Consider the following 72,089-nt stretch of genomic DNA (forward strand, 5'->3'; position numbering starts at 1 on the left):
AGAGAACTACTCAATGAAATCTATGGAGGGGTGTACGGAGCTCACGCTTCCTTCTGAACTCTGGTTGGAAAGGCATTGAGACAAGGTTTCTATTGACCTACTCCTCTCCATGATGCGAGGGAGTTGGTAAAAAAAAGTATACCAGCTATCAATTTCTCAGTAGACGCGCACATCAACCCGCTCAAGCCCTATAGATGATCCCCTTTTCGTGGTCATTCGCAACTTGAGGGCTGGATATTCTATGTCCCTTCCTAGTAGCGCTCGAGGGCTTCAAGTTCTTATTCGTCTCCATTGACGCATTCACCAAGTGAATTAAAGCTGAGCTAGTCGGTAAAATCACTTCGGCAGCTGCCAAGAAGTTCATCATGAAGAGCATCATGATAAGGTTCGACATTCCGAGTAGGATCATCACCAACAATGGCACATAGTTCTCTAACACGGTGTTCATCGATTACAACAAAGGAGTAGGCACTACAATTTACTTTACAACCATGGCTCATCCACAAAATAATGGACAAGTCAAGCAGACGAACGGTCTGGTACTTCAAGGAATCAAAACCTGCATCTTCAACCGTTTATCCACCTACGCTAAAGCCTATGCTTCCAAGTTGCCTAATGTGCTTTGGGAACTCCAAACGACATCCAATAGGGCGATAGGTGAAACACATTTCTTCCTAGTCTATGGGGCTGAAGCAATACTACCCTGTGAGCTAAAGATCAAATCCCTCTGAGTCGAGCTTTACGTCGACAAGGATGAAATCCCAAGAAGACAATATGACCTCAACGTTCTCAAAAAAAGGATGAAGTGTTGATAACAGCAACAAACTATCTCCAAAGTGGGAAGGTACTTATATGCTGGTCGAATCTAATAGACTAGGATCATATAGGTTAGCTATGGAGGATGGTCAAGTTCTTAAAATTTCTTGGAATATTAGCCAACTTCGTAAGTTCTATGTGTTGGAACTTAGAATATATTTTATAATATTAGTTGTCATATTACTAATATATGTCATTTACCTATTTCGATTCAATGCCTTCAAGAGATGAGATAAGATGCTATTCGGGAATGTACGCCCACACTCGCACTCAGCATTCTAGACTGCACATTCTAGACTTCATGTATACTAGGACTACAAAACTTGTCGCACGCATCATATTTCCAACAAGAAGGGAACAAATATCTTATAGGGACCACGAACAACCTTATCGAGTCCCCGAGTGCCTAAAATCTAAGACGCTTTTCGCTCCAAGTTTGACTCAAGGTAACTGCGATGAAAATCCAGATAAGAGATCTCAAAACTCTCAAAACTACTCAGAAGAAACAAAAGGTCGAACACTGGTTTGAACTTTCCTTGTATTCATGAGGGGATTCACAGTCATACAAATACATTGCAGTAGAATATGAATCTTTCATTTAACAAGATTTTGAGCTATTTGCTCTACAGATAAGTTAAGGCAAAGAGGAAGGAGAGACTTCCCTAATCTCTCCAACCGTCGATGCCAGCGGACAGGGTGAGGTCATCGACACTCTGGCTCCCTGCTGAACTTGCCAATGTCACTGCCTGATCATCGACATCTATGACAAGGACAAGTTTGGGAGAGGCATTGCCTCTACCACGAACTAGTCAAGTCATCGCTAAGCCATCAACATCTCCAACGATGATGAATTTGGTAGAAGCACTGGCTCTTTCCCAAACTCATCGGTGTCATTTCCCATTGTAATCATCGATGTCATTGCTCCGGCTACTCCCTCTAGCTTTCTTCATCGGAATAACACAAAGATAGAGAGGTGGAAGCGGCGGCAGTGCTGTCATCTTTAACAGAGACACTACCAGGCACCTCCTCTTCCTCCACCTCAGTCGTCGCCTCCTCTTCCACTATTTCCACCTCCAAGAGGTTCCAATTCACCTCGTCTTGTACTTGGGATGCCCCTGAGGATGCTAGGGGCTTGTCATCTTTAATAGGGATGCTGTGAGTAGCTGCATTCTCTTCAGCCTCCTCATCGAAGGAGATGTCAATAACCTCCACCACCGAACCAGATTCGGTGGGAGACGACAACAGAGTGAGGGGTGAGTGCACGAGGGAAGAAGGGGAATAGTCAGGAGAAGAAGGTGTGTATGCAGGCAAAAGAGGAGGTTCCATGATCGGACTTGGGTTTGATGCAGCCAAGCTTTAGCACCAAGGGTCTTTTATAGGCCAACAGGTCAAGAAATGACGCCGCTTCATCTCCCGGACATAAATTTTGCGTGCGGCCTCATTATGAACTACGGACGCCCAAATGATGCTCGGTCGTTGAGGCTATGTCCTTTCTGCTAGTTTGTGTAGACAAAGAGGCAATTAATTGGTGCAGCCATTTATCCATTGGGTTTTCCAGAGCATGTGAAGCAGCTGAAAAGACAGAACGGTAGCTCTGTCATGCTCGTGATTGAGAATATCTTCATCACCACACAAAATTTTCACTGCAATGGTTCAACTTTCTTTCCTAGTCAGCCATGAGTCTTATTTCACTTCCGAGCCTAGCCAGCCACGAGATGATATTTTTGGGTCGATTAGAAAACCTACTTGGATGAAACACCTTCTCGAGAACTCGCCTAAGAACTTGAAGGCGTTCAAAACCCCGAGTAGATAATCTGAGAACTCAGAAAACCCAGTTAGATGCATCATCATAATCAGGAAACCCGATTCTTACTCGATGATGCGGTCGAACAAAATGCTTATCTTTGTTGGCCATGTACTTGATCTGTCAAAGCTTTATTTCACATACTGATGAGGGGATTGACGATGACTACTAGATAACTACTATATCCAGGAAACCCAGGGTTTTCCGTAATTCTCAGAGTATATCTCCATCTCCGGGAAAGGGTTCCCTGGATGAAAGAAACTACCCATAAGTACTCAGGATATCCTGTAAACAGGGAAGTTTATCTCCAAGAATGGGTAGGAAGACTCCATGAGACGTACATTGCCCCCTATATATACAGAGCCTGGGGTCCTGTAGAGGATAAGCCATTAACAAGTTATTACAAGCCAGAAGACACATGAAGCTGAACAAAGAAGTTACCGACTAGGTCTAGATCTATGTAGGCTAGCCAAACACATCCTTGTAAATAGCTCAAATCAATACAAAACATACATGACATATAGTTATTATCCTCATAGAGGCTCGAACCTATATAAAACCCCCTTGTGTTCTCTTATGATTCATCTACTCAAGACTTCCCCTCTTCATTCTACAAATTCATAAGATCGACGGTTCACCAATCGTTAACACATTTTTCATATGGGTTTTTTTTCCTTATCCTTAGTAGGAACTCTATTTAGAACATGACACAAAAATCAACAAGGTCTTCCCTCACCATGCCCTAGATAATCCAACAGTGTCCAATATGGCATTAACCATGTCAGACAATATGTTGTTCTTCCTTTCGGCTACCTTGTTTGATTGGGGCGAATAGGGAGGCGTTCTCTCATGAATAATTTTATGTTCTTTACAAAAATAAGTCAAAATCACTAGAGAAATACTCTCCACTAAGATCTGATCTAAGTCTTTTGATTTTTCTTTCCAATTGTTCAATTTCTGCCTTATAGATTTTTAAGTAGTATAGAGTCTCATCTTTTATTTTTAGCAGATACACATAACAGAATATAGACAAGTCATCAATTAAAGTTATGAAATATCTTTTTCCACCCTTCGTCAACACACCATTCATTTTCCAAAGATATGAATATATGAGTTCTAGTTGTGCTAAATTTCTCTCCTCAGCTGCCTTTTGAGGCTTATGAGGTTGATTGCTTTGCACACAACTTTGGTGCTTAGAACCTTTAACAATAGAAAACTTTGGAATTAAATTCATCCTGGAAAGATGAGAAATAATACCAAAATTTATGTGACATAACCGTGTGTGTCAAACACTAGTTGCATCTCCATTAATATTGCCACAAATATGATTCACGGATTTATTGTAGAAATCGGAAAGGGAAAAGCAAAACAAGGCTCCGCACTCATAGCCTTTACCAATAACAAGTCCATGTTTTGACACAACTACTTTATTAGACTCCAATACCACCTTAAACCCATCTCTACAGAGAAGGAAACCATTAACTAGATTCTTATTTATTGAAGGGGCATGCTGCACGTTCCTCAATTATACAATATTTTCTGGATTCAGATATAACATGCCAACACCATGAACAGAAACATGAGACTCATTCTCTATTAGGACGAAAGAATCCCGAGCGATCTGATAAGAAGAGAATATTGAAATGTCAACATACACGTGTACATTAACTCAAGTATCAATCCACCAACTGGTAGATTGATTCACTAAAAGAACAGTAGGTAAATTACCATACCTAGTAGCTCCATGTCCAGTGTTGTCAATAGTCATATTGACATACTTAGTGTTCTTTCCTTGATTAATATTTTTCCCTCTGCGATGCTAACAATCTTTAGCTCAATGTCTAATCTCACCGCATACAAAACAAGGTTTATCATCTTTGCTCATCTTAAAGTTGGTGGTTTGTTTGATCTTGTTGTTTTTCTCTTTGAACTAGCCGTTAGAGGACTGTTGTATAACATTTGCGCTAGACTGTTCATCATCTCATTTGGTATGCATATCCTTAACCTGAGCTTTCTACTCAACATCAAGAGACGCGATCAAACTCTCAACATAGATTTCTTATCTCTTGTGTTTTAGAGCAGTGACAAAATTCCTCCGAGGGGGAGGCAATTTGGTAATGATGCCACCAACAGCAAACTTGTCAGATAATTCACACTTTAGCGATTCAAATTCCTTTACAATGCATTGAATCTCATGGGCCTACTCGACTACTGGCCAATTATTAGCCATAGTCATGATACTACACCATGACATACAGTTCAATGTCTGCATCTGAGGCACCAAATTTTGCATTTAGTGTGTCCTACAACTCCTTTGCATCCTTTAAATGTATGTACACATTAGAGAGACGATCGGAAAGAACGTTAAGAACACATCTTAAAAAGTGTGTGTTGGCTTCCTCGAACTTCTTCTCCTCATTAGAGGAAAGAGTTCCAATAGGCCTGTCAGACGCAATCCAGTAACAGTTCATAGCTATAAGCTACATAATGGCTTTGACCTATCATGTTTTAAAGTGGACACTGGTAAACTTGTCTGGCATTAGTGCATTGACAAAACTAGCCATCGTTAAATTAAAGTACGTACAATAAGGTTTTTCAATTGTTGGAAAAATGTGCATTTTCATATTTAATTTAATTCTCAAATATAACATGAACATGAACAAATTGACTATCATCATCATACTACAAGAGTCTATCCTAGACATATATCTCTCTAATATATTCCATGACAAAAGTAGTAGGAAAACAGGCATGCTAAACATGACGGATCACAATGAACATACTCGACGACAGCATGAGATGCAGAGGCCCCCATGATGGTGATGCATCAGACGATGACGAAGAGGGCGTAGAGGAAGCATATTGTGAGCAGTCGCGATGACCACTTCCCTAAAACTTTATTCACCCTCTTCCGGTGCAAGATCCCAAGAGCGACAGGTTCTAAAGACCTGCTCTCTCATTCGTTGTTGCACAGCGACGCGGCGGGATGAAGTAGACTACGTGCAACGACGTAGCAGAGAGAGAGAGAGAGAGAGAGAGAGAGAGAGAGAGAGAGAGAGTCAAAACACCAATTTGTATATGCTTTGTGGCAGCGGTTGACAGATATATATAGAGATAATTGTGCGATTGAGACATGCCACGATCGGACTCGGTTACGTGCAACAATCGGATCTTTAATCGACACAATATATATATATATATATGTGTGTGTGTGTGCGCGTGCGCGCGCGTATGTATATGTTTACCCGCATAGTAAAAAAAATAAAACTGCTAAAGGAGGTCGCACCTACGCAAGCCACACGACCTAATTTTGACGAATCATTCATGCAGGTGTCGTGCGCCCATGCCCTTCGCCCCTGCTCCTGCCACGACAATAGCGAGGCGAACGCGCGCGTGTGTTCTCTTAGTCCTCTCATTCACACATGTTAAGTGGATGGAGGAGATAATTTCTTATAAGTTAGTCCCCCACCACCTCCATTAGTAAGGTGAGACTAAAAGATATACCCATATATTCTTAGTTAGACCTTTAAGATTTATTTAGAATTACTCAAATATAATAGACCAATCCTATATATTCTAACACAAAGCAACATCGAGTCTCAAACCATGACCTACAGCTCAAAACCATCGTACAATCCAAACCAAAGAATTACTTATTTGCCCTATTTCCATGGCCCATATAGGGATGAAAATACCAACATATATTATCTAGCATCCTAGATTGAAAGGATCTCTAAGGGCGTGTTTGGTTGCATACCCAAAAACCTGATATTGGTCGTGGTCAAAGTCAGAACTATGCCAAAATTTGGTAAAAAAATAATGTTTGATTTGTTGCGAAGCCAATATTAAAACAGTGCCAAAATTGAGTCTAGAAATAGACCTTTGGATTGAAGCCATGTTAAAAAAAAACTATGAGTATGACATGTAGGATCTACATGTAACTAATTTTTTTAACGTCAAAATATATTCAATATGGATCTTGATTTGTCGATCTAATTGCAAGAAGTACAATAGTTCAAATGGATTTATAATCGAATGTACTGTTTAGCAAATATTGTCATTACAAACTTGATAATCCAAAAATAATGTACTGATCAGTAGTTGACATGTCAGCACAGCTGCCCGTCCGGCCAAGCCAATTCGCGGACGAGCGAATCATTTGCCAGCTTCTTCGTTGTTTACTGTATGCGGGCTGGCCAAAAAAATTTTGGACTAGCCAAAATTTAGCCTCTAACCAAAAAACAGCCAAAATTGGTAGGCAATACCAAAAATTGGCTTGGCACAATTTAGTCTGCATCCAAACACGTCCCAAGACTCCAAACTCCAACATGCTCTCGCTAACAGAAGACGAACAACAAGGGTAACCCTTTCAAAGCCGTCCACAGTCAACCACCACTGTCAAACGGTAACGAACAACCGTTTAGCGCGACCAACCAATGACCTGATCGGCCAACCTCTGAGCCTCAATCGAGCATATTCACTTCAAGCATGCTCCAGAATGATCACAGTATCATTCTGGAGTTCCGTCGCCGGACGGTGTCGAGGTGAAGCTCTTGGCTCCAGAATGATCAGTTCCATTAATCAGGTGACCTTTTATTCAAAAAAATTCAGGTGGCCTGGTATGATATTATTCCCTGGCTCCTTAAAACAGATCATAGTATCATGCTGCAATCCATAGACGCATATTCTAAGTGAAAACCTCCAAATGACAGAGTAGCTAACTTGCAAATAAATAAAATAAAATGGTAGACTAGGCCCCAGCTCCTAAAGCGAAATTGGGCAATGATTGATCCAGAATAAAACAAGGCTAGAATCAAGACCTTGTGGATCACCTCTGATTGTGACAACCATGCAATGGGGTTAAGCTAGCTAATGCTAAGGAGTTGGAAGCTTGGAATAAAGCCACATTCCTAACCAATTATACATACAGCTAGCTGTTCTGATTAAGCTATGACAACCTGCTGCTGCTACATATTCTTTTCTTCTAGTTTTTCTTTCTCAAAAGGGTTAGTTAATTTCGACATGGCAGTACCAATCTGCATTTAGATAAGCAGCTACAGCACACCAGCTAGTTAGTACTTAGTACTAACAGTCATATCATCTCTTCATGCATTGCATTCACAAAAGAAAAAGAAAATGTGGCACCCACTACTGTACCTTTTGTTTTTAGGTCCACTACTGAACCTTGATGAATGGGTCCCAAGACAACACATGCTAACTCCTGCCAAGTGTTTGTGCCGGCCATGAACGCAGCAACCAGAACCCACATTATTCAAGGCTCCAGCTCCGGATTCCATGCGTTTTTCTCGCTCGCAACTTGCAGGCTAGTCCTGCATTGCTGGGTGGCCTGACGGTTAACAAATTCATCGGTTACCGCTAAAAATTTGTGGTAACTGATCTTATAGTTCCCCTCCGATAATATAAACCGGTCGATTACCGAATTTGAATTTAAAATTTAAAAAACATCAGAAAAAATAAAAAAAAATCCTAAAAAACTAGAGACAATTCTAAAAACTTCTGTGAAAAAAATTAAAAAATAATGTTGTTTGCATCATATTCTATAAGAAGGAAGTTTGAAAAAAAAACCTCGAAGCACGCAGCTTATTTATTAACTCATGTTAAGAAAAGGCTTAACATGCAAACACATATTTTTCTTGTATAAGGTGTATCTTAAGAAATCTTTAAAATTGATTTCACTTCGGTTAGAGTTTTATTAATTTCTCCATAATTTTTACAAAGTTCAGAAGCATAAAGTGAATAGGTTAAAAAGTAGCACTGTAATTAACCTGTTCGTGTCTACCATTATTTTTTCTATATAAATAATAGTATAAGTAAACTAATAAAAGTAGATGCACTAATTTTGGAGGTGTGATGGGTTAGTTATGAATTAATCTAGTTGTAATACATTTATACAATCCTGCATGTTACAATAACTATTTCATGATTTCATGTATTTTTAAAATACATAAGATCATGTAACAAGACTAACAAAATTGGTTTCATGATTTTTAGATTAGTAAAGAGTAAACTATATATTTAACTTGGTTTAGGAAATACATTTTTTTACAGAAAATATTCAACTTTTTAATGAGTATAAATACTTTTATCATGTATACCATGTTACAAGGAAACTAAAAATTTGTTTAACTTGATTTGAAGCTCAGATGAATTAGTTATTAATTTTACAAAGTTGAGCCATTTTTCAGTTTTTTTAACATCACTGAAATTCGAGAAAACCGCTCGATAAATCGCTAAAACCGAACGGTTGCTGATAAAACCAAGCGGGTATCGACAATGCGGAAAATGTGTTCGATAAATTGGCGAAACTACTCGGTAACCGGTGCAAACCGAGCGGTTACCGTTCGGTTGATTCGATCTGAATTTCAAATTTGATCGAGTGAATTTTAAACGAATTCTGATCAAATTTTGAGCGGTTATCATGATAACCACGATTTTTGGTTGGACTGCAGATGCAGCTTCTTTTTGAGTTAAATAGTGCAGCTTCCAGCAACAGAATAAAGACTGTTTAATTTAATCCACATCGGTTTCGTTGTTCTATTCTATTCTGTTCTTCTAGGATGTGTTTGGTTTCTCCTTCATTTTAGTTAAACGGATACATAGAATTCCAAAAAAAGTCTATTCACTGTTGCAGCCTGACTAGAGATGTAAATATACAGTTTTATTCTGATCCGAGAGCTTCACTCCGCAGTCTGGCTCGGTGAATTTAGGCTCTGCATCTGCTCATGCAGGTGGTTCACTTTTCAATGTCACAATATCATCTTCGTATGAATAAACAGTTACAATCTCAACTCTTACATCAACTCATACGACTTTAAATTCAGTCAATCAAATAAAAATTCAGCTCAGTCTATACAAACAGATACAACTAAACAACTAATATTCTCTTCAACAAATATAATTTCGCTCAACATATTTTCCCTCAACCTATTTACATGATATAGCTCTATAAAATCTGATCCGAAAAACAAACCACACCTTTATATCGTAAGGGTTTACAAAATCTCATCGAAAACCAAACACATCATTAGAACTCAAAGTGGAAACTGCTATGCGGATAGCAGCCTTGATCACTCTCTCTTTTGTTCTACTCTGTTTCGGTTTTATCTGCTATGACAGCGATGTCCTTGAAATAATCAAAATTATTATAGTAACAAACTAGCTACTAATTAAAAATAAAGGTCGTAACTCGCTAGGTTGGGTTACGCAAAGTGTGTTAAAGGTCTGGTCGGGGACGGCGCCGCAAACCTGTGGTGAAGGTTATGCAACGTGAAGAGACTGGTGCTGTTTGTTCTTGGTTTTTGGTTTGCGGCTGCAGATTTTCTCACGGAGCTGGTGACTACGAATGGGCTGTTTTGGGCCTCAAAGTCTGTCCCCGGTTGTCACACGTCGGCGGCCTTGCGCGTTGCTCGTCGGCCACGAGTGGCCACTTAAGCCGTTGGATGTCTTAGTTTTGGGCTGGAACTTAAGGGCCCATGTAGATTTAATCAAACTGGCCCGTCCTCTGTTTGGAGCTAAACTCCGGCGATCACTCGAGAAATCGAATCGTCATTCCCTTCTCAAATACACACCGCAGGATTGCTGGATCAAACACTAGATTTCATCTTCAAAGGACTTGTTGCGTCGGCCTCCGACCGATGGAATTACTGTCCATCTAAAAAACGAACACCGCAGGATAGTTGGATCAAACACTACATTTCATCTTCTGAACAAGTTCAGTATCACACAGCTAGTAAACAAATATAACTTTTGATTTACTATTGAAATGTCACTCAATCTATTACTCCACCACTTAGCCACTTTGAACAGATACTGTCATGGAATACGTACAATTAAACTTTAAAACTTTAATCATTTATACACAAAATTATTAAATTTTGTTACATGAAAATAATAGTAATGGATTTATTATAAAAATATTTTAATATCTTCTAATTTTTATTAATTTTTACTAAAATATAATTATAAAAAATAATAATTAAATGTGTTTGTCAGAGACTATGTCGATATTCTAAACGATAAGTAAACTACGTTATCAACAAAGCAATCCGGCAAGCCGTGTGCAGGGCTGATCTTTGCCGGCTGATCAGGCAACAAGGTGGTCGTGCAGCCATCCCCGCACCGCGTTGAACGCGTCCTCGGCGTCGCCGCCCTCCTCCAACGACTGCGGCCGGTGCGCGAACGCGTGGCCCCTGCCGGCGTACACGGCATCCCTGGCGCCCCTAGCGCGCCTCTCCAGCTCCCGCACCGTCTCCACTGGGCAGAGCGGGCCCCCGTCGCCGCACACGAACAGCACAAGCGCGGCGATCTGGTCCCCGAGGGACGGGTCCATCGGGGAGCCGTAGAAGCAGACACCGGCGCTGAAGCAGTTTTCGGCGTCACGCACCAGCGTCTCCTCGAGGCGGCCGCCGCCGTAGCAGAACCCGACCACGCCCAGCTTCTTGGAAATCCCCGCCGCCGTGAACTCGTCCACCAGCCACCTCGTGCACGCGTCGATGTCGCCGGACACCCGCCCCGGGGCCTGCCCGGCCAGCCACCGCTCGAAGCCGTCCATCGGGAGGCTCTTCCTCCACGGGTTCCCGCGGAACAAGTCCGGCACTAGGACACTGCACATCCAAAGGCGAAGGTGCGTATCACCAAGTGTTCGTTCACGAATGCAGATCAAGCAAGCAGTGTTGAAACAAGCGAGGACGAACGAAAGGCTTGTTACTTGTAGCCGTTGCAGGCGACGCGATAGGCGAAGTCGCGGGTGGCGGAGTCCTCGAAGCCGAAGATGTCGGAGAGGAGGAGGATGCCGGTTCCGTTGTTGTTCTTGACGGCCTTGAGGAGGTACGCGCGGACGCTGTCGTCACCCTCGCCGATGACGAGGTCCGCGCCACTCACCAGCTCGCACGCCTCGTCGTCGTCGACGGCGCCGCCGGCCACCTCGGTTCGGCTGCAGCGCGGTCGTGCCTGCCGTTGCCGACTCCGGGAATGGACGGCGCAGCACGATTTCTGTGCGGGAACTAAGATCGTCACGTCAGAGCGCGGAGAACGCGAGCTACTTACTACTACCAAGCAACTGGACGGGACGATAAGAGTGGATAAGACGTTCGTGCGGCAGCTGACGACGTACAGAGGACAAGCGTGTGGCGGGACGCGCGGCGCACCGAAACAAGCAGCACTCCGCCCCTCGGGGACAGCGCGCGAGGGAGCGACGACGGGCGAGCCGCTGCGACTGCGGCGGCGGCTGCGGGCGCCATTCAAATATTTTTGTTACTACTTGGCTGGGGCTTGATGGCTTCTGGTGCTTGGCTCCGTCGAGTCCTGTTTACTGCGATCCGAAGGGTTGGTGACTGCCAACTGTGCAACGCTTGGTCTGCTGATATGGATACTGGTGTCCAACCTGGCTACTAGGCAGGTGAGGTGAGGTGGCTCTTATCTTCGTTCGTGCCGGACGGGGATAGGGACTGGCTTATGGATTTCTTGACTTCTGGATGCCGAGCATTTTTCGCATGCCACCTCAGATTCTGCACGAACTTTTGTATTTTTATATTTATAAATAAAAAATTACAAATATATAAGTACATTTTGAAAAATACAGGCCACCTGAAATAATAAAAAATATTGTGTTTCAATGCTCTCAAAATTTAAAACACTATCAAAATAGTCATGAAAAATTCTAAAAAAATTATGTAGTGTAGAATATGTATCATCTAGTTCTTCAAAAAAAATAGGTAAGATTTGTACAATGAGAAATTAAAAGACAAATTTTACGGATCTTGAACATTGTGTTTTTTTTCTCATTACACAAGTAATTGTTTGAGTTGAAATTTTTTGGAGAGCTAGATGATAGCATTCTCTATACATAGATTTTCAAAAAAAAATTCATAATTATTTCTATAGTGTTTTGGATTTTGAGATCATTATAACATAATATTTTTTATTTTTTAACAGGCAATAGGAGTCTAGGTCTATAATTTTTCAAAACAAACATATATATTAATAATTTTTTATTTAAAAATATAGAAATAAAAAGTTCGATCCAACACTGCCAGGCCTTTATCAGTTCCTAGGGCTTATACTGGCCTAGTTTGTAGGACCATCTCTAAACATATTCCTTTTATTTTATTCCTTTCCTGATTCACTTCCCTATTCCTATTCCTTTTATTTTCTCTCATCTCCAACAGCTTTCTTTCGAAGGGAATCGTGAAGGGAAAGTAGAGAGGATCCCGTCCTGAAGGGAATGATATTGGGAATCCTTTCGTGACGAAAATCGTGAAGGGAAATCGTTGAAGTGCTGAAGGGAACAAAAATCCCGTCGTAAAGGGATTCTGGCCCCCAGAAGGGAAACCGTTTGAAGATGGGCTAAGGGTGTATTTGGTTTCAGGCTTGAGTAAACCAAGCTAAATTTTGGACTGCTCTGAAAATTTGGCTGTTGTTTGATTCTAAGCCAAAATTTGGTCGGCTCATGGAAATTTGGCTCATGCCAACTACAGTAACTGCCAATGAGGGCATTGACGTGGGCGAGCAAATTGCTCGCCCTTGTTTTCGCCGGGCTACCAACCATCCCATGGATGAGATGTCAGCTTGCATGTAGTTTGAAAATATTTTATTATCAAACTCTAAATGCTAATATCTATTAAACCATATATCTGATTTGCAATTTATTTACACCAAGTTATTCCTTATGATTTTATTTGCAAAATAAGATCCCACATTGTTATATTTCGATGAGGAAAAAATTGATGACACGTAAACTCTATATGTTATATTCACAGTTATAGCAAGATTTGATATGACTATCATCCTAATAGAATTTTTTTTCCTAATATTACCCACGTTTTGGCTCTGCATGAACTGTAAATACCAAATTTTTGTCAGGCCTTTTGGGTCTAGAACCAAACAGGCCTAAATCTCACCTGCTTGTTCGAAGCACAGTCCGGCTCGGCGGCATCATGATGGGCCAAATTGTTCCATATTACAGCAGGGTTGGCCGGCTGCAAGCACTGGTTCCTGGTCATGTGCAACTACCTAGAGCTCCAAAGATCTAGGGGCCTATGTACTCTAGCTAGATCGGCTAGTTGCCTAGCTCAATCCGACTTAGGCTCTATTTGGATATACCGTGATTTTAGAGCTTTTAGTTAATTAAGGAAGTGGTTGTGATTGTTAAATTTTAATTGTTGATTTTTAAATAAACTTTTAGCTTCTCAATACATCAAAAGTCAGAAAAGCTCATTTCAAACTGTTTTTTATTTTCTAGTTCATTTCAATCATAATCGCTTCCTTAGCTAGCCAAAAGTCACAGAAAATGGAATCAAAAGTCAGCCAATTAGATAGCTTCTGTTTTTTTTAAGAAAAAACTATAAAAAACCTATACAAACGGGGATAATATACACACAATCAAATGGATAAATTCCCTATTCCACATAGAAATTAAACCTCACTAGTGGCTGTGCCGCATGTGTGTTATTCTAAGTGTACGTTCAATTTCTTTGCTTTGAAATGTTTGTACACCAAATCCCCTCGCACAGCTGTTGCATACATGCTACTTAATGATTTGTTTATATATTAATTTGACGGAATAGCCATTTTGGTCCCTCAATTTTCTCCATAGGCTCAGTTTCATCTCTCAACTATTAAATAGGCCACTTAAGTTCTACAACTTTTCTTTTCAGATCAATCTCGTCCTCACATTGATGTGGCGCGCCTTTTTCTTTTTGGTTCAATCTAGTCCCCGCATAAATATGGCGCGCCACATCACTATGGGGACTAGATTGAAAAAAAAGAAAAGTTGTGAGATTTAAGTGGCCTATTTAATAGTTGAGGGACGAAATTGAGTCTACGAAGAAAGTTAGGGGATCAAAATGGTTATTCCACCTATTTAAAAAAGATGCTGGAACATACGCCCCTCTCCCCTTGCATTTCACCGGTTTAAAAGGGTGCATTGTTTCATGCACATATTAATATAAAAGCATCCACATTTGTAAAGCACGGGGCTCCAAAATGTTGGGAACGGCTTTGGTTGGGTGACCTTGGCGTCAGGGGTGAAACCAACTATGGGTCTGGACTGACCCATTTAAGTTTAGATTAGGTCTAAAAAATCTATCATTTATGTAGTAAAATCTAATGAAAATTTGGATCCAAACTTTAGGTTAAAGCTCAGACCGCCATGGAGCTAGTTCCGCCCTAGTTGGCGCCCCCAAGAAACTTGAAATCTAGTTTCTTCCTCCAAGAGCTAATAATTGGACGATATGGAACGGTGATTGTTGGATAATGACTCAAACAAATAAAATCTAGTCTTAGTCTAATACGAGGTCTAGTTCTAGTCTAAAATAATGCCTAAAAGGGTACATATAAATATGAGGTACCCCTGTATGTGTACATGAACCATCACATAGTCTAAATTGTCTCCCGTGATTTTTCACTCTGCACTAGAGTTTTCCACATAAATCTTGCGCCTCTCGTGTGTAATAATCCTAACAGCGATTATGTGATATCATCATGGGCAGAGAGTGCACCACACACCGGTGCCTCTTTCCCTGCTCTAACGAGTCTGGTGGCTATATTATGCAAGGTGCCTCTCTGCTTCACCATCTCCCTGCCCTCATAGCTTGAGCATCAAGTATTGCAGTGATCCCATCAGATCACTGGAGATCATTTGAGACCACACCACCCTCCAATCATTGTCCCTAGAACACAATGAGCAAGCAGAACTGCCGAAATGGTTGGGGGGAGATCACATCTCTTCTTGTATTGCTAATATCTGGGTACCCAGAGGTAGAAGCGCCACCGCAGATAATCAAGTAGGTGGCTTCCATACAATCACTTGAGCCGTGCCATTGTAAAAGCATGACAACACTACCACATTAATTACGAGAAATGACCTCTCTACAACAATTGCACATTACAAAGGGCCCACAACTGAATAGTTGACAACAGAGCATGAGGTTATGCTATACCTCACCTCCCATCATAAGCTGGCAGTGAAATATGGCGAAAGCATAGCGAAGCTCCTTGAGTGGTTGGGAGCAGGCCGTTTCTAGGCAAGAGCTCGACCTCCTAGCAGTAGCAGGTCTAACATTTTAACAATATATATACATAGCTAAAAAAATAGGCCATTAGGAGCTAATTGAGCTTTGGGAGGATGGAGTGCAATAGTGAATAGTAAGAAAAGGTCCGTAAGAGTATGAATTGTCTGTTGAGTTAAAATACAACATATAATTATACAATTTTAATAACTATTGACATTTACAACTATTGCATATGATATATAATTATTTTTTTGCAAATAAATTGAATGTACAGGTGTACACCCATATCCTAATGTATGCCCGCCATTGCCTCCTAGGGCCCTCCAACCAATGTATCCACCTATACAAACCTAAGTACTCTAACAAGACGGGCCAGCTCAACTCAACAAATCAATACAAGATACATACAATCCAATGGTGGAATTCCCTACTCCTCAAAGAACTTGCTATTACAACTTTCATCATGTCGCGTGCGTGTTGTTCTAAGTTTTGATCGCTCCCTTTTCCTTCACTTCACTTGGCACTGATTTGTGAAAACAGAGGGCAGGTGAAGCGTCTTAACTCCCGTAGGAGCCGCTGTTACATGTTAAATAGGCGCCAAATCGCGCAAGGATTTACATGGCTATAACAACTTGGAGAGAGTCAGCCGGGAGTTCATAGTCTACAACAAACTACAACCGCGCAAATGGTCTACAAGAGACTCTAGAACTCCAGGCCGATACTTATCTCTAGTTGTTACAGGTTACAAGATAAACACGTACAACTTACACTTATCTTCTAACAGCCTCCCTCAATCATAACCTTGTTAGGTTAAGATTGACCTTGAAATTTTCCAGAAGTCGAACTGATAAGGCTTTAGTGAATCCATCTGCAACTTGATCTCTAGAAGGAACAAATTCAATTTCTAATAGACCTTGAGATACCCTTTCTCTCACAAAGTGATAATCAACTTCTATGTGCTTGGTTCTAGCATGAAAAACAGGATTGGCTGACAGATACTTTGCTCCAATATTATCACACCATAGCTTAGCAGCTCTTGGGCTATTAACACATATTTCTCGAAGTAGAGTTTGAACCCATATTAATTCAGCAGTAGAATTAGCAATAGCCTTGTATTCAGATTCTGTGCTAGACCTTGATACCGTAGGTTGCTTACGAGCACTCCAAGAGACAAGATTGGACCCTAGGAAAACTGCAAATCCTCCGGTAGACTTTCTATCATCAACATTGCCAGCCCAATCCGCATCAGAAAAGGCACTAACCAAAGTAGAGCTAGATTTGTGTATTTTAAGCCCCAACTTTGTACTTTGTTTCACATATCTGAGAATCCTTTTTACAGCTGTCCAATGGACTGTAGTAGGAGCATGCAAAAACTGGCAAACCTTATTTACTGAGAATGCAATATCTGGCCTAGTCAAAGTCAAATACTGTAACGCACCTACTATGCTGCGATATTGAGTTGCATCATTAGATCCCAGTGGTGAACCCTCATGCAAAGATAATTTCTCACTAGTAGAAAGAGGTGTGCTCATGGGTTTGCAATCTGACATGCCAACCTTTTTCAATAAATCTGTAGCATATTTTTCTTGAGTTAGAACCAAACCGTTACAAACCTTATTCACCTCAATCCCAAGGAAGTAGTGAAGATCACCAAGATCCTTGAGTGCAAACTCCTTTTGTAGATCCTTCAGGAGTGCTGATGTGGCCTTTTCCGTAGAACTTGCTACTATGATATCGTCAACATATACAGGAACAAACATAGTAATGCCTCCCTTGTTATAGAAAAATAGAGAAGTATCAGCCTTGGAAGATTTAAAACCAAGAGCAAGAAGTTTTACACTTAGCCTTGAATACCAGGCTCTGGGGGCTTGTTTAAGGCCATAAAGAGCTTTGTCAAGCTTGCAGACATAATTGGGCCTTACAGAGTCTTCAAAACCTGGAGGTTGATGCATGTACACCTCTTCTTCTAATATCCCATGCAAAAAGGCATTTTGAACATCTAGTTGCCGAAGGTTCCAACCTCGAGAGACAGCAATAGATAATACAATGCGAATTGTAGCAGCTTTAACAACTGGACTGAAGGTATCTTCATAGTCTATGCCATATCTTTGCTTAAACCCTTTTGCAACAAGACGAGCTTTGTATCTGTCTAAGCTGCCATCAGATTTTCTTTTGATTTTATAAACCCACTTACAACCTATTATGTTTCTTCCTTTTTGCGGGGGAACCAAGTGCCATGTTTTATTCTTCATTAAGGCTAAATATTCTATGTCCATAGCATTTTTCCAATTATCATTATTTAAAGCTTCTTCCAAATTTTGTGGTTCACCAGATGAGGTGAAACACCCATACCTGATAGTGCCATCAGTATATACCTTTGGTTTCCTGATGCCACTCTGAAGTCTTGTGTGAGGCCGATCAGTATCAGTCACAGGCTGATCAGTATCAGTCACCGGCTCCTGAGTTACCGTGGTGTGACCTGTACTGCCTTCAGGTTCATCGCACTCTTGTGGAAGATTCGTCACTGCCTCCCTGCGGCCAGAAGATGCAGCCGGCGCGTTGACAAGTGACAACGGTTCCTGACCCAGGGACACAGGAATCCGTGCTGTGACTTGCCTCCTCCTGATGAACTGCATTGACTGGAATTTGCACCTGACTTGCGTCATCATTGGCAGCAGGATTAGTGGCATTAGCAGGGGGCAAATCAGGCCCATGATCAAACATACTGTTAGTCCCAGAAATAGCCGTATTGGGGTTCAAAAGACTGGGAGATAAAAGAAGAATTTCTGAATGTAACTTTGCACCTGCATTGGAGTGCAACTGAGAAAAAGGGAACACATTCTCATCAAATGTGACATCACGGGAGATGTAGATCCTACTAGAAGAAATATCTAAACATTTGAACCCTTTGTAAAGAATGCTATACCCAAGGAACACGCACTGTTTGGAACGAAATTACAGTTTGTGGGTGTTGTATGGACGGAGATTAGGTCAACAAGCACATCCAAAAGTGCGTAGAGTAGAGTAATCTGGTTTTTGGTGGAAGAGTCGATGAAAAGGGGTGTCATGGTCAATAATTTTGCTAGGTGTGCGATTAATTAGATATGCAGCAGTCATGAAGGCTTCATCCCAGAATTTTAAGGGCATCGAGGCATGAGCAAGAAGCGCAAGACCAACTTCTACTATTTGACGATGCTTTCTTTCAGCAGATCTATTTTGCTGATGGGCATGAGGACAAGAAACATGGTGTGAGATGCCTATTTTATTGAAAAAGGAATTCAACTTTTGATATTCACCTCCCCAGTCGGTTTGAACAGCAATGATTTTTTGATCGAACATTCTTTCAACAAGGTTTTGAAAGTCATTGAATTTCTGAAAAACCTCAGATTTAAACTTGATAATATAAACCCAAACAAACTTGCTGTAATCATCTATAAAACTAACATAATATTGTTTCCGATCGACTGACTCGGGTGCTGGACCCCAAACATCAGAAAACACAAGCTCCAATGGAGCACTCGACTTGCTAACAGATCTAGGATATGGGAGTTGATGAGCTTTTGCTTGCTGGCAGGCATCACAGACAGACATTTTATTGGACTCAACCAAACACGGAAGACTATTACTAGCAACCACTTGGCGAACAACAGACGATGAAGGATGGCCTAAACGTGCATGCCACTGCAACAAGGATGGCTTCATTGTTCCAAAAGCATGCTTTATTGAAGGTGCAGGGAGAGGATACAGTCCATTGCGACATTGCCCTTTAAGAAGCGTGCTCCTGGTTGCCTGATCCTTAATTAGAAAGAAGTCAGGATGAAGTTCCATAAAGGTAGAGTTATCTTTGGTGAAATGATGAACGGAAACGAGATTTTTTTTAGCCTTTGGAACATACAGAACATTGTTTAAATCAAGAGTACGACTAGGGGTATTAACAGTAGATTGACCAATGTGACTGATTGCCATACCTACACCGCTAGCGGTGTGAATCTGCTCGCTACCAGTGTATCTGTCTCGAGTTGTCAGCTTCTCTAATTCGCCAGTGATATGATCAGTGGCACCGGTATCAATATACCAGTTGGTGTCGACACCATAAGAGTTCATTGCTGCAGCAACATGCTTCTGGTCTGGCACGAAGTCCTCTTCAAATCTGTGCCAACATTCAAGCACAGTATGACCTGTTTTGAAGCATACCTGACATTGTGGCCTATCATCACTCTGATAGTTGTTGTTGTTGTACACAGGGCGCCGGTTGTTGTTGGAGTTGCTGTGGCCTCCCTGACGCGCAGCCGTGTTGTTGCTAGTGTTGCCACAACCACGAGCAGGTGGACGACCACGTCCACGACCAAAGTCGCCACGCCCACGGGATCCTCCACCTCGGCCTCCACGGCCAGCTATGTTGGCCGAGCCTTGCTCAGATGGGTGGAGAAGATCTTGTCTCGTCTCGAAGTTGAGCATCTGGGAGTATAATTCTCCCAAGGTGATCGGTTCTACTCTTGCAACCAGAGCAGAAACAAGCGGCGTGAACTCTTGGTCCAAGCCGGTGATGATGTACTCGACCATCTCCTCGTCATCGAGTGGTCGTCCGGCTGCCGCCATGTCGTCGCCGTAGCTCTTCATCTTGGCGAAGTACTCAGCTACGGTCGAGCTACCCTTCTTAGTAGTGGACAATGCAATCCGTAGATTGACAGTCCTTGCTCGAGTTTGTGAGCCGAAGATGTCTTCAATGGACCGCCATGCTTGTGCTGCAGTGCTGGCGGTGGAGACTTGTATCAGGATCTCCCGGCTTAGCGATGAAAGTAGGAAGCTGAGGATCTGCTGATCGACAGCGTCCCATTCTTCAAACGCCGGGTTAGGAACCTTCTTCCCGTCCTTGTCTTTGATCTCAGCATCAGGTGCCTTGGACGCACCTGTAAGATGGCCGTCAAGACGTGCGCCGCGAATCGCAGCCCGCACTTGCGCCTTCCACAAAGCATGGTTGGCTTTGGAAAGTTTCTCAGAAATGGTGCTGGTGAGGAGAGGATTGGATGGGAAGGTGGAAGAACTGGCCATCGTAGATGCGATCTAGAAGCAAGGATTTGCTCTGATACCATGTGAAAACAGAGGGCAGGTGAAGCGTCTTAACTCCCGTAGGAGCCGCTGTTACATGTTAAATAGGCGCCAAATCGCGCAAGGATTTACATGGCTGTAACAACTTGGAGAGAGTCAGCCGGGAGTTCATAGTCTACAACAAACTACAACCGCGCAAATGGTCTACAACAGACTCTAGAACTCCAGGCCGATACTTATCTCTAGTTGTTACAGGTTACAAGATAAACACGTACAACTTACACTTATCTTCTAACATGATTCACGTTTGATTCCTTTGCTTTGAAACATCTCTACTGGAAATCCCCTCGTATAGCTGTTGCATTTCACAGTCTACTGTAAGTGCCGAAGTAAGATTTATATCTAGATAATCGCTACTCGTTCCGTAGTACCCATCTACGGGTCATATTAGTTTGCAATTGAAAGGAAAGAAGTATTGTTTCCATATTCATATTAATACAAAGGATCTCCACATTTGTCATGTCTAGGGCCTCCAAAATGTTAGCATAAAAATAAGCATCCAAAATGTCTAGGTCCTCCAAAATATTAGCATAGAAGGATCTCCATATTGACACAGTATTCCAAATCGGGTACACTTAAGCATCCAAAGATCAATGATCGAAGCAGCAGCAAACTGAATAAACCACGGCTGTTCCTTGATGTCGGCGCCGGCGTGATAGATGCATGAGCTAGGAAATTTTCCTTGCATACTGAAAATGTTTTGTCCTCTCTCTGGGTACGAGATGTAACCTGCAAGAGTTGGTAAACGAACTTGGAAGAAAAATATGCTCAGAGACTAACCTGCCATTTACTTGTTCAGACATGAAAAGAGATCGAGAAGTTTGCATATCCAAATTCTGATAATTATATGCATTCAGTTGCTTATAAAGCTTTGCTCTTGTCCTCCTTCCAGATTAAGCCATATGCGCAATGAAGCCATCATATCGTCATATCATATCATATATTTTACTAATTGGAAGCTTCTTTAGGAGCTCCATGATGATCCTTGGATGAGATGAGCTAAGAAAAAAGATAAACACTAGAAATTAAAAAAAAAACATCTTGTAACACCTTGTGTTTTAGTATTTAGAGGATAGCCAAAATTCACACCAAATTTGAACTCTTACAAATTAATGTCAAACTAAAACAAATATATTTATTTTGAGCTATGTATCTCAAATTCACCTCGAATTCAAAACTTTCAAATTCAAACCATGCATTAAATTGATCATTTGCATTTCTGGTTTTGTTGGAGTTCCTTCGTTCTTTGTGTGTTGATTTGAATTTGAATCTAATCCCTATCCTAAACTATTGAATATATTCTTTACCTCTATTTCTTCTCGGGCCGAATCCTTCTTTAATTCTAGACAGAAAGTGATGTATCTGTCTTCACAATTTACGGTGTTGCTAGATACCACATGGGGTAGTGGGTAATGATAGGTGAGTCCGGGACAGAACTAGATGTAGTTGAATGGAGCGATATTGTTAGGCAAGAAAGAGAAAACTAACACTTGAGTAAGAAATGCATAAATTTACTGTATGAATCATCCATTGCATGTGTTCGACGAATACTCCCAAATCAAAATAGAGGAAATGCTCACTTATCTGTAATGTTCACTTCTAGGCCTTATATGATCATGGCGTGCCAAATAGAGTCTGAATCGAGTAGTAGTTGATATAATAGTCCTTATCACGTACTATTCTGTGAGCATGATGAATTTGTTCTTAATCAAGAAAAACGATGCCCTATACAAAGATGAGAGATGAGAATAAAGAAGGAAAAGATGGTGTCCAAAAATCAGGCTGAAACCGGTACATATCTGCACCAGAATCCCGAAAACGATGGTGCAAAGATGCAGGCTCGTTGCATGTGCACCTGCAAATCGATCATTTGGTCAGAAAATTTTTCCAAGAGATTCTACTATTCGTGTGTCTTCTAAAAGTGGTTGGCCGTGCAAGCGCATGGGTTGACGGACTAGTGAATGCAGAATGCAGGTCACATTTTTCATGCCATGAGACATCAGCACAACCAGAGTCGAACTCCTCTTGCATAGGGGAGTTGAATTCTGATTCGGGAAATAATAGCGCCCATAGTTCATATCTACTCTTCCTAGCCAAAAGCAATCTCATTCTGGCAAAGTCATTTGTTGCCCGCAAGCATGATTCATTTGGGTCAAAGGATGTTTCTTGTTGGTTAGTGGTTGCATGCCTTCCTCCTGTGGGTTTTGTTCTTGCGTCAGTTGCACAGGAACAGGGCGTTTCTTCAGAGCAGGCTGACACAAAACAACATCTAGAAGACAGAAACCACGGCCTCATTTCCGCACTAGACCACGAAAAACAGCATATTCTACTAGAACACGGCAACTTCAGTCAACGATTAACCAACCTACAATCTTGTAGGTCACAACTCACAACAACAATGAACTTTGCTAGTGCCAGCAGAATTTCAGCAAAACCGCCTGACAAGGTGAACAACTGCAAGCAGAGCATGACCACTGAAACAAAGAAGGTGAGTGGTTTCAACAGAATAGTACACATAAATACAAACAGCACGATACAGGGGCAGGCACATGATACTGAAACTAAACAAAACTGGCACAAATCCATAAACAAAATACACTGTGGATAAGTTTGTTCAGTTGTTCCTGCCTTTTGTTCTACACTAGAAGCCTGAAACTAACATTTCCACGCCCAAAAAAACTCTCTTCTCCCTGTTAACCCCCCCCCCCCCCTCTTTTTGCAGTAAGCAAGCAAATAGCGTTTAAACTGACAACTTATTCCTGGGCCACCAACTGCCTCTAATTTACCAACTCATCAGGTATATTCACATCTGATCTGATGCTAATCAGAAGGAACTGAACCAAACAGACATAAACAAAGTTACAACTTTCCCCCGTTTCCATTATGTTGAATGCTATTAGCTCAAAGGAGTATATCAGACTTGGCAGGCAATCTCCTGTAGAAATTGAATGGCACAGAGGGCATCCTGCTGCGGAACCGGGGGTGTCGCAACAGGTAAAGCATAGCTATCACCATCAAAACCTGGAATGGTGTCACGTACAGCACAATGGCGACAACCAGGGACAATAAAATGAAGATAGAGGTAGCACGAGGGTCCCTCCAGCTCAGCAACGCATGGGCTCTCTCACCCTGCGTCGCCAGGTCCCCAACCACCGTCTGCACACGACCACCGACACTCCTCAGCCTGTCGTAGCGTATTCTTACAATGTCAGCTGGTCTTGAGGTTGGGAATGTGTCGAACTCCTCATCAAGCTCGTCAGGGTGTGTCAGCTCAGCATGGGATAGCTTAGTATCCATGTGTGACGGGTGCCTTGGCCTGTAACGATAGTTCCACAATCCAATCATGAACATATAGAGGAAAATGGTAGGCAGGATGAGCTCCGGGTAGCAGATTAGTATCAGGAACAGCATGTGCACTAGCATTGTCGTAATTGGGTTCCGCCAGCTCCTGATGCCATCATACCACTTGACCATTGCCGCAAAACCACAGAATAGTGAGGTAATACGATAAAAGTTAGCCTTGCTGCGCCGGAGACTAAACATGTGTAAATCCACATCAAGCATGTACTCTACAACCTCCCTGCGCAGCGGGGGCTCGGCTCGACTAAGCCTCGCTGCAACAATTTGCATTGCCTGGTGTCTCAGGTAGTCCAATTGCATCACCGAGATTGGCTGCGTGTAGTGCATCTTTGGTAGCAGTGGCCGACCATACAGCGCCATCATGTTCACCCATGCTGTGCAAGTAAACCGAACAGCCAAATGCAACTCACCAGTCTTCTTGAGCCCACTGGGATGCAGAACCAGCAAAGGGTAGAAATGTGTGTATACCCTGTCAGTCTCCAGTGTTGAGAGCCGGATACGGACCTTCCCAATCCGCTGATCTGGGCCACCACCATTCTTGCTCCCAATCTGGCCATTGTCGAACACCACCACTGTGATCACGGTGCAAGGATCGAACACCTCCCAAGTATATTGCTCATTCCACTGCGGATTCAGAGTGTCAAGAATAGTTCTTGTGCGCACCCACTTCGGTCCATACTTGGCAACACAGTAGGCATCGGTGGTGCGCCCATCCTTGGGCTTCATCGGTATCAAGTTGCGTGCACCCAGAACCCCCAGCTCAAGCATCCCAATGCTCGGCTTCCTTGCGGGCTTTGATGATGGCTGGAGATCGCTACTGTAGTAAGTGGACTCGTCGAGAACATGGTACCCAAAATCCAGAGACATCCGCAGCTGCATCTTGCTCGCGAACTTGGCTTCCTTCTTCTCAGGATCGTCGGTGTGGCGCATGAGGCTGAACCACCGCGGCTCCACGGGTTTGCCGAAGTGATCGTGCCGCGGCATTGCCACTGAGAGGGGCAGGATAATGCGCCCGAGCGGCTCGTCGCGCCCCGGCGCGACGCGGTCCTCGACGGTCACGACCAGCGGCTCGTCGAAGGGCTCCGACGCGACGAACATGAACTCTTCGTTCCAGATCGGGTTGGGCGTTCCCGGAGGAGCGCCGGGGCGCGTACGCCGCACCTGCCCGGCGAGCTGCAGCTTAACGCAGGCGTTCATGGGGCGCGAGGTGTCGTGCGGCACGAGGTCCTGCGCACCTATGGCGGCGACACGGAGGTACACGAGCTTGGGCGAGAAGTATACCTTGGCGCGCGTGGACGCGACGGCCATCGGACCGGGCGCCGCGTGCGCGTCGGAGAGCCAGGCGTCTGGGAACGCCTCGTCGGCCTGGGTCCCAAGCCACACGGAGAGCATGATCTCGCCGCGGGGGAGCTTCTCGCCGCGCTTGGTCTCCAGGCGGTACCACTGCGGCGCCAGCGGCGAGTCCGGGGGCACGCGGACCGGCACCTCGGCGAGATCGAACCCGACGCGCCCCACGAGGTCGTCGCCGGCGAGATCCTTGGCCTTGACGACCACCTCGAGCAGTTGCGACTGGAGGTGCGTCGCGGAGAAGGCGAACACCTGCTGCCAGGCAGGGTTGTGGTTGGCGCCGAGCACGGACGTGGTGCCCTTGAAGTTGCCGAGCTTGACCTCGACGAAGGGGTCGATGGCGCCGGTGGGGGACGTCGCGGGGAGGTCCCGCGCCTTGACGACGTGCACGTAGAGGAACCGCATCGGCTCGACGAGGTCGTACGTGGACGAGATCTTACCCGCCGCGGAGGCCGCGACCGCGGCGGCGGAGGGGTTCAGCCCCGGGATGTTGAAGCGCGGACGCAGCACGGCGGCCAGCGGCGGCCGCGTCTCCACCAGCCCGAACTGCTGCTGCGGGGGCGGCATCGGGCCGCCAGGGCCCGGCACCATGAACGGCCGCGGCGGCATTGCTCCCTTCATCTCGGCGTCGGCGTTGCTCGATGGGGAAGCGGCGGCGTTGAACGGAGTGGAGTGGAGTGGAGTGGGTTACTGCGCTACCCTTTTTGGGGGGGGGGGGGGGGTTCTGTATTGCTTTGCCGGCCGTGGCGCCTCGTAACGAATCACACCCGTTAGATCCTAATCCATCGGCTCGCATCTGCCTCAATCTTTCGGAAAGGATCCAGATTACTGGCCCGACGTACTAACCATCGGGGAAACACGTCCCCACATGACATGTGGGTCCCAAAACTGTGGAACCATAATGTCGGTGGGACTTTGTTGGGTGGGAGGCGTGCCTTTTTCGGAGGCGTATTGGAACGTGAGAAAGTAAATTATATAAAATTCGGTTTTACGAAAGACCTTCAGTATTTACCTTTTCTCTCTTTTTAGTTTAGTTATTATACTATAAAATAGATATTATAAATGGAATTTCAAGAAAGTCTTTTTGATAGGGCCTGGGAGCATCGGTTCGCATGGAGCGGTGCTGCTGGCCAACTTGGTGCGTCGGATTCTCTGTGACCCGCCGGGAGCTCGGGCTCCGAGTGGGGTGCTGCCGACTGGCCCGCAACGCGAGCGCTTCATGTTTTCACTTTTTCTTTAGCTCTCGAGCTAGAGAGCGAAGCATGCATGCTCTTGCGCTCCATCCGAGCAGGCTACTTTGGTTGTTTGACGCTTCACCGTGGGAAATGTACCCTGTGGGATGAATGGATCTTTAGTTTTCTAAAATTTTCTTATCATGATTTGACAAAACTAGAAAAATGGAAGACACACCGGATGTTCACGCACATCAAATTTGATTCGTTTTTCACTTTTTCCTTTTATTTTACACGTGGTAGTATTCCGCCTGTTGAAATATTGTTGGTTTAGACGCTAAAATCATATCCAAAACCTACATTTGAATAGTAATCTATATAGTGATATATTTTTGAAACAAAATAATTTTAAAAAGATTTTAATTGACGGTGCACGATTTGCTAGTGACCGCACGTGCTAGCACTTAAAGAAGCAAGTTGAGAGAGAGTTTTGGGCCGAATGCCCCAAATGACTTTTTTGTTTTTCTCCTTTTATTCATCCGCAAGGAGCTGCATGCAAATGTGGGCTAACAAACGTCCAACTCTACAGCCTCATCGCGCACAACACAGACATGCCATCCCACGTCCCATGAAGAAGAGACTCAACCGACCATGCACAAGACTAGATCGCCAGTCGCCATGAACTTCAGTATGACTCAGGGCAACATGCAAACACACGCAACATGAAACAAAAACTGATACAAACAAATGCGCTACTCTCTACTAAATACATCTAACAAACCGTGCAACATGGTTTAGCTTAACAATTCACCCCCTAACCATGGTGCACCACTCTCTCCTTAGTCACGCCCATCTTCTCCCTGAGCTTGATGAAATTGAAGCGGCCGGGAGATTTTGTGAGCACATTAGCTAGCTGCTCCCTAGTGCCGACATGGTCGACGTCCATCCTGCCATCATCCACACAATCACATACGAAGTGATACCTAGTATCGATGTGTTTACTGCGATCGTGCAACACTAGGTTCTTGCACAAAGCTATCGCTAACTTGTTATCAAGACTTACATCGGCTTTGTCCCCGTCAAGTCCCCGATGAGCCGGCTAAGCCAAATACTTGGTATGCGGCCATAGTTGTCGCTATATACTTAGCCTCACATGATGATAGCACCATGATCTTTTGCATCTGTAATGCCCAAATGATCAAGCTCAAGCCAAAGAAGAACGCCATGATGGTGGTGCTCTTTTGATCATCCGTGTCTCTAGCCAAGTCAATGTCGATGTAGTCGATGAGAGTTTGGATCCGAGTCTCCTGCATCTTGTACTGGCACCCGAATGAAATCATGCCACTTACGTACCAAAGGAGATGCTTGGCTGTTGACATGTGTTGTGTTGTTGGCTTCTCCATGCACCGGCTAACTATGCCCACCGCGTAGGCAATATCCAGCCTCGTGTTCATGAGGTAGCACAGGCAGCCGACAATGCTATGGAACTCGGAAGCATCCACCATAGCGTTGCCATCTGCCTTGCTAAGCTTCAGCTAGTTCTCCATCGACGTAATGCATGGATTGAACTGCGCCATGCCCGTCGTCTCCAAGATCTTCTTGGCATAGCTGCTTTTGACATAGCATGATCTCATCGACGTCTTGCATAACTTTGATGCCGAGATAGTAACTCAGTAGGCTGAGATCACTCATGTTGAAAACATCTTGCATCTGTGCCTTGAACTTGGTGATGTCGTCGATGTTGGAGCCGGTGATGATGAGGTTGTTGATGTAGACCCCACAAGTAGGAACACGTCACCCTTCACACACCGGTACACTATGCGCTCGAGAGGACTCCTCATGAAATTGAGTGATAGTAGTGTGTCATCTAGTTTCATGTTCCACGCCTGCGGTGCCTATCGGAGCCCGTAAAGCGCCTTGCGTAACCTTCGAACTGTGTTCTTGTGCCCGTTGTCATGGTACTTGGGTGATTGTTATACGTACACTTCCTCTACAACCGTAGACTTCATGTCCATGTGATGCACCTCCCAGCCATCGTGCACCACTAGTGCGATTAGCACTCGCAAGGTCTCCATTCGTGCCACCGGCGTGAAGACCTCGTCAAATCCACACCTTGACATTGAGAGTATCCCTTCGCAACCGACCGTGCCTTGTATTTTAGGATATTGCCCTATGGATCTTTTTTTCACCTTGAAGATCCACTTAAGCCAAATGGCCCGGTGGTTTGCATGGAGCGCGGTGTACTCCCATGTTTGGTTATCACAGATGGATTTCATTTCCACCTCCATAGCCTCTCTCAAGGCTACGTCCACCAGTGCTTCCTCGATGTTTGTAGGCTCTTTAGTGGCGATGAGGCACAACCCGCTATGTTTGGTGGTGTTGTGGTTGGCGTCGAGGCTACCGAAAGTGATGGGCGTTGTCTCATCATAGAGGCTTAGTAGCTTGCAGTACTAGAGTTCAACATTGTCGGTGTCACGGGTTCCACCAGTTGGTGGGGTGGCCAATTCCCTGGCACCTTTTGCCAGCGTCATAGCTGCATCTGTGGGTGTTGCAGCAGTACCTATCAACATTGCAGCAATACATACCATATGTACAGTGGCCGTTGTGTTTCTTGTCACATAGAGATTATAGAACTCGACCGTGAATGTGTTAAGATGTCTGAAGTCATGCATGTCCAGCATCACAGTCCAGTCACAGGGCGTCTCTTCTTAAAACACCACATCATGTGTAATGTGAAGCTTCTTCGTTGTCGGATCGTATATGTGATATGACTTAGAGCCCTCCTTGTACCGAATCAGCACCATCAGAGTGGACTGGTTGCACAATTTGTTAATGTCAGGCCCGACCCTTTTCACGTGCTCCGTGCACCCAAAGGTGCGGAAGTAGCTAACGTTGGGCTTCCTCTTATGCCATGCTTCATACGACATCTTTTTGTCCAGGCTTTGGGTGGGCGTGTGGTTTAGCACATGCATTGCAGCCCTAACTGCCTCTCCCCAGAACATGGCCAGCATTACCATGCTTTTCAGCAGGCTACAAGCCATCTTGATGACTGTTTGTGGCATTTGACCATGTTATTTTGCTACGGAGAGTATAGAGCGGTCATGTACCGCTTGATCCCCATCTCGTCACAACAGTCATTGAAGACAATCGAGTTGAACTCGTCTCCATGATTAGATCAGAATGCCTTAAGCTAGGCGCCGACTTCATTCTTAGCTATGACCTTGATCTTCTTGAAGAGCTTGAAGGCCTCATCCTTGGTCCTGAGCACCTCGAGCCATATGTACCTGTTGTAGTCATCGACGATCAGCAAGAATTATCATGCGCCCCCTCCCCAACCCCCCCCCCCCCCGACATCGCTGGTGTGATTGGCCCACAAAGGTTGCCGTGGATGAGTTGTAGCCCATGTTCTACATAGTATGTCATGGAATGCAGAAAACAACATTCTCTGCTACTTGGTGAGAGCATAGGCATCACAAAACTACTCCGCGCGGTCAATGGCTGGCACGCCGTGCACCATATTCTTGGCTGACATATCATAGAGCATGCAAAAATTCAAATGCCCATAGCGTGCATGCCATCGCCATGCCTCGTTACCCACCTTTTCCATCAAATACACGAGCATGATCAGATTCAGGGCGATGGTGTAGAGCATGTTCCTTGACCTTTGTACACATTCCAATAGTAGATGTTCCCTATCGAAGATGCTAAGCACACCATCTCTAAGTACGATCTTGCAGCCATTTTCCTCCATCTGCCCAATGCTTATTATATTGCTATGCAGCTAAGGTATGAAATACACCTTGGTCAATACCTGGGGAGCTTGGTTCCTCCACTCAAACAACATTGAACCCTTGCCGCAGATGTCCATACACGAGCCATCGTCGAGCTTGATGTTGCCCTGCATGGTTTCATAAAGGGAGGTAAACATTTTTCTGTTCCTGGTCATGTGATTGCTCACCCCAGTGTCGAGGTACCACATGTCACCACTATCGTTCATCGGGAACACCTTCTCCTCATTGAGGAGCACCTTCTCGGACACTGTTGAGCTCGTGTGAACGACCTGGCAGTGTTCTGCCAATAGTAAGGCCGACGCGTCATCTGAACCACCAGATTTGCCTCCTCTTTGCATGAGAGACAAGGCTTTCAACACTCCTTCGAGTGATGTCTGTAGTTGTTGCAGTTGTAGCACTTGTCCCTAGACTTGTCGCAGCCATTTGTATCTCTCTCATTGGTGTTGTGGCTGCCAGTGCTGGGGCCGCGACAGTGTTCATCGCTGCCGTCGCCACCACCTCCACAGGAGCCGTCTCCCTTCTCCCTCTTTTTCTGGCGCGCTTGACACTCCTCCTTAGTGAGGAGCAGCTTGGCACCCCCTTGGCTATTGCCGCCGTTATCATTTTCCTTCTTGAGATGCTCCTCGCCCGCCTTGAACTGGCCTGTGCACTCCTCGATGGACAGGGTCTTGAGGTTCATCTTGGTCTCAATAGAGATTGCAACCTGCGCGTACTCATATGGAACAACACACAGAAATTTGTACACTACCTTCTCATCATCCATCTTGTCCCCTAGGATGGAGAGGTTGTTCACCAGACCCATTAAGCACATGGTAAAATTGTCGATTGTCTCCTCATCCTTGAACTTCATCACTTTGAAGTCACAGCAGAGGGATTGCGCCTTCGCTTCTCACACACGTTCAGCTCTCATCTTCATGGTCTTCATGGCTTCCCATGCTTGCTTGGTCATGTCTTTCACAGCCAACGTTGTGAGCATCTTCGATGGAACCACGCATAGGATCACTGAAAGTGCCAACCGATTGTCATGATAATTGACCGTGTTGTCACCCGTTTCGATCGTCATCCAGAGTCCTTGGGCTTGAAGGTTCACCCTCATGAGCAGCGACCAATCGTCATAGTTCGATCACGCCAGCATGGGGGTAGACTATAGAACCGCTCGTCTCCTTCACGACCCTCTGCACCACTAGCTCGCTACAGCCATCATCACAACATCGTGGTCGGTGCGAGAGAGGCAACAGAGAGCGATGCTGGTCATCTCATGGAGGCATCCTGGAATAATCGTTAGCTAGAGTCATTAACTCGACCTTGATACCACTTGACAGTGCACGATTCTCTAGTGAAGACATGCACACTAGCACTGAAAGAAGCAAGTTGAGAGAGAGAGAGAGAGAGAGAGAGAGAGAGAGAGAGAGAGTTTTGTGCCAAACGCTCTGAATGGCTTTTCTATTTTTTCTCCTTTTATTCATCCTCCTGGTGTGGCATGCAAATGTGGGTTAACAAGCGCACGACTCTACAGCCTCATCGTGCACAACACAGATGTGTCATCCCATGTTCCATGCAGGAGAGATTCAATAGACCATGCATAAGACTCGTCCTTGCCATGAACTTCGGCATGACTCAAGCCAACATGCAAATACACGCAACATGAAACAAAAACTAAGTCTACATGATACAAACAAACACACTGCTATCTAATACATACATCTAACAAACAGTGCAACATGGTTTAGCTTAACAATAATTCGGTTTGAATAAGCTATAATGCTATTTTTAGAGAGATCGGCACCGATAATTAAAAAGCTCTAAACATACATGTTTGGCAGTGGCACTCTATGACTAAAGTAATGAAATGTGTAGCTAAGAGGTTTAACTGGTTCATTCCATGTTGCAATACCTGGGGTTTGCAACAAAGACAAGGGCAACACACGATCTCGGTACCTAAGATATGGGGTTGTTGACATGGATGCTAAAAGCATCTCCACCTGAGTTGTTAAATCTCACTCTCTATATCTCTGTATAGGGAGTCTCTCCAAAATATTCTCTTTTTATTTCTCTACCTGCTCCAATCGACTCTCTAAATTTTGCTCCCTATATTCTTTTTTAGTACCAAATCCCCCAGGATGGCCTGATCCAACCACCAGCCCACCATCTCTAACTCTTCCCCTACCGCTCCTCCTCCTCTTCTCTTTCTCTCTCTTCCACTCCCGAGCACCACCATTGCACCGTGTCCACCCTCGCCGCTGTCACTGCTCGGCCATGCTCAAATGCCTCACTGTCTTCAAGTCCTCCTTCTGCACCTCGGCTCTACGCACGTCAGGTGACGCCCATCCCTCAGTCACACCCTCGGCGTCGTCACCGGTGGCCCCCCGGTGTACCACACACACGCAAGGTGTCGGGCGTAGGGAGATGGCATGAAGTGGCGCTCCTACTCGAATTGGGGGAGGGGGCACACGTGAAGGATATGATGAGCTCCTTTTCCATCTGATGGAAGTGGCGAGCATGGGGAGGAAATGGGGAGCCGAAAAAGTAGCGGAGGAGAGTAGGGAACCGGTTGGACGTTACTTTTTCCTGATTCACCTTTTTATGGATGGCGAGCCGAATAGCAACTCGGTTGGAATTGGAGTTGCTCTAAGCCCCATCCTTGTCTAAGTTGCCATTCCCAGATAACTTGTTGGTGATAGATAGCTTCATCCGTGCATTTCAGACACGCCTTAAGTAGAATAGCAACTTGGTTGGAATTGGAGTTGCTTTAAGCCCCATCCTTGTCTAAGTTGTCATTTTCAAATAACTTGTTGGTGATAGATACCTTCATCCGTGCATTTCGTACACGCCTTAAGTAGTCGTTGGTTGCTTTATTTGAAACACTTTGCAATGATATGATAGCCTTTTTTGCATCCCGCACCACGTATTACTCCCAAATTCTTCGTTCTCATCCATTGCCTTTCATTCCTGAACTGATCTACATTTCTTTGTTGCTTTTGTTGAGTAACTGCTGTTACTAGGTGTAGTCCAGTGATCCCTCGAGAGGGCAATTGTAAAGGAGACATATTGTAGGGGAAAAAGTGTTTATTCTTTATTTATCTGTGTTTACAATTAGGGGTACTGTCCCGTATATATAGTGTCAAAAACTACTAAGATATGAATCAATCTCCAAGAGATAGAGATCTATTTCAAGAAGGTCAAATCTTTAGAGATCGATACTAGCCCAAATTCTATTGTAAAACTCTAGGTTTCCTAACACCCCCTTGGGCACTTCTCGTGAAATACATATATCTTAGCAAAAACTCCTCAAAAACCCAGTGGAAAAAATTGGAAGAAAGAGTACATAGCTCACGACATGGTCACACGAATTGCCTCATTAAAAATCTTAACATGAGAAACTTCAGGAAAACTCATCTAAGGGAAAAAAGTACAATTCACCCAAAATACTTCATATAATCTTCATGATTATCTTTGGACACTTAATCTTATTGACTAAGATTTAATTCCTTGCATCAGTATTATGTAATAATTCTCCTCCTAAAATGTGCAACTCTCTAAGCCTCATCATCCCAATGCCACAAATACACCTTTCAAAACTAAATACAAGGAGAGACTTAGTAAATAAATCTGTAAGATTTTCACATAACTTGGTATGCATTACCTTTATTTCATTCATTTTATGCAATTCATGAGCATAAAAGAACTTAGGGTTGATATGCTTCGTTAAGTTATTTTTCACATATCCCGATTGCACTTGTGCAACACATATAACATTATCTTCATGGATAATAGTGGGGGTGTTAGTGACGTTAAAACCACATGACTGCTAAATATGATTGATCACTCTTTTAATATATACGCATTCATGTGCGGCTTCATATAAAGCTATTATTTTTTAGTGGTTCGTTGAAGTAGATACAAAACTTTGCTTTGACGATTTCCAGGAAATTACAGTTCCACCACATAGAAAAATATAGCCAGTATGTGATTTCTTTATATCCGGATCTGACATATACCAGCATTGGCATATCCAACAAGACTTAGGTCCTAATTCTTTTTGTAGACTTAGGTCCTAATTATTTCTGTAGAATAGACCCAGGTCTTTGCTACCTTTCAAGTAACGCAGAATATCCTTCATGCCATTCCAATGCCTTTTAGTGGACTCTATGTTGTATTGGGAATTTCGGTCCCAATACTTCCTCCTCCTCTTCTCTAGGTCTATAGGAATCTTGATCTACTTGCAATGACCTTCCGACCATAGGGGTTTTAGTGGGAAATGATTTTTTTTCAAAACTAAACCGCTCTAACATCTTCTGAGTGTAGTTTGACTGATGTACTAAAATTTCATCTGTCACATGCTGTAGTTGCAGGCCTATGCAAAACTTGGATTTACCTAAATCTTTCATTTCAAATTCATGCTTCAAGTACATGCTTGCTTCTTCTATTTCTTCTTCTCTACTGATGATATTCAGATCATCTTCATATGCAAAAATCCATTTTGGGATCTGACTATTTCAACTCATATAGTAACTTCTTCAATTGTACGCTATAAAGGTGTCTATTTATTCTATCTTGATTTGGCAATGGTATTCATTCAGGTGCCTTCATATAAATGTCTAAATCAAGGCTCCCATGTGGTCACGATATCCATCAATTTCATTCTTTTCATTTCTCTTATGAACAAAAACTCACTTGTATCCTACTGATTTGATGTGAAGAGGTGTGCAACATACTGACCTAAAAATATCTCTTTTGTTCAGGGACAATAATTCAACTATTACTGCCTTTCTGCCAATCTTCCCAATCTGACCTCATTCTTTATTCAGCGAGCGATGCAGGCTCAAGGTCATGATCTATGACTGTAGCAATTTTATTTGCGAAGTATATATTGACTATTGTGATTGCTCAATTCCAGGATTCCTCTAAATTCACATAGTTCATTGCTATTTCATCATGCATTGCACTTTCAGGCGCTTCTTCATCTTTCTCTTCATAATTTCTTTCAGGTGCACTTCCAGGTGCTTCTTCATTATTTATTACTGTTGGAGCAAGGCCCTTTAGTTTACGAGCGTCAATTTCTATTTTAGCGCGCGTATTTTCGCTGGTTTCTTCCTGCGTGGGAATATTCAAATCAAGTATGCCTAGTTCCTGAGATTCCATACCATCGCCAGGTCTTAACTGGCTCCCCTTCTTTTTCCTTTAGGGTATTTCTATGATCGGCTATGGTAAGCTCTCATTCCTATTTTCGCCAGACGTCCTGGCTATTTGGGATTTGAGGAATCAGATTTCTTGTCCTTTATTTACTTTTTGAAGCTCCTAGGACAAGATGAGAGGTACCTTCTATTGTTACTTCCACCATCTCCGGTGCATTGTGTGAAGGCACATGCGACTTAGTCACGCTCTTAAAATCACAAAAATGATTAGGCATATCGTTCACTAATTCTACAAAACGATAATTTTCTTTACTTCATCATATGCTTCACTAGTGCGAGGATTATGTGTCGCAGTTCCTTCAGCCTGCCAAATAATTTCTCGACATTCTTCATCCAAGGGTATATTTCCTCCCCTTAATGATAGAAAAATATTTTCATCGAATATGCAGCCAGTGAAGCGAGCCATAGCAAGGTCCTATAGCAATTCACTGTGGCGGCGATATTGCCACATAAACCATACATCTAGGTTTGCGTAAATGAGAAATTTTTGGAATTACCCCTTGTACATGTTGCATAGTGTTGATGGCAAAAAAGGCATGGCCATATTTTTTTATACACCGGATTGTCCGGTGATCAATGCCGTGTCATCGCCGGACTATCCGGTGCTTGCAGTTCGATTTCGGCCAAGAGACATACTTTCTGGAAAATAGTTCGGACTATCCGGAGAATAAGATGAGAGTTTGGTACAGCGAATCATGATCTATGTATAAAATAGTTCGGTGAGTGATCCGGTGAAAACGTCAGACTATCCGGTGTGTAGAAATTCAATTTGCATCGAAAACTTGCTCTCTGGAAGAAATGGTCTGGTGGAGATTCCAGGGTAACACCAGACTATCTGGTGTGTAGAAGGTAAATTTGTGCCAAAAACTTGCTCTCTGGAAGAAATGGTCCAGTGGAGATTCTGGGGTATCACCGGACTATCCGGTGAGAAGAAGAAGGTTTTTAGCCAAAAAAATGTCCTCTGGTGAAAATTGTCCGGTGAGGTCTTTGATGATCGCCGGATCATCCGGTGCGTTTAGAAGGAAAACTTTGCAAAAAATTTGCTCTATGCAAATATTGGTCCGTTGACATAATCTAGTGAATATAAATATGACGTCAGAATATCCGGTGTGTGTAAGACCAAGTCTTAGAGTTTTGGCCGAGTGAACTCGCCGGATGGTCCGGTGTTCTAGGGTTTGTTCTCACCGGACCATCCGGTGTTCAGTCCAAAACCGATTCGAAGTGGATTCGTGGATTCGTTCAGATCTCTTTCACAATTTTGGCTGGACATGGCGTGTTTAGGGTTGGAATAGAGTCCTATTTCGATTCCCTAGGGTCAAGACCATACCCCCCCCCCCGGCTTATAAATAGTCGAAGGGTGGAGGCCGATTGCATATCCATCAGTCAATCGCATCTACTTTGCATTTTACCTTTACTTTCCTGCAATTTAGGGTTAGTTCTTCGCTGCTACTTCAAATCCATGTGGTTTGGGTGGTAGTTCTTTGTCGATTTGCTCGTAAATCATCTCGACTGCGATCCCCAAGGTTGCCGGTTGAAACCTTTGCTTGTTTGCTTGTAAACAAGTCGTGTGTCGCTACGAAAAGCGACAAGTATCCTTGGTGGACCCGTGTTGGCGAAGTGTTATCCAATTCCGCGCCAACACAAATTGCCGACTCCGCTGGGGAACAATGATTCTCCATCAACATCCACACCTCGGGTTTCGGCGTTGACATCCTCTGCACCCTGCTACGCCATGTCTAAGGAGGAGGGAGCCAAAATCAACATGGACAATATCATCTCGCCCACGCTTGAAGAGCTTCCTGAGGAGGATCGCCAGGCTATTGAAGCTATAAAGTGGGAGGTTGAGAAGATGATGCTTGCATGCTATCAGAAAACACATCAAGGTGTCGTCAAGAAGGGTGATCCGATGTCAATCGTCCACGCCAAGCATGAGGTAAAGACCGATGTAAGTGATTCTACTCATGATTTCAAAGAGCACATTGTGCATATGGTAGATCAGTCTGTTCGTGTTGCTATGTTCAATAATTCTGAAACATTGGTTAAAAGTCTAGATCATGTACTGTCTAGTTGTGTTAGGGCTTTATTTATTGAATTGCAAGATGAAAAAGGTAAAAAACAGCCCCAACTACATGATGCTAGCACCTCAAATTCCAACGATGGTAATCAATTTCAGCAAATACCATTAGTTTTATCGGCACAATTTGCAACACCTTTGCACGACAAAATATGCCGATGCAACAAACTCATAGCTAACCCAATGTTGATCCGGTTGGTATGGTAATGCCTCCATTTAATACATTGAGTACTAGCAAGCCGGAGGTGTCCTCATTTATTTTTCCAGTTCCGACTACTTCATCTTGCATAACTAGTTCGGTTTAGTATGTGGCCAATAGTCAGGCTGCTGAATTTCAGCAAGTATGCCATTAGTTCCTTACAACACCGCGGCATATAACACACATCCTATACCCCCACAAGATACTGGCATACCCTATGATCCATTGCCAGATACTTACTTCAATATGCCTTCACAAAATATTCCATATATGCAACACGTGACTTCACACTCTCATGATACGCCACAACAACAATCTTTTAGGCCGCAACCACATGCTAATGCGTCATCCAATCGGCCTATGGCCGAAACACTTTTTGGGCCTGAAAGCATCAAAGAGCAGATTACTAATATTTTGAGGGAACACTCTGGGGTAGCGCTCAAAGGTAAATCACGTGTTTATCAAAACTATATCCTGATTATTATGACACAATTCCATATCAACGTGGTTTAAGGTCCCTGATTTTGTTAAATTCAATGGGGAAGATGGTAGAATAACAATGGAGCATATAGGTCAATTTCTTGCACAATTTGGTGAAGCCGGTAGTAGTGATGCTTTAAGATTGTGTTTATTTCATTTGTCACTTTTAGGCAATGCATTTACTTGGTTTACCTCACTTGTGCCTAACTCTATTCATACATGGGCACAACTTGAGCAAAGATTTCATGAGTATTTCTATACCGGAGACATGGAGTTGAGGTTAATTCACTTGATATCGGTTACGCAAAAATACAATGAGTCTGTTTCTGAGTACATTAGGAGGTTTAGGGACATAAAAAACTAATGTTTCAATGTTTTGCTCTTCGATAGAGATTTAGCTGTGTTAGCTTTTGTCAGCTTGCATGCACATATCAAAGAGAGGTTAGAGGGGCAAGAGTTTTCAGATGTGAATCAAATTTTGTAGCGGGCTCTGGCTCAAGAAAGCCGTGCCAAAGAACATACAAAGGTTCAAAGGTTTAGTGAAAACCACGAGCTGGATCGTCCGGGTGTCAATGTAGTTGAATATGCGAACGATTCGTCAGATGATGATAGCGTAGAAGTGTGCGTAGCCGAATGGACATGGAAGTCCAAATCTAAGCCATTCATGTGCTCCACATTGAAGCCGACTCCACAAAAGAATCGCAAGAAGAGATAAAATTCACATTCGATGTCACTAAATGTGATAGGATATTTGATCTCTTGTTAAAAAAAAGCAAATTAGTTTGTCTTCTAATCATGTTATTCCATCACTTGAGGAGATTAAGAAGCGTGCATATTGTAAATGGCATAATTCATATTCTCACACTACCCGTCAACACGATGAACTTTGAAGGGAATAAGATCTTGGTTCGGCCGTCTCAAGCCGAATCGACTAAAGGCAAGAGTGTGATTATTGGTAATGATAATGTAAGGCCAAGGATGATCAAACCTAAAAGTCCAAAAATTGGCCGTTGGAAAGTGAATGAAGATAAGAACAAATCTATTAAGAAGCATGAGAAGTTAAAACTTACATTTGATACACTTTTAGCTAAGTATGAGAGTAGCAAGACCGGCCAAAAAAGGGGCAGCCGTCCCAATGCTCTTAAATGTCCAAGATCACCTCTGAAGCGTGAGTTTGAAGGGAGGAGGAGGCAATGGAGGAATAATATTGCAGTAGCTTCGTTCCCTCCTTTCGGGCCGCCAATGCCTATGATGTGGGGGTCTCCACCGATGGTTTGTCCTCCATGTCCGCCATGGGGTTGGTGTGCACCTTGGACACCACCTTCTATGCCATTTGCACCATTTCACCCGGGGTGGACTGCACCATGACCTTCGGCGTTCGACAGACTATCTCGTTCTAAAAAGACCAGTTTAATCTCAAAAATCAGTCAAATGATAGGAGGGATAGGAGACATGTTAAGAAGGTCTATCGTGTGAAGAACACAAGTATTTCTAATGAGAAATCAGATCTGAAATAGAAAGAAAAACAGCCAGTTGTTGATGAGAGCAAAGTGCAAAAGCAATCGGCTAATGACGGATTAAGTGGCAGCAACAAAGCGGAAGTTTTAGAAATGGTTTGTACTGATCTTGAGCTGAAGGAGGTGCCACCTACAGCAGTACAACAGTCTATGGCGCCAAATGTTCAAGAAGCCACTTCTAGTTCAAAGCCAGTCGCTAATTCAGACGATCGGATGGTTGAAAAGGAGAAGTTCTTGCTGCCCAGGACTAAGCCGTAGCCACCATGGTGTCCTAGGGGTCTCTCACATTCCCAAAAGAGGAGGCTACAAAGGTTACAAAAACAAGAGTTTGGAGAAGCACAAGCTGAAAAGGTGAGAGATCAAATATTCAATGAAATTAAGCCGATGGTGCCTATTCGGCAAGAATGGAGAGTAAAGCAAGTCATAGAGCCTATTGTGACATCTAGTGATGATGAAGATCATATGCTAGGAGACTCTCCAATTCTTAGAGATGGCATTCCACCGCATGATAATATGGATATCAATATGGTTTTTGTTTTACCTTCGGACTTTCGGGCTATTGATGAAGAGGTTGCTCAACTAAATCTTGATCCAAAGGAAGCTATATTTGAAAAGCCCAAAGAATCGAGCCAACATTTGAGACCATTGTATGTCAAGGGGCATATTGATGGAAGGCCGATTTCGAGAATGCTAGTGGATGGTGGAGCCACCGTGAATCTAATGCCATATTCAGTTTTCAAGAAGCTAGGAAAAGAAGAAAAAGAGCTCGTAAAGACAAACTTGGTGCTTAATGGCTTCACCGGCGAGCCTACAGAGGCAAAATGTGTAATTTCCATGGAGCTCACCACTGGGAGCAAGACGGTCCCTATGGCCTTCTTCTTTGCCGACGTGCAAGGTAACTACAATATTTTATTAGGCCATAATTGGATTCATGCAAATCGTTGTGTACCTTCTAGTTTACACCAATTCTTGATTCAATGGGTAGACGATGAAATAGAGGTTGTACATGCGGATACATCGGCTTTTGTTGCTTTGGCCGATACTTCAGTAGATTGGCAACATGGGAATGTACAGTGTCTCTCCGGTCAAGATCTTTCGGGGTATGATTTTCTTAGTGTTACTAGGGATTGTTTTGTACCCATGTCTGTACAACCGATTCTTCATCTCGGCTTAGCAATGTAATGTTATAAATGGATAAATAAAGTAATTTAGAATGGTTGCAACAGCGTGTGGAGCAATATTGGTCTAAAAAGAACGATATTTGTGAGACTATTGATGATTTTGATGAGATAGAGAAGCTAGGACAAGGTTTTTCGTCGGCTGATCCATTAGAAGAGGTAGATATAGGAGTTGGTACTGTTCCTAGGCCGACATTTGTGAATAAAAACGTGCATGATGTTTAAAAAGGCGAAATGATTGCATTACTCAAAGAATATATCGATTATTTCACTTGGGACTACCATGAGATGCTGGGACTTAGCCGTGAGCTTGTAGAGTATCGGATTCCCATAAGTTCGGGTTTTAGACCTCACAAACAACCGACTAGAAAGTTTAATCCTAACATGTATGGGCGAATCAAAGAAGAGATAAGTTGGTTGCTCACTACGGGGTTTATTCATCCTTGTAGATATGCTGAATGGATATATAATATTGTCCCGGTTGAGAAGAAAAATAGTGATAAATTGAGAGTATACATTGATTCTAGAGATTTAAATAAAGCTACTCCTAAAGATGAATATTCTATGCCCATCGCTGATATGTTGCTTAATGATGCTTCGGGTCATAGAGTTATTAGTTTTTTGGATGGTATTGCGGGCTATAATCAAATTTTCATGGCCGAAGAAGATATGTCTAAAATGGCTTTTTGTTGCCCGGGTTTTGTTGGTTTATTTGAATGGGTTGTTATGACATTTGGTTTAAAGAATGCCAGTGCTACTTATCAAAGAGCTATGAATTTGATCTTTCATGATTTGCTTGGTATCATCTTGGAGATTTATATTGATGATATTGTTATCAAATCGGATGCTATGGATAGTCATTTAGCCGATTTGCATTTAGCTTTTGAAAGAATCCATCAATATGGTTTAAAGATGAACTCACTTGATTGTGCTTTTGGTGTATCGACAGGCAAATTCTTAGGTTTCATAATACATGAAAGAGACATAGAGATAGATCCTAACAAAATAGCAGCTATAGATAAGTTGGGAGCACCACAATCAAAGAGAGATGTCCAAAAATTGCTAGGAAATGTCAATTATTTGAGGTGTTTCATATCTAACTTATCCGGCAAGATTAGTGGTTTTACTCCCATACTTCGGTTAAAGAAAGAAACCGATTTTACTTGGGGGACAGAACAACAACGAGCTTTTGATGACATCAAAAAATATTTATCATCACCTCTCGTAGTAATGGCGCCCAAGGCCGGGATTCCGTTTCAGCTATATGTTGCTACACAAGAGATGGTAATAGGTGATGTTCTTATACAAGAAAGCTAAGGGAAAGAATATCCGATCACTTATTTGAGCCAGCGCCTCTTGGATGCGGAAACAAGGTATGCGTTTATTGAGAAATTATGTTTATCTTTATACTATGCATGCACCAAGTTGAGACATTATTTGCTTTCTAGTACTTGTGTGGTTGCTTTCCAAACCGATGTTATTAAGTACATGTTGCAAAAGCCGATTTTGAGTGGTAGAATCATAAAGTGGGCCTATGCTTTGATTGAATATGATTTGGCTTATGAACCATTAAGATCTATGAAAAGCCAAATCGTTGCTGATTTTATTGTTGATCATCGTATTGATAGTGATGCATTGGTTAGTTCGATTAGTGTGTGACCATGGAGGTTATAATTTGATGGCTCGGCTTGTAGAGGAGGTCAAGGTGTTGACATTGTTTTAATTTCCCCTAGAGGCGTTATTTTTGAAACATCGGTTCACGTAGAATACTTTTGTACCAACAATCAAGCCAAGTACGAAGCTGTTTTGTTAGGTTTGCAAATTTAAAGTCCATGGGCGTGACACATGTAGAAGTGTTTAGTGATTCATTATTAGTGGTGCATCAAGTTTCTAGAGTTTATCAATGCTTTGATGGGTCACTAAATTTCTATTTGGATAGATGCTTAGATATCATAGCAAGTTTTGATGATTTCACCATCGTTCACATATCTAGAGAAGAGAATATGAGGAAAAATGATTTAGCGCAGCAAGCATCTGGTTATCGAGTGAATAGAGGGATGTCCTTTGTGTTAGAAAAACCGTTGTTAGCTTGTGCTAGTGTTCTTTTGTTCGAACAACAGGAAGAAGGTTTGGTTTTGCTCAAAAAATCAGATTTACATATGTCTAGTGATTGGATAAAGCCGATGATCGAATATTTAGAAAGGCCTAGTTCATCGGTAGATAGAAAGACTAGGTGACAAGCTTTAAAATATGTGATGTTGGATGGTGAATTATATCACCGAACCATAGATGGGTTGCTTCTAAAATGTCTAGGTTCGGAGCAAAGTAAAATTACTATGGGTGAAGTACATGAAGGTATTTGTGGAACACATCAGTCGGCCCACAAAATGGTATGGTTGTTAAGGAGAGCTGGATTTTATTGGCCGACTATGTTTGATGATTGCTATAGATATTACAAAGGATGTGAAGCATGTCAAAAGTTTGGTGATATACAGTTAGCTCCTGCTTCTATGTTGAATCCTATCATCAAACCATGGTTGTTCTGAGGATGGGCTTTGGATTTTATCGGCCAAATTCATCCTTCATCTTCCAAAGGTCATCGCTTTGTTTTGGTTGCTATGGATTACTTTACAAAGTGGACCGAGGCCGTTCCCTTGAAGAACATGACACACAAAGAGGTAATCAAGTTTATTTTGGAACATATTATTCATAGATTCGGTATTCTGCAAACTTTAACTACAGATCAAGGTTCTTCTTTGATTTCTCATCAAGTGCGTGAGTTTGCCGAATCACTTAGAATTATGCTTCTCAATTCCTCACCATATTATGCTCAGGCTCATGGACAAGCCGAGTCTAGCAATAAAACTTTGATTAAGCTTATAAAGAAGAAGATAGAAGAACATCCAAAAAGGTGACATGAAGTTTTAAGTGAAGCATTGTGGGCTCATCGTATGTCTAGGCATAGTGCCACTAAGGTTACTCCTTATGAGTTGGTGTATGGACAAGAGGTTGTTTTGCCCGTTGAGGTAAAACTTGGCGCATTGAGAGTGACAAAATGGCTTGTCAGCCATTGATTATTATCATGCAATGATAGATAGAGTAGATAACCTCAATGATGAAAGGCTTAAAGCTTTGAGAGAAATTGAAAAGGATAAGTTGAGAGTAGCTAAATCCTACAATAAGAAAGTAAGGGCAAAATCGTTTCAAATAAGGGATTTAGTTTGGAAGATGATTTTACCTATTGAATCTAAAGATAATAAATTCAGAAAGTGGTCTCCTAGTTGGGAAGGTCCTTTTAAAGTTATAGGAATTGTGCCTGGGAATTCATACATCCTGCAATATGTACAAGGAGACAAGATGCCTCGCGCTACCAATGGGAAATGCTTGAAGAAATATTATCCGAGCATTTGGAAAGATGCTTGAGAAGATAACTATACATGGCCGATGTAATTTACTATCATCCTAAGATATATCATTGTATGTGGCCGGTGTGAATATCATCACCCTTAGAACATGCACATATGGCCGATATGTTGTTGTATCGCCCTAAGTCTTAACTTGGAATAGAAGATGAGATATTCGTGATTATCCTGTGTAAAAATATTTTTTGGTGTGCAAGCTTTACCAAAAAATAGGGGGGCATATGTTGATAGCAAAAAATAGCATAGCCAGATTTTTTGTATACACCAGATAATCCAATGATCAATGTCGTGTCACCGTCGGACTATCTGGTGCTTGTAGTTCGATTTTGGCCAGAAGACATACTTTCCGGTGAGGGGCTCATTGAACGCCGGACTATCCGGAGAATAGGATGAGAATTTGGTACAACGAATCATGCTCTCTATATAAAATAGTCCGGCGAGTGATCCAGTGAAAATACCAGACTATTCGGTGTACAGAAGTTCAATTTGCGTCAAAACCTTGCTCTCTGGAAGAAATGGTCCAGTGGAGATTCCAGGGTATCACCAGACTATCCGGTGAGAAGAAGGTTTTTAGCCAAAAAAATGTTCTCGGGTGAAAATTATCCGGTGAGGTCCTTGATGATCGCCGGATCATCTGGTGCGTTCAAAAGGAAAACTTTGCAAAACATTTGCTCTCTACAAATATTGGTCCTGTGACATACTCAGATGAGTATAAATGTGACGTTGGAATATCCGGTGTGTGTAAGACCGAGGTTTAGAGTTTCGGCAGAGTGAACTCGCCGGATGGTCCGGTGTTCTAGAGTTTGTTCTCACCGGACCATCCGATGTTCAGTTCGAAACCGAATCGAAGTGGATTTGTGCATTCGTTCAGATCTCTTTCGCGATTTTGGCCAAACAGGATTTCCCATCATTCTAAGACCAGGGTGACCTAATCTATCATGTCATAAGGAGAATAATTCTGCACTATGAGTGAACACTTCAGGTGCTTTAATGCGAGTGTAGTATAAGCTACTACTCATGGAGGGAAGTTTTCTAATATTCTAACTTAACTATAACGCTTAGTGATAAGAAGGTGCTACCTACCATCTTCTTCACCAGTTTCTACCTAGAAACCATTAGCGCAAATATATATAAAACTTAAGAGATTTCTTGTAGATTAGGAGTACAATAATGCTTCTTCTAGAACCTATTATGCATTTGTCATGACTAGTGACAGTCATCACCTTTTTAGAGATATTTCCGATAGACTAAAAATACACATTTTTTTCTTAAGATGGTGTTTATGGTTCCACAAAACACACTTCCTCCATGCGGGCGCCACACATATTCTATATCGAAAAATATTGTTTGCAGCTAAGCTTTCTCTTCTTGAGATTTCATTCATTCATTCATTCAATCCTTCTAAATTCAACAACTAGATAAATGGCTAATTGCTCTAATTCTAGATATCCAACCACTTCTTCTATATTAGCTTTCTTTTCCACTTCATACTTCATGGCATCTTCTATGGTAGTGAAGGAGGGCAAAGTAGAGGCCTTTGCATCCTTCATTGGGAGGTCTTTTGCTACCAGTGTGGGAGCATCATCAACTTCTATGTGAGATGCTTTCCTTTCAATTACAGCTACCTTTCCACCTTAATTTCCACTGCAATGGTGACGTGTGCTTCTGGTTGCTCCTTCTTCTTCTTCTGGTATGCTTCCGCAACATGCTATGGTGCTTTGTAGATTCTGGTTCTGCTCACCATATAGCTTGACTTCTTTCTTTGTCTTGCCATTATCATCACCAAGCTTGACCTTGTCTGCCACCACTTTCCTTCCTCTCTTCTCCCGCTTCTTATTGTGGTTCTTGTGTGCTATGAAAGAGCTGTGATTGACTTGTAGGCCACTGCCTTTTCCTTATAGATGGGATAAGAAGTTCTTGTTTATGACTTCGTCATGAACTTCATGACATTGCATACGTCAATCAGTTCAGAATACTTCTTGAATTTTGATTAATGGTGATTGCGTGTGGATTCTGCGGCATTTAAGTGGAAATTGGAGAGGGTCTTCTTGATTTTCTCTTCTTGTGATCTCTTTCCCACAGAGACACATAATTATGCAAATGCGGTGCAACACAGAGTTTTACTCTCAGATATTCTTGTAGTCATAGAAACGGAGCCGAACCCATTCTTGCTCTGTGAGAGGCTTGATGATATACTTAAGGCACTCAAAATGCTCTTACATTGCTTCCCATAGTGCCTTAGCACTAATCATTGCCATGCACTCATCATTCAAAGTAGGGGAGAGATGGTGGCGTAGAAAATGAAATGCTTGATCATTCTCATTCTCCGTGGGAACCATTGCAATACTTGTTCCTAGGCTAATGGCAACGTAGAGTTTTTTCGCTCCAAGTACAATTCGGACATCCGACACCCAAGTGAGATAGTTGCAGCCATCTGCACTCAGCTCAGTGAACTCCATGTTCATGATGCCAGCTATCTTCATATTTTAAATGATGCAAGTATTACTGCTAGTAAAGTTGCATCGTGTTGCTAAATAGGATTGCTGCAAATTTTCTGATATTTTCTATGCTATTATTCAAATTTTACTGAATTTAAACGTGTAATATGCAATTTAAACAGTAAAAATAACATAGAAATAAATACTACATAATTGTAAAATAGATGCAAAATTCAAACTCTAGAGGTACTTTTCTGCAACAAAAGATATCTTTGGGATTTTTTGTAAAGTCCTAGGGTTTATACCAAAATTTTCAAGATTTGTGTAATTTCTAGAAACCATAGGGTCTAATCTGCAAAAAAAATAGGGCATTTGGATAACTTTCTGAACAACTAGGGGTACAGAGATTGTGCTCAATTAATGGAAAACCTAGGGGGCCATATGCAAAATTTTGGATTTTCTCTTCTTTCTTTATTCCCACCGGCCTTCTTCCTTATTTGGACCGGCCTGTGGCATTGGGCGGGGCTGGCCGACCGCAGCCCATACACTTCACATAAAACATGGTGGCTAGGGTTTCCAAACCCTAGTCGCCACTCCGGCCCAGTAACGGCCGACTTCAGGTCAGCGACACACGGTGCGAGAGGGGTCGTGGCGATGCCAAGCGGCGCATGTGTGGCCGATGCGGGGTGGCATCGGCAGCTGGCGGCAGGGCAGCGCTATCGGTCGGTGCGGCATCTGCCTGGCCAATGTGGAACGGCGTTGGCGACCAGTGTGAGGGGGCCGAGGTGACTGCCGGAGAGGTGGCAGTGGCACGCGACCGGCGGTTGCCTGACTGCTTGCAAGTGGCGGGTCGGGCCTACAGGAGCTGCAGCGACACAATAGCGCATGCTTTGGGCCGTGGGTGTGTTTACCGGCATGCCGCAGGCGGCGACGGGCAGCTGACTTGAAGCGACGGTGGCCGGGTGCGGCCAGGCAAAGGGAGGAGGCGGCATGTGGGGTAGCTCCATCAACTGGGAGGTGCGGCAAGGTTGGCGGCCCTAGTCAGTCGGCGCAGCGGCGGTGACGCTGCTTTGGGTTACGTGGACGCTAGAAGGCTGCCGGCTTCATGCCGGCGGTATAACATTTTTTGTAGTTTCGAACTGTGGCGGTGGCCTTCGAGCCACCACATTCTTGTGTATGTGGATGGCCGCTGTTGTAACACCCCAAATCTCAATTTTTGCAATAATTTAAAAAAATTGCTAGAAATTAAATAGGTGGTTGGAATTTTGTTCAATAGAAAAATTAATTTCTAAATTTAAATTGTCCTAGGATAATGTTTGATGCATTCATGCCATTAGAGATGCATTAAGGTTTTTATTGTGTGGAAAAATTTGTTAAAATTCGCTAGAAATCGCTCGTTCAAACCCCTATTTGAAAATTGTTGAAAATCAAATTGGAAAAAGAATTTCTAAAAGGAAAAATGCCTTGGGCCGATTCTCTCTCCCTCGGCCCATCTTCCCTCCCCCTTCTCCTTCTCTCGTGGGCCGCCATTTTCTTCCCCTCGCCAGCCCATTGGCTGAGCCGGCTTGCAGCGCACCCGAGCCGGTCCCCTCCACCTCTCCCTCTCTGCCGTGCGGGCCCCGCGCCGAGCCGCTCCGCCTGAGCCGCCTTGCCTGAGCCGGCTCTACTTCTTCTTCCTCGCGACCGGCCCGATCCCCTTCCGCCAGCTTGCTGCAATCCGGCGCCTTCTCACGCCCGTTCTTCTCCCCGTAACGGCTGGAATCCGAGCATTAAACCCCCATCAAGCTTCTCCACCGTCTCCCTCTTGAATCCCCCGTATCTAAATGCCGAATCAAAGCGCTAACCGACACCTTAAAGGCCACCATCACCGCCGGCCGTTTTCTCCGATTACCGACCACTCCGCTTCACCCCGAGCCTATATAAGCGGCCAAACACTCTCTCGGCAGGGTTCCACACCCCAGCTACCCCCTCACTCCCTCTTTTTACCCACGGTTCGCCACTACCACCGCCTCTCCACGCCATTGCCGTCGCCGAGCTCCGTCGAGCACCGTCCGCCACAATCGAGCACTCCCCGCCGTGTCCAAGTCCGCCGTCGGCACTGCAAGGACGCGCGGGGGCTTCACCGACCCTCGGTTCTCCCTCTCCGCCGTCGGAATCAACTCCCCGCCGTGCTTCGATCACCGCCGCCGTCTACCCCACCGCCGATCACCTCCCAAGCAGCGCCGTCGTCGGTTTGTGCCCAAAACGAACTCCCCATGTCCCCTTCTATCTCCTCCTCCACTCGCCGTAGCTTCTCGTGCCCGGCGACGTGGTCTCCGGCCTTCTCCGGCGAGAGCGCCGCCGCCACCGAGCTCCCACTGCCGCCTCCTCTCTGTAGTCGGCCGGCCAAACACCTCCCTTAGCTCTCCACCATTGGATTCAAATTGGACGGCCCAGATCAGAGGGCCGCATACCCCTTCGGCCCGGTCCACCGTGGACCCATGGACCGGCCTCCAGGCCGTGGTCCATGGGCCCATAAATCTATTTCATGCGATTTTTCCATTGAAAAATAATGTTGCTTTGTTTTATGACGTCATAATTAGAATTTCCAGTATAAAATCAATTCAGGTTTTTCTCTGAAAATCATGTAAAATTTGCAGTTAAGCCCCTGAAACTTCAAAAGCTCAATACTTTTTGCTCCTAGCTCCGATTTGGGCGATTTTTGCACCCAAATGTTCGTAGCGACATGTAGAATCTTTTTGTAGGGTTTTTGTCTAGTGCTGTTTGGTGTACTGTTCTTAGGTTTTTGTGTTGTATGTCTTCTCTGGTCTGTCGAATAGGAGGTGATCAGTTCGAGAATCCGCAAGATCAAGTGTTTGCAGACGTTGAGCAGCACCCTGTCGAAGGCAAGTGTCCTTGAGCATATTTATCCTATTTTAGAATTGCAGGTGTAGTTTTTAACCTTCAGAATGCATGCTTGTCTAAACATGAATCCTATGTTAGGGTTTACTAGTTTTGAATCAATATTTTCCTTGTCACCGTTGTTCATCATGTTATGAAAATGGGTAGTTATGCTAGCGCAGTCTTGGTTGGGAAATCTTAATATTGATTAATGAACTATGCAACAATGTTGGGAGATGGTAATTCTTTTTGTAGCAACATGGTATAGGTTTTCCCCAACAGAATGGATGGTTTGAGGTGGAGCCTATGGCATGTTTGTGTTTGTATCTGTGTGGGGTCCTAAGGACCGGTTCTTGGGCATGTAACCAAGTTTTGTCCGCACAACCACGAGACCTACATGGGTACGGCCTGGCCAACTAATTAGTCACCTTCTAGCTTAGTGGGCACCATAGGTCGGTATAAGTGGCACAAGAGGGGGCTTCTGCAGCAATGTAATTGTCTGTTTGCGATGAAACCTCAGTGGGTGTCTGCGGGTTAGAGGGAGCTTTGTAAAGGCCTTGTAGTGAGACCCCGACTCCACACCCCGGAAGTTTGGAGCAACAAGGGAATCACGACTCGTGGGGAAAGCAGTGCAAACTCTGTAGAGTGTCAATCTGGTCGATCAGCCGTGCTCACAGATAAGAGCGAGCTTGGACTTCCTCAGGATTAGTTGGGGTCAGGGTTTGGTATGGTGAGTTGGGGTAACCAGGTAATGGAATTATCTGGTAAGTCTTGGTAGTCGGATGGAATCCGATGAGTCGAATCTTTGGATATAGTCGTGTCTTTCCACTTGGTAAATAGGATTCATGATGTTGGAATCATAGGCAGATCATAGTCGCTTAGTGCTGTTAGCCAGTGTCAAAGTCCATTCCTTGACATAAGCCACATATCATATTTTTTTCCCTACGCTTGCGGAGTACAATCTTTGTACTCACACTTGTTGTCCCCTACCTTGCATCCTACCGCTGTTCAGAAGCTGGCAAAGAAGCTGGAGTTTTCGACGATGACTTCGATCCAGAGCTGCTGTTCTAGGCTGTGTTGCCCCCGGTCGGTGCCTGTGGAAGATGGAGCCGCTAGCTCTGAAGACCCCTTTAGTTTTCCCCGCTGTGTTTTCTTTAGACCCTCGGGTCGTTTTGTATTAAGTTAAATACGATGTTGTAATAAAGGCATTGTGATGATATTACTAATGATGTAAGCACATGTATGAAACTTGATCCTGGCATACATGTGTTGTGCCCGGTTTTGTTCCTTTAAAACTGGGTGTTACAGCTGTTTTGCCGACCAACAGCGTGGTGGCGACTGCAGGTCGACCAGTCGTGTTCATGCCGACGATGCAATGTTGTTCTATGTGATGTGCTATTCATGCATATGATGCTACTATTCATGTGATTTATTATTGTTCATGTGATTCACTACTGCTTCTTACGATCCATTACTGTAAATGTGATTTTATATCTATTTTGACGCAAAAAGAGTAGTAACGAGAATACAGACCGAGATCATATCTTTCAATTCTTACGAATATATTTGTCACGTAGGGCATATAGGCTAGGTCATGACCTGCCCACTCGACGAAGATGTCAATGCAGTGTAGATTCATTCCGCTAGCTTGGTCTGCAATAGAGTTTCGTGCAGATAACGTGTTGAGTAACCGCTGCTACCAAGTATAGTCCAATGACTACTCGAGAGAACAATTGCAAAGAAGACACATTATAGAGATGTAGGACCAAGAACAACGACTAGAGGGGGGTGAATAGGCGCCTCAACAAATTTCTTTCGAAATAGATGACCTTTTTCTATTTCTCACACAACGCACCTCAAAACGCTCAAAGAATCAGAGAGACAAAGCAAGAGGATTAGTTCCATGGCAACATAACTCCATGGATGGAATATGAACCATAGGTTTCCTTCAAGACCATTCCATGTGTCTTTGTGCATAAAAAACTCGCAACTTTCAAAGAAACTAGAGATGATGGTCACCAGACAAGGTGATCCTCCAAGATGATAGTCTAGTGGCAAGAGAACTCAAGATCCGCTCAAATACATGAGTATGTGAATGTTTAAGCCACTAGCATCAAGAAGAACAACTCTGCGAAGGTGAACTGTAGCCCAAAGAAAAGATCATAGGACAAGAAAGCTCTCCAAGTTGATGATCTAGAGGGTACTCAAGACCCATGAGTGTACACTCGTATGTGAATTTTTATGCCTCTAGCAACAAGAAGAGCAACCTCCCAAGGTACTGAAAATTCAGCTCAAAAACCAAAACGAAAATCACAAAGAAACACCGAAAACTTGCAAACTTCCAAGGGAACCAATAGAGAGAAACTAGAAGGAGGTTAGCACAATAACATGAAGAAAATTAAATTTTATTGCAGTAGAGGTCAGCCCTATTTTAGACAGATTACAAAGATTTTTTCTCACAAAACACTCATCTAATATATTGGCTAAGCACTCATCTTTCTCTCTACTAAAACCATAACACGAGGCTCTCATATGGGTGGCACAAGGGGCTTAAATAGCTGGTTCAAACTCTCCTATAGCCATACCACTCTATTTATAGGCCTAGAAAACTTGACCTCTAAGTTTCCTAGCTTTTCCACAAAATACCCCTATCTTGTAGTACACTCCTACCTACCACCGAGGGCATTTTAGTCCATTTTTTTCTCGATCCATCAAACAGCCGCGACGCCTTCATGACTTAGCTTCTTCACGATGGTGACACGTACTCCTCCAGTCCTCTCACAGTTTTGATGCCAAACCGAGAAATCGCATGCACACTTCTCAAAGAGTGATTGACCGCCATGCTTACACCTTAAGCAAGCGCTTCGATGTCGACGCTTGTACTCCGTCATGTGATCCTAAATATCGGCAGGTCTCTCCCGCTCTCGATCCCTCAGGCTGCCCTGTCACTTGCACCAGCATCCCTTTCGCTTGACTTTGTCAACAAGTCGTCTCCATCCGCCTTCAATGCTTTGCTTGACCTCCACGTGTTCACCTAGGATCGCCCTTGACTCCGCCCGGCCTCCTTGATTGTCTAGCACCAAGCACTCCGCTTGACTCTGATCATTCCGCCGTCGACCGCTAAGTTTCATCCATCACCTGTACACCATGAGACAAGCAAACACATATCTCCAACTCCAATTCCAATTAATTCATAATCAATATGCTCAAATGAAATCCCAAATCACATCAAAGCTCATGCAAAACTGAAGATCATCAAACCAAATAAATGACAATGTTAATCACTCATCACAAGCAAACCAATGCACATTTCAACTTGGTTTCTCAATCTCCCACTTGATGAGTGCATTGACAACCCTCAAAGCACAAAGATTTTGGTTCGAAGAAATTAAAACAAGATAAGCTCATCCAAGTGACTAAAAACTCGAGAAAGAGCAAAATATGTCACTTAGTATAAGAAAGGTTGCAAAAGCCCTAAGAGAGGTAAAGACGAGCCAAAAACCTCAAAAGATCAAGAAAAACTCAAAAACTCAAAAACACATGCTCCTCCTTGATGATTGCATATTTTCCATTTCCCCCCCTTTCATTTCTAAATAATGCAATTTTCTCCCCTTTGTTGAATATTTGGGCATATTTTCTCCCCCTTTGGTAATGCAAACATCAAGGATAACAGATTATGCAAAAGATGTGCAAATGAAATGCAAGCCTACAAAGCTTCACATATAGATCACAAAGCTCTTGCGAGAACTAGAGATGTCAAAGCACTATGAGAAGTAAACAATATAACTCAAAGGCGCATAAAATCTTGAAGTGAGTTCATGTCACAAGAACCGGTAGTGAAGCAAGTTTTGATCATGTTGTTCAATTATCCAAAAGATGTCACCACAAAAGCATCCGCAGTTTCATGATCAGTGCAAAGATTAGAGAAACTAGTGTTATGTCAAGTTCAAACTAGGCAACCAACTTCAATCCGACGGGGTATGCAAACACCCACATATCAATCCAAGTCTTAGATTGAAAGCATGAAAAAGAACATTCTTAGTATATTAAAAAGCACAAGTTAACTTTCACATTTGATCATTTAACTATCCTCAAGTGAGTTTTAAGCAACCATGGGTTTACTTCTTTGGCAAACCACATGAAGCCTTAAGCCACCGTAATGGATTCAATTTTAGCTCAAAACTTAATCATTCATTTTATTGACTCAACATAGGATTCAAGATATGCAATTTTTCACAAAACCAAAACAAGTTGTGCCATTGCGACACATAAGAACACATGCTCTCCCAAGGGTTAATCATGGGCTAAACATTTAGATAGACAAATGTCAAAAACCCCCAATCCGATGAACTGAACAAGGCAACCTAGCACAAGCTTTTCACAGAACTAGCTCTAATTTAAACACTGATCAAGCTAAAGCAAACACTCAAGGGTGACAAGAGATTATGTTCACATTTCAAGTTCATTCTTAGAAAAGACAAGCTTGCTCAACAGATTTTATGCCATGCTTCACTAAGAGCACAAGTTTGCACAAATTGTTATACATCCGCTACACTTAGCACAAATTCACAACTAATACAAGAAAGTGCAAAGAACATATAAGTGAAGCTTGCTAACATGATTATCTTACAAAAATACTATGTAATGCAAATGCAACAAAAGAAATATAGAGTATGTACAAAGGCAACCGCCCCTCACAAATTGCCATAGGGATGACACACACCAAGCTCTCCCCTCAGAAAGGCAAAACCTTGTTGCATCTAGAGGCTTGGTAAAGATATCGGCTAGCTAGTGTTGGGTATCTATGTAGCTCAACTCAATGTCTCCCTTCTCATTATGATCTCTCAGGAAGTGGAATCTCACATCTATGTGTTTGGTTTAGAGTGTTGAACTGAGTTATTGGCTAAGCTTATGGCACTGGTGTTGTCACACAAAAGTAGCACACTCCTGAAATCTAACCCAAAATCCCTCAAGGTAGCAACCATCCATAAAATCTATGAGCAACAGCTAACAGCAGCTACATATTCAGCTTCAGCAGTAGACTGCGCAACGCTAGACTGTTTGCAAGAAGACCAACACACAAGAGAAGTACCCAAGAAATGACAAGTACCAGAGGTACTCTTCCTGTCAATTCTACAACCAGCAAAATCCGCATCTGAAAAGCCACAAAGAGAAAGCGAAGAGGGTGCAAAAAACCAAATGGCATACTCGAGAGTGTGCTTGAGATACCTCAGAATGCATTTCACTGCTTGGCGGTGAGACGTCCTCGGTGAAGACTAGAAGCGAGCACACAAACAGACGGCGAAGTGGATGTTGGGTCTTGTCGCCATCAGGTACAGGAGGGACCCGATAATGCTCCTGTACTCCCGCTGGTCCACCTCCTCGCCATCTTCATCCAGATCAAGCATGGTCAAGGTAGCCATCATCAGTGTCGCCAATGACTTTGCATCGCTCATATCAAACTTCTTCAGCAAATCCTTGGTGTACTTCATCTGGTGGACGAATGTACCTTGCTTGCATTGCTTGATTTGCAGCCCAAGGAAGAAGTTGAGCTCGCCCATCATCGACATCTTAAACTCCCTGCTCATAGTTTCTGCAAACTTGGCCACAAGTGCATGAAAAGAGCCACCAAAAATGATATCATCCATGTAAATTTGAACAAGTAAGATATCATTGCCATGCCTAAGAGTGAACAAAGTTTTATCAGCTGATCCCATCACATACCCATACCCTAGCAAGAAAGACTTAAACCTATCATACCAAGCACTAGGTGCCTATTTAAGCACATACAAAGCTTTCTGAAGCTTGTATACTCTATGAGGGTATTTGGGGTGCTCAAAGTCTGGGGGTTGCTTGACATAGACCTCTTCCTCTATGAAACCATTAAGAAAAGCACTCTTGACATCCATTTGATACAACTTGAAACCTCGGGATGTCGCAAAAGTAAGGAGGATCCTAATGGCTTCTAGTCTAGCTACCGGTGCAAAGGTCTCTCCAAAGTCTATCCCCACTACCTGAGTGAAACCTTGAGCTACTAGTCTAGTCTTGTTTCTTACTACAGACCTATTCTCCACCTGTTTGTTTTTTAAAACCCATTTGGTGCTTATGATGTGAACATTTGGGGGTGGCTCTATTGGAACCCAAATTTGGTTTCTCTCAAAGTTTTCAAGCTCTTCATGCATAGCATTGACCCAACTCAAAGCAGATAAAGCATGTCAAACATCATAGGGCTCAAAGGAAGTAACGAATGTAGAATCAGTGAAATGAGCATGAGAAGCAGATTTGGACCTGGTTACCCTCTCACCAAGGTCACCGATCATCAGCTGTGGGGATGTCGCCGCTGAATGTGTTGAGGGGCTTCGCGCTGCGAGATGACCTCCCCCTCAAACACTACTTGTACAAGCTCGAAAGCAGCTGAAGTAGAAGTAGAGGCTACAAGACCCTCTGCCAGTGTCGAGGAGGTAGGAACCAGCTCGGGAGCGAGTGTAGTAGTAGAAAGTAGTGGATCATCCTCGTCATCCCCGAAAGCTGGAAGGTCGTCGTCTATAAAGATGCTTTCGCTTATCTCCTTACCACCTGCATACTCAAAGACAGGGCTAGCACATGGGGTTGATTAATCAAATGTCACATCACAGGACTCCATGATGGTGTTAGTGTCAAGATTAAGGACCTTGTAAGAATGACCATGAGGAGAATACCCCAAGAAAATACTATCAGAAGAACGCGACTCAAACTTGTCAAGATTACCACACTTTAGGATGAAGCACTTGCAACAAAATACTCTCAAATGCAAAACCTTCGGCTTCCTCCCAAAGCGCAACTCATAAGAAGTCAAATTTAAGATTGAGCACAAGAAAATCCGATTGGAGATGTAGCACGCTGTGCTTATGGCCTCAGCCCAAAACCTCCTATGAGTCATATGCTCATCGACCATCGTTCTAGCCATCTCCACTAAAGTTCTGTTCTTCCTTTCAACCACGCCATTCTATTAAGGAACGCCTGGGACAGAAAATTGATGCTCAATGCCATCCTCAAGACAGAAAGTATCAAAGAGATAGTTCTTGAACTTGGTGCCATTATCACTGCAAATTACTTTCGATGCACCAGGGAGTTCCATGAACAATCTCAAAACTAAGCTCCAAAAGTGTGAGAACACTTTATTCTTGCTCACAAGAAAGAAGACCCAAGAGTAGCAAGAGAAATTATCAACAATGACAAAAACATACCACTTTCCACCCGTCGAATGAACCCGAGCAGGACCAATAGTGTCCATATGGAGAAGTTCTCCTGGTCATGCAGTCATCACCAGATTGACTGGTGGGTGAGGAGTGGTAACCATCTTGCCATGCCGACAAGGAGCACACACAAGGTTCTTCTCAAACTTGAGCTTGGACAATCCTCAGATCAAGCCTATGGCACTCAAACGAGTAAGCAAATCAAAGCTCATATGCCCTAGTCTCCTATGCCGCATCTAAAGCTCAGAAGAAGGTTGAGCAAGTAAACACCGAGAAGAACCAGAAGACTCAGAAAAATTAGCTCCAAAAACTCTCTCAACTCGAGAAATCTTTCAAATTAAAGCGCCAGAAGAGTCAAGAACTCAAGAAGTATTGCGTTTGAAACACACTTCCAAGTCCTCATCTAGCAACTGAGATACAGAGAGAAGATTGTATCCCAGATGCTCCACCTAAGCCACATCTTTGAGAGTGAAACTCTCATTCACCCTTATCATGCCTTTAGCTTTCACACTTCCTTTCCAATCATCCCCGAATGTGATATACACGTGTCGCTTCACGAGGGTGAGGCTGGAGAACCATGATGAACCTCCGGTCATGTGGCGTGAACAACCGGAGTCGATGAACCATTTGTTCTCCAGGCCTCCGCCTGCCACGTACATATGAGAAGAATAGAAGGTGGATGGCTCAGTACTGGGGTTAGTCAAAAACCTCACAGGAATCCAGTACTGGGTCATCCGCCCTGAAGCAGAAATAGTAGGTGCATGCAACTCACTACCAACACGCTGGGGGCGAGTACCACGATGAGGAAAATATGGTCCGCCAAAGTGCTGGGACTCAAAGCCTCTTACACGTGGAACAAAACTACGAGTCACCATAAAATCCACGCCAGACAACACCTCTAGGAAAAGACTGAAAAATGTTAGAGACTCGTGGGTAGGAATGTGGAAAAGGCTCATGTACACCAACAGAGGGGCGGTACATATCCCGGGTGCTCCTCTCCCACTCATGCCGCTCATTCCTTCTACGGCGAAAGCAAAACCCAACCAAGGACCCTCTTTCTGGCGGTAGGTCCAGTGGTAGCGTCTCTCGAGAACTCGACTACAGGTCACTCTAGGCTCTCTTACAGGGACTCTCATCTGAGACTGAAGCTCCCTTGGGTTATGGTGCGGGATTCTTCTTGGTAGGCTGTGATGTGGGTTTCTTCTTGTTGGGTTGTGGTGTGTTATTGATTTTGGATTTCTCAGCTTCTAGGGTAGTAGGTGTAGTGAAAACAATCTTACTCTCCCCATTATAAGCCACCCTCTTAAAACCAAACCCAAGAGCCAAACCTACCTTATCGGCACACATCTTGGTCTTGACCAAGATCAAATTCATTTTGTCCTTGCCTTCTGAGCATTTCTCCACTAGAGAAAGGAGATACTCATTCTCGGCTAAAAGCTTCTCAACTTGCCCTCTAACCCAGCTAAGTTTGTCCTGAAAGATGATGCAGGTGGGACAATTCAGCTGCACATCCTTCGAACTCCCAGCACCCTCCAATCTAGATTCCAACTCCTTGATGCACACTGCTTTCAGTTTAACATTTTTTGCAAGCAAAGGGCAATTTATGCAGGCGCCTAAGAGAGTGGATCTAGACTCCTCCTTAGAGAGCTTCTTCTCAGCAGTCTCAAGTCGACTGACAACTTAAGCATGCAAAGCCTGAAGCTCGGTAAATTCTATCATAAACACCAAACAACTCTCACACTCCTCTTCATCACTCCTAAACCTAAGCAATGCAAGATCAGAAGAAACAGACTCATACTTAGGCCTAAGCTGTTTCAACTCACGCACAACTTTCTTAAGTAACCTATCCTGGATAATGAGAGCATTATTCAAGGTATCGACTTGGATGGAAAGCTGGTCGTAGGAGGGTAATACCTCAGAGGGATCAAGTTCAGGGTCGCTATCGTTATTGTCATTCACCATGAAGCAGAGGCCGGTGAGGTTCTTGGCATTCTTCTTGCTCTTCACTTGCGGTTCATCCTCCTCTGAGCTCTCCTCCTCGCTTGAAGAGCTGTCAATGTCGCTGAGAGCTGCCACGAACGCCCTAGAAGCCACCTTGGCCGTCTTCTTGGCCATCTTATCGCGGTTCTTCTTGAAGAAGGGCTTCTTGTTCTTCTTCTTGTGCTTATCGTAGTCGTGATCGTGGTCTTCCTTCTTCTTGAGCTTGGGGCAGTCCGCCCTGAAGTGGGTGGTGTCACCACACTCAAAGCAGGTACAGGAACTACCCCTCCTCTGATCTCGACGGTTGTTATAGAAGCGGGTGAATTTCTTCACGATCAGTGCAAGATCCTCATCATCGAGCACATCCACCTGCTCCTCTGCGATAGAGACCAAGGAAGACAAAGCAAAACCACCAGATAAAATGTTAACACAAGAAACACCAATTTCAGATTGGTTGCCACCGCTAGGTACGGAAACCAACGCCATATTCTGAGACAGGGGGTTTCCGAGACCAATCCGAGCTGTCTTAGCTATCTCAGTGGACTTGAGCTTGCTGAAGAGTTCATCACAAGTTAACATGTCATAACTTGATGACTCTTCAATGCTCGAGATTTTCACTTCCCATATGCTACGATTCAGAGCATAGAGAAGCTTGATCGCTCTCTCATGGTCAGAAAAGGGAAAAACACCAGTTGATCGAAAATTCCTAACAATTCCATCAAAGTAAGCAAACATAGCATCCAAAGACTCTCCGGGATCTTGCACAAACATTTGATATTCTTGGTTGTATGTGCTTTGGCGTCTGACCTTAATCTGATTAGTGCCTTCATGAAAGATACTCATAGTAGTCTAGATCTCCCGGGCAGTACAGAGGTGCTGAACTCTGTCAAACTCATTCCGACTTTGGCTTGTGAACAAAATATTTCTGGCCTTGTTGTTGGCCTCAAACTGTTCGATTTGAACCTGAGTCATGCGAGCAGCAGAGATCTCGTAGTTGGAATCAACTACCTCCTAAATTGCACTTCCTTGGCTTAAGAGATAAACCTCCATGCGCACCTTCATGTACGAAAAATCACGGCCATCAAACAGCGGAATATTCCCACTTCTCTCAATGTCGCCTACGGATCACAAAGCCGGATAAGGTCAACAAGTGATCAAACCGGATTTGGTATCAATTGTAGGACCGAGAATGGTGACTAGAGGAGGTGAATAGGTGTTTCAACAAATTTCTTTCGAAATAGATGATTTTTTCCTATTTCTCACCCAATGTACCTCAAAACGCTCAAGCGGAAGCAAAAGAATCAAAGAGACAAAGTAAGAAGATTAATTCCATGGCAACATGACTTGACGGATGGAATATAAACCATAGGTTCTATTCAAGACCATTCCATGTGTCTTTGTGCACAAAAACTCGTAACTTTCAAAGAAATTAGAAAAAATGGTCACCGGACAAGGTTATCCTCCAAGATGATAGTCTAGTGGCAAGGGAACTCAATACCCGCTTAAATACATGAGTATGTGAGTGTTTAAGCCACTAACATCAAGAAGAACAACTCTGCGAATGTGAAAAACTGCAGCTCAAAGAAAAGATCACCGGACAAGAAAACTCTCCAAGTTGATAATCTAGAGGGTACTCAAGACCCATGAGTGTACACTTGTATGTGAATTTTTATACCTCTAGCAACAAGAAGAGCAACCTCCCAAGGTATTAAAAATTCAGCTCAAAAACCAAAATGAAAATAACAAAAAAACACCGAAAACTTGCAAGGGAGCCAATAGAGGAAAACTAGAAGGAGGTGGGCACAATAACATGAAGAAAAATAAATTTTATTGCAGCAGAGATCAGCCCTATTTTAGGCGGATTACAAAGACTTTTTCTCACAAAATTCTCACTAATACATAGGCTAAGCACTCATCTTCCTCTCTACTAAAATCCTAACACAAGGTTCTCATATGGGTGGCAAAAGGGGCTCAGATGGCTGGTTAAAACTCTCTCATAGCCCTACTCCTCTATTTATAGGTATAGAAAATTTGACCCTAAGTTTCCTAGCTTTTCCCCAAAATATCTCTCTCTTGTAGTACACTTCTACCTACCACTGAGAGCATTTGAGTCTATTTTCTTCTCGATTCATCGGAAGGCCGCGACGCCTTCACGACTTAGCTTCGTCTCGACGTAAACTTCGCGATGGTGTCACGTACTCCTCCAGTCCTCCCACAATTTTGAGGCCAAACCGCGAAACCACGTACACGCTTTTCAAAGTGTGATTCACTGCCTTACTTACACCTTAAGCAAGTGCTTCGATATCGACATGTGTACTCCATTATGCGATCCTGACCACCGGCAAGTCTCTCCCGCTCACAATCCCTCGGGCTATCTTGTCACTTGCACTGGCATCCCCTTCACTTGACTTTGTCAACACGCCGTCTCTATCCACCTTCAATGCTTTGCTCAACCTCCACGTGTTTAGCTTTGCTTGACCTCCACGTGTTCAGCTAAGATCACCCTTGACTCCGTCCAACCTCCTTAATTGTTTGGCACAAAGCACTCCGTTTGACTCGATCATTCCGCCGTCGACCGCCAAGTTGCATCCATCACCTGTACACCATAAAATAAGCAAACACATATCTCTAACTCCAATTCCAATTAATCCATAATCAATATGCTCAAATAAAATTCCAAATTAATTCAAATCACATCAAAGCTCATGTAAAATCAAAGATCATCAAACCAAATAAATAACAATATCAATCACTCATCACAAGTAAAACAAGTCACATTTCAACTTAGTTATAAAAAAAATTATTTATTTTTTATTGATTTGTGTTTACGATGAATGGTGCTAACCTATATATAATATAAAAACTTTAATAGATCTACCTATAAGAGATATAGACCTACTCTAAAATAACTAAATCTTTAAAAATCGAAACGGACTCAATTCTATCGGAAAACTTCAAGTTTGCTAGTAGCTTTCGGTGCTTTCATTCCCGAAATGCTTTTTCGGTGCTGCCAAACCGTTTGTACGCGTCAAACAGTACCCGACATCCCTTTGAAATCTCAATATAAAACGCGCTTTCGTGACGTAACGTACTAGTAGCTTTTTCAAAAGTGGCCCTTTCTTTTCTTTTCCCGAATAAATAAAGTCGCCCTGCCGCTTCTGTTCTGCGAAAGTCACCGAGAAGAGTTCTCCTTTCGGGGCGTAGCTCCAAACGGTGGTGACTCAACGGTGCAGTACGCGGATTCGGAAAGGACGTGTTTTCCACTTCGACACAGGTGGTACGGCCCCATTTCGGCGTCATAGGATCATGAACGCGCGAGACGTGTGGGCTCTCCTCTGAGGATATGCCACCGGTCACGGAAGCGGGTGGCGGGATGAAAACGGATCGAATACGTATAAAATCGAATTTGGATAGTATAATTTATCATATTTTAATTCGAATATGAATACGGATCTGGATATCCTTAAATACGAATACGAATCGGATAGTTCGAATACGAATTCGCATTCGGATATCTACTCGATCTACGAAATTCAGGTTGGAAATTTAAATTTTTGAAAAAAATTGACTGAAATTTGATAAAATTCAACTGAAAATTGTTCTAATTTGATTGTGCCGGAATTTTAGAAATTTTGTTCAAATTCATGTTGGAAATTTAAATTTTTGATCAAATTTAACTGAATTTTGATGAAATTTGACTGAAATTTGTTCCAATTTGATTGAGTTGGAATTTCGTTCATATGTGAAATTTCTAAAACTTTAGCAAAATTTGGTTCCCTGGTTGACGGATACGGATACGAATCGGATATATCTCGAATTCGGATATCCACATTTGAATCCGAATCTCGAAAACGAATTCGGATATATCCATTTTAGTATCCATTTCAGAAACGAATACGGATACGAATATCCATATTCGTATTTTAACGGATACAAAATTGGATAATTCGGATTTCCTGCCATCCATTTCCACCCCTACTCACAGCGCATGGTGCGAGGATTAGCCCTGCTGCATGAGGAATTCTACCGCGTGACCGTTAAATCAGTTTGTATACTCAATTAATAAAAATATTATATTAGAAATTATTAAAAAAAACTAATAAAAATATTATAATATAAAGCATGCTATTATATACGTCTCATAAATTTTAAGTTAAAAAAATAAAAAGAAAAAAAAAGAAATTTTATATGTGAATAGTATCTCTATATGAATCACTGAGTTTTCTTTTCTTTTTTTCTCTCCAATATGAGTTGTTGTTTGAGTTTGAATTTTATAAGATGTTAGATGATAGTATGCTCTACACTATTATATTTTTGTTAAAAAATTCTACTACTTTTAGCATAAGGTTTTAATTGGTTAGTTACACATAGAGACGGACCTAGCAATAGAGCGAGCCAAGACGGTCGCCCTACCTATTGCCGGCAACGAGAACCCCTCTCCTAGAGCTCCGACTAGTAGGTGCCCAGTCGGATTTGGAGAAGATGAGATGTAGCACTACATGCATGCCACATCAAGCGACATGGGTGAAGCTACTTGAAAGAGAGAGGGTGCGGATGCGCTCACGAAAAAACAGAAATCACAGCTAAGTCTCAGAATTTTACCCTTAACGCACCCCCTTCAACTCAAACTCTTGCACGCACTCGGTCCAATCTTATGGGCTGCACCCCTCCATTTTACTCTAGCTTCGCCACTGTCAAGCGACGTCTTGGCTTGTTGGGGAAGACGAGGAAGAACAAAGGGGTATAGGGTTGGGGGCTATGATTTAAGGATTTGATCGGCCTAGCACTGTGCCACTAGATTAGAGGAGAAAAAGCCCAACCAATGGCCAACAGTTGGAATTGATCACTTTCTGGCCTTTAAACCTCGACACAGCACTCGCTCTCCCCTATCTCTCGCCTCTGCGAAGTGTCGTGGCCAAATCCCCTAGTGTCGCTAGCCACCGAAGTGCCAAGGTGAGAGAGGCTACAGAGGGTGGTGTGTTAGGCTCTAGCGCCGGGTGCAGGCACGTTCCATTAGAAGGAATGAGTGCTAGGATGGAGCCTAGAGAAGCCGAGCTGCCCGAACCCCCATGGAAGAGGGAGTGAGAAGACATATCGGAAGCAGCTAGCCTGGTGCCTGCCCTGCTCGTAGGAACGACACACTCTTGCAAGCGCATGATCGTGACCCTGGAAGGTAGTTGAGGTCTTCTACTTACAAGTTTGATTTCAGTACATTACGAAGCAACGTGCATCTGCCATATACTTAATGTATGAGTGTATTGATTGCATAACATGCTGAACCTTCAACACTTTGAACATAAAAAAATAGATGTACATTGTCGAGGGTAATCCCTGACAGTGATCCCGAGATATGTCGGACGATGGGTGCGTGAATGGTGTTTCGGGGAGAGAATATGTCTATGTGTGTAAACGAAGGATTTTGGGACACCGGGGGTTATACAGGTTCGGGTCTCCCGGAGGATAACAACCCTATATCCTTTTTTGTGTTATAGTAGATCTCACTTGGTTACAGCAGTGTTCTAGCAAATTGCCAGAATTGATCTGTCTTGTTTACAACGGGGTCTTCATCCCTTTATATATTGGGGAGAGGGAGAACTAACACGCGGGCTCTACATAGATTGCCTCTGCTCATTCTAATATCTAACTCAGATCATCATTACGGAATACCGTGCACGCAACTTTGCTCTGACAGCATTGTACATCATGCTGCCGCGCGTCGTCTTTGACTAACCCGTAGAACCTTATCCTGCTGCATTTAATGCGACAAGACGGAACGGTGTACTTCTGCACCGTCCCCGTCTGCTTGCCTTTGCGCGCCGTTCTCGTCCACTTGCCTTTGCACGCCGTTCTCGTCCACTTACCTCTCTGCGCCATCTCTGTAACACCCTAAGTTTTAGCATTTTAGAAAATAGCAAAAATTGCTCTAAATTAAAACTTTTTCTAATTATTAAACGAGTATAAAATCAAGGAAATATATATTTGAATGTGTATATACTTGTATGTATATATTCAAATATATTATTTGGGCTAAGTATTCCAAATAGCACCAAGTTAATTTCTAAATAAATCGTTGCATTGAATTGATCATATGCATTGGTGGTTTGTTTGCTTTTATGGTTCTTTGTGTGGCGATTTGAAGTTGAAGTTCTCTCAAATTCGAATCCATTTAAGTTCCTGTCGGTAATTTCCTAATCCAAACCAATCTAAGAAAATCGATCTTTCAATCCAGCTAAAGTCTATAATTCAATTATTCCATTGAATTATCCCTAAGTAACTTTGGTCAACTCGAATTTGAATGTCTCGCAAATTCGAATCTCAATCCTTATTCTTTTCAGCTCAAATACAAGTTGAATTCAATTCTCCTAAATTCAAACATCTCTCAAATCCCGAAGCTTCAAGTCTGAATCTTTGTCCTAATTCAAATATCCATATTCAAATTAATATCAAACCCCATTTCAAATCCAATTTTGATTACTCTTTTTGAATCAATCTCGAATTCAGGTCATTCGTCGAATCATTACACATTCGATTTCATATTTGAATACATTCATTTGAATCATCCAATTTCAAATCCAATCCAATTCAATTGAATCATCACATATTCGAATTCAAAATTCGGTACATTCATTCAATCATCATATATCTCAATTCAAATACATATATTGAATTATCACACATCCATTTCACAAATATCTCATCTCTCTGTCCTCTCTCATCTCTCTCCATTTTCTCCCATGCCCTGCTCTCTCTCTGATCAGCAGCACCAGCCCATCTCCTCCCTCTGTGCCCTCTCTCCCTCCCTGATCCTCTCACAATGGGCAAAAAAGATCACACCGTCCACCTCCCTGTGCCCATGCTATGCTCTGATCTTTTCAACCGGATGGCAAAATCCATTTGCTCTTCTCCTCTCAAGCTTCACCTGCAAGGCTCCCAACCACACCATACAAACATACATACACACAAGCATACACAAAGCAGCTGCAGCAACACGGGTGCCCAGCACCACCTCCTTCGCTACCGTGTTGTGGCTCGCTTGTGCATGACTCGGTCGCGCCACCATTGAGCTGGGTCTGTGCCGTCCAAGCTCGCGCGCCGTCATTCACCGCAGCCATGCCGTCGTGCCGTCTAGCCGCTACGCGACCGTCTTGAGCCGGCCTCCTTTGCTCCTCTGTGTTGCCGCCCGTGCGCTGTCGCTGTAAGTCACCGGTAAGCCTCCCTCTCCCCCATCTCGCCCTCTGCTCCTCTGTGTTGTGCCACTTTCCGCCCGTCTCCTGTCTACTGCCGTGCGCGCCACCACACGTCCTCCCGCCGTCACACCAAGCTGCCCTGCGCTGCCATGCTCACCTTTGCCATGCTCGCTACCATCGCACTGCACCACCATCGTCGCTCAACCCCGCGGTGAGCTCATCTTCCCTCTCTCTGGCTCGGCTCAGGCCATTGCCACCGGGAGCTCTCTCCTCCCCGGCCGGCCTCACTCCCCGCCCTCCTCTGGGCCGTTGCATGGCGTGTCCCACGCCCCGCCACCACGCGCAGCCGCGTCGTGTCACTGATCCGCGTTGCCCGCGCGCCGACCCTCCACGTCGTAGAGCCATGCCGCCCGCATGCGCTGCCGGCCCGAATCCGAGCTGCGACTTCCCTCCGGCGAGCTCCAACCTCAACCCCCCTCTGGCGTCCTCTCTCTCTCTCTCCGCTAGCCACCTCTTCCTTGCCCCGGCCCGCTCCTCCTTCTCTTCGGTCGCCACCTCTCTCCCTCTGCCGGCCACCGGCTCCCTCCTCTCTCCTGGCCAGCTGCCATCCAGCTCCCTCCTCTCTCGCGGCCAGCCGCCATCTGGCTCCCTCCCTCTCTCTGGCCGCCCCTCACTCTGCCTCTCTCTGTGCCGCACGGGAAAAATCCCCAGTCGGCTGGCCTTATCCTTTCCCCATCCCCTCCTCACACCGGCAGGTGGGCCCCACCGCCCTTCGGTCCACCGGCCGTGGTCCACATTGGACCATCCACCCGAACTAGGCCCAGTCCACGAAAGCCGCGGACCAGGCCCACAGCTTCTGGTCCATCGTGAACTCCCACACAAAATCTCCTTCGGTTCACAGCCTCGTAGATCGAGTTCATGAAACAGTGACATTTTCTAATTTCCAAGATTTTCCTTTTTCGTAAATCTTCCGACGTCCGTAACTCATCCGTTTCAACTCCGATTTAGGCGATTCTTTCGTCGATATTCCTCTAAAATCGTAATCTACCTCCATATCAAATTTGGTAATTTTTGGAGTTCGTTTATTTTCTCATCTGGTATTTATTTCGTGTCGTGGTGTTTAATCTAGATTTAGATTTCGTCTTTTAATAAAAAAAGTGAGTTAGATAATTTCATAAATATGTTTAGGTTATAATCATATATTAGTTGTTTATGTTAGTTAATCTAGCTTAAGCGTAGGCTTAATCATCATGTTAATTAAAGAATAGTTTTTAGAATTAACTAAAGATTACTTTTATTTTAATTGGAATGGATCGTTATTTCATGCATTAAGTTATAGGATTAATCTTAGTGTACTTAATGTAATAAGTTAAACAGCATAGTGGTTAAATAAATAAATACATATCATTCGAGTATGATAGAATAATTAATTAATTGAATAACCTTTTGATAATTAATTAATTAGATCCAAAGAATAGATTAACCTAATTAATTAATTACATGTATGCTTTTAGCATAGCTATAGTATACAGCTAAATAGGTATGGAAATTAACAATGCTTTGTAATTAAGATTAATCACTAAATGACCATATGTAGTGCTATAGACTAGAATGTTTAATCTAATACTTAAGCACATATAATCGCCTAGAGTTATACTTACGTGTGTGTGTGTATATATATATATATATATATATATATATATATATATATATATATATATATATATAGACACACACACACACATGCTCACATACATATAGACATAAGTATTACATCTACATTCATGACTGTACACGTGCACTCATATACACGTAGAATCTCTAGCTGTCGTCTTTCGGCAATTAAACTAATAAACGTTCACCTAGTTAATCGTGATTATTTAGGGTTTCTCTTAAGTTGATAAAACAACTAAGTTAACAGCTTAACCTAGCTTCGCTAAATGATCCCGATATTCTCTATGTATTAGCTTCGCATTGCTTAGAGTTGTCGATCGTCTTCCGCTAGGTTTAGCTTTCGTCGTTTTCTCCGTCGTTCTTTTTCCGCTTTGGTATTTCTTGGTTTTATTCTGGTGTGCATTTTCTTAGTCATTGTGCGCTTTTTGTCGTTAATATGCGTAGACTCGAAGTCAAGGTTCCAAGCTACAACGCGAGGAAGGAACTGAAGGCGGGGCCTGATGATGAAGAAGAACCCGAAAGATTTGAATGACAAGACCAATCGTGAATTGACCCTTCAGGAAGGCAAGTCCTATCTCCTTGATCATATTGAGCCTATGTTTTCAAATAATATACATGATCAACTAAAATTGGACTTATTATCGCATGTGCTATATATTGCGTTTTCTTTCAAACTACTTATACTAGTTAATCCTATCAACACTGCCATGCTTTACATGTCATCATCCAGAATACATATCACCCAAGGAATACCTGTTGTTGAATATATTAACAATAGGCGACGCCTTGATATCTAGCATGCTTAGGCTGGAATACGTCTCCTCAGAGATGTCGCTTTTAAAACACCTCTCCTCGGAGACAAGATTTACTGTTATCAATGACAACTCATATATCGTGAATCTTCGATGGTTGTGAATTTCTTAATGGGTGTGAAATCCTTGATGTCGTATGGGATAGGGAGGGTGATGTGTAAAAATGGGTGAAAACAGTTTTGGCGCAGGCAGGTAGAGTGGTCCTCCAGGGAGGATGCTCTTGGGGGCTTGAGTTACATGATGGTATTCATTACCCATGAAGATGCCTAGCTTGGCCGCTTAAGGACCGAGTCTTGCGCCGTCATGCTTAGCAACCCCGTGCAACCATGCGTCATGTATAGGCAGGACTTGACTTTTCTTTCACTGGACTGAGTTGGGCATCATACCAGGAAGCTGAGAGCAACGAGCAGCCAAGGGTCCATCTGTCCCACTGTTTGGAGGTTTCAGGGACCGCTTAGACTTAAAAAGGGATGCTGGCCTTCAGAACATGCAGCTCTGGAACTTGGCTTGTCTCGTGGAAAAGCCCGGCAGGAAAGGTGTTTGGAGAGTCTCAGTATAATTCACTCCTCCGCTTGCAACGATTGGAGGCTGAGCATATCGCGTGGGTAAAGTTGTACAACCTCTGCAGAGTGTAAATCTATTCGAATAGCCGTGTCCATGGTCATGGACATGCGAAGGTATGGTCACGCTTGAATAGACTCTGGGTGCGTGCGTCTTGATGAGTGAGTGTGTGGACTAGATGTTCATGTGATATGGTTCCTGGCTCGATCCGCTAGAAGCTGTGTGGTACTAGAGGTACACCAGATGTGATCAAAGGGACTGCGGAGTGAGGTGTAGCCCCTCCCAGGACCAAAAACCTCCAGATATAACTTGTTACTCTGGTTCTGGTTTTAAAACTATTTCGACAGCTTTGCTATCAGGCCACCTTCTAACGCGTTGGGGACTTGAGGTAATACTCAGTACCAACAGAAGATGTCTGAACCTTTTTGACAATTTTGTTACCAAGTTACCTTCTAATACGTTGGGGACTTGAGGTGATACTCAGTACCAACAGAAGATGCCTGCAGTTGTGTTTAGAAGCTTTGTTACATTTTTTTAAAAAGGTTAACAGTGGAGAATAGAACTGGATACTTGTATAAAACCTATTTTACGCTCAAAACTATGCCGTAAAGCCTTATCCTTGAATTATCCATTATGCATCTATCAACCCCCTTGAAGTAGTATAGGACTTGTTGAGTATCTTCCGTACTCAGTCTTGTTGCTTTCAGATTGTTGAGTTGGAGATCAACCTCAACCCAGATGAAGTCAAAGAGAAGAAGTCTAAGGTCGCGTCTGCACTCGAGTTGCTTGTGGCATTGGGTTGCATCGTTGTTCCGCTCCGCTGTGCTGTAGGCTCTTCTGTCTGGCTGGTCTGCTGTGGATTCTTGTCCACCAGACCATCTTTTCGCCTTTCAGGTATTTATTTTACTTATATGTATTCGAAGTATGTATTTGATATCATTCTGTTGAATTTTGTGCGTATCAGCTACTTGATCCAGGGGCTGATACAGGAGGCACAGGGGAACCCGGGTTCGGAGTCCTGACAATCTCCGTCCACTTGCCCTGCCGAATGGTTGACAACATCACATCTGTCGTGCGGCGCTGCGCCGGCCTGTAGAGTCTCACACCGTAGCCTTTAATGCTACGGGATGGGGACACGCCCCCTTGCACCGCCCACAGCCTTATCTGTTGGGGCTGGTGCCTGGTGAAGAGAATTGTTCGGGCAAGTGTCCAATCAAGTCCTGCGACCAGGGGGGCTGGTCGTGGGTTTGTGTGAAGATGCGGCGAGATTGGTCGCTGGAGGCTTTGCCCTGGTCGGGGTAACTCATCGACCGATTAGATTTTTTTAGAGATGTTCCCCTGGCTGTTTGCACCCTGCGTGGGACCTGTTTAGCCAGGGTACCCCTTTACTTGATACACCGATATAAATGTTCGCACATAATACTTTGCACTCATTTAGAAAAACTGTATTATTGTAATAGCTTAAATGCTACTTCACCACTATACCATGTGGTTTGTGATTCTAAATGTAGGGAAAAACTAATGAACTTAAGTTATCTATTGATCCGGTTGCATATGCAAAGATAGCTTGTATTTTTTTTATGTTTTCTAGTTCATGTTATTTTGGAACCGCATAATATAAACAAGTATAAATAATTCATAATTGTTAAAGTAGTATTTGGTATAGTTGTATTTAATTGTATTGCTACCGTAAAGTTAGTCATTTATATTCGCTCCATCTAAAATTTAAGTGGATCGACCACTAGTTACATAAATCCATTTGTGTAACGGTCACGCAATATAATTGTCACGCCCTGAACATGGGCCCATGCGACAGTCGTCACATAATTATGGATTAAAAACCCATAACCATGTTAAGGCAAAAATACTCAAATAAAATTAGTGGTTTACAGAGCAACTAGTGGAAGCTTTATTTATATGAGAAGTCACAATTTACATATTAAGTGTTTGCTTATACAACTTATTTTGATGTAAACAAATTATTAAACATTACACTATTGATATGTCCCAAAATTTCCCGCGTATAGCATCTAGTCGTCGATATCTTGATCATGACCATGAGATTCTGCGTTTAACACCCAAAACAATTATGAGTATAAAATACTCAGCAAGATAAAGACATTGCATGTATAAATTAACCTGAATTATTCTAATATCAAAATTTCATTGTTTATTTAACTCTGCAGAGATTGTCTAATCACTAATATTACGTCGTGTTTTGTACCACGACGAGGCCTGAGCTTTTCCTATGGACAGTCCCAAATGATACTTTCAATGCACGTGCCACACCATACAGGTGAATAATATAGTCCCGGCTACATGACTAGATCTTTCACTAGGCACTCCCGGTAACTCAAAATGTATCGACTGTCCACATCAGTATCCACTCTACCATTAGTGATTGACAACAGTATGAATAATTGATTGAACATATGTATTTCTATTTTAGAAATACAAACATTAATTAAAATGTAACATCAAACTGTAATATTAATGGATAATAATTCATAATAACAGGAAATACAATATTAAAATATAAACAGACAATAATTATGATATAAATATGTTACTCTAAGAGGGTATGAATGCAGCTTATAGATAAAAGTATCATAATAATAAAATAGGTGCCAACGCAGCTTGCAGATAAAAGCATGATATAAATAAGACGGGTGTTAACACAGCTTGCCAGATGTAGTAGAACTAGAAATCCAAGAATACCACTAATTATCTTGCCCTCAAAGTATCCACTAGAGCTTATGTGTAAGACTATTTCTCAATGATGAGGAGAGGATGTATGATGAATGGAGAACTACCATGGTCCTATTTA

At 43.2% G+C, this 72,089-nt stretch overlaps 2 protein-coding genes, 1 non-coding gene and 1 pseudogene across 3 annotated transcripts; all 4 read right to left on the reverse strand.

Annotated features, from left to right (window-relative positions):
- Window positions 1–10,619: 10,619 nt before the first annotated feature.
- On the reverse strand, window positions 10,620–11,901 carry LOC133929804 (uncharacterized; annotated as a pseudogene).
- Window positions 11,902–20,093: 8,192 nt separating this feature from the next.
- Window positions 20,094–20,232, reverse strand: LOC133929975 (small nucleolar RNA Z247). Its single transcript, XR_009911696.1, has one exon. It is a non-coding gene; the product is annotated as a small nucleolar RNA Z247 (small nucleolar RNA).
- A 3,003-nt stretch (window positions 20,233–23,235) lies between these two features.
- Window positions 23,236–26,167, reverse strand: LOC133928931 (FT-interacting protein 3-like). The gene has a single exon (XM_062375464.1). It carries the CDS (start codon window positions 26,086–26,088, stop codon window positions 23,662–23,664), a length of 2,427 nt encoding a protein of 808 aa, XP_062231448.1. The 5' UTR covers window positions 26,089–26,167; the 3' UTR covers window positions 23,236–23,661.
- Window positions 26,168–27,453: 1,286 nt separating this feature from the next.
- LOC133928103 (uncharacterized mitochondrial protein AtMg00810-like) lies at window positions 27,454–28,144 on the reverse strand. Its single transcript, XM_062374375.1, has 2 exons — window positions 27,783–28,144; window positions 27,454–27,586 (listed from the first exon to the last, which is right to left on the reverse strand). The coding sequence occupies exons 1-2, from the start codon at window positions 28,142–28,144 to the stop codon at window positions 27,454–27,456; spliced, it is 495 nt and encodes a 164-aa protein (XP_062230359.1).
- Between the last annotated feature and the right edge of the window lie 43,945 nt (window positions 28,145–72,089).

The sequence above is a fragment of the Phragmites australis genome, chromosome 9 (assembly GCF_958298935.1).
Source record: "Phragmites australis chromosome 9, lpPhrAust1.1, whole genome shotgun sequence".
NCBI lineage: Eukaryota > Viridiplantae > Streptophyta > Magnoliopsida > Poales > Poaceae > Phragmites > Phragmites australis.

Bases quoted from the DNA above. Each gene is read 5' to 3' on its own strand.
- LOC133928931 (XM_062375464.1), bottom strand. From the start codon at position 26,088: ATGAAGGGAGCAATGCCGCCGCGGCCGTTCATGGTGCCGGGCCCTGGC.
- LOC133928103 (XM_062374375.1), bottom strand. From the start codon at position 28,144: ATGGTGGATGCTTCCGAGTTCCATAGCATTGTCGGCTGCCTGTGCTAC. The intron at 27,587-27,782 runs GTATATAGCGAC...GGATGATGGCAG, and splicing joins CTATCATCATGTGAGGCTAA to GATGGACGTCGACCATGTCG.